Source organism: Aspergillus tanneri (genome assembly GCF_003426965.1).
Source record: "Aspergillus tanneri strain NIH1004 chromosome Unknown AapTan_4_pilon_pilon_pilon, whole genome shotgun sequence".
Classification (NCBI taxonomy): domain Eukaryota; kingdom Fungi; phylum Ascomycota; class Eurotiomycetes; order Eurotiales; family Aspergillaceae; genus Aspergillus; species Aspergillus tanneri.
The window spans coordinates 146,166-197,117 of NW_022984631.1; the positions used below are offsets into that span (position 1 = coordinate 146,166).

Sequence of the window (50,952 nt, forward strand, 5' to 3'; positions counted from 1 at the left end):
CTTATATTCTCCCAAGGGGTGAATTTTATTTGCACAGGTCCCCAGTAATATCCAAATTAGGAAATATGTACTTATTTAAAGTGTTAAAACCAGGGATAAAAGTAAATATAATACTACTATTACAAACAAAATGGATTATTTCCCATATGATAATACTCCTTCTCAAATACCTTCTCCTGAATCCGGCACACAATTTAATACTGCTTTAGAGGCAGAAAAGGCCGCAAAAGCACATGCTCTACAATATGGCTATGCAGTTATAATGGTTCGACGCAACAAGAACCGCAATGGTATTATTGAAGCAGTTTATCTTGGCTGCGATCGAGGCCTAAAGCATAGTTTAAGATCTGCTGGCCAACGTGAGGCTAAATCTCGACGAATTAGCTGCCCTTTTAGCATTCGAATTAGCTATTCAAAACATACAACAAAATGGACCTTGATTGTACGGAATAAAAAGCATAACCATGGGCCATCACCAGCTATTACACATCCTTCAATTCGGAGAGAAGAGGTTAAGCAAAAAAGAAGAACAAATTAAGGCCTTAATGTAAAACACGAAAGCTCAAAGGGAAGAACAAATTGATTTCATTAAGTAGTCAGTAGTTGATCCTCCTAGATGAAGTTGAAAGGTTGACGCTTGGAAGGATGAACTGGTGCGGCGAGCGCCAGGAACCAGGTACGCAGTTCCGACTTCTCATAGTTGAAGCGTGCAACACTTAATCAAAGTTGGCATAGCAACTCGAGAAATTATTCGAATACTCCGTCAAGAGAACCAGGATTCTTTAATCCAGCGACAAGATATCTACAATCTACGGGTAGCAAGTTAAACGATTTCTTGCCGGAAGAAGCCCAATCCAGGCCTTACTTACTATCCTTCCAGATGAAGGTACTAGTTGGATAGTACAGCATGCTACTCAAACTGGGCATATTTCTGCTGTATTTCTTACTCATAAGGTGTGCCTTCAGCGGCTAAAGCAGAATCCATATATTCTTTGTATGGACTGTACATATAAAACCAACCGTTTTAAGATGCCTCTTCTTAATATTGTTGGTGTATCAGCTACTGGAGGCACATTCTATGTTGCGTTTGACTTTTTAAGCAATGAAAAGAGGATATTTATTCCTTTATTCTAGCTTTAATAAGGAGAGTTTATTGGGTTCTTCGGCTTCCGCTTCCTCTTGCAATTCTTACAGATAAAGAAAAGGCTTTAATAAATGCAGTTACACATTTATTCCCTGAAAGCAATCATTTTCTTTGTATCTGGCATATTCTTAAGAATATCACAGCAAAAAAGCAAAGCCTATGATTGCTCGTACAGTTCAAATTCAAGGCACAAAAAAGAGAATTGAAGAAATTGATACGCAGATACAAAATCTTGAAAAGAACTGGACCAAAATTGTCTTTGCAGCCACAATTGAGGAGAAGAATCAGGGATGGGAAGAATTTAAACAGATATATAACTCTTTTCCAGAGGTAATACACTATCTGGAGCGGGAATGGCTTCAATACTTTACTGCAAGAAAATTTCTTCATTGCTATACCAATTCCTATACACATTTTGGAAATACAGCAACATCTCGCAACGAAGGTGCTCATCAGAACATTAAACGGGATCTAGATTATACTACAGGAGATCTTTTAATAGTCACAAGGTCCCTGGAACGTACAATAATAGATAGAGACGCAGAAATAGAGAGACAGATTACTAAAGATATGGTACGATGGCCTATATCTTTAGAGCTGCCTCTTTACCGGGATATAAAGTTTAAAATATCCCAGTTTGCATTGCTGAAAGTCCATCAGATCTACAAGAACTATCTTCCTAAAGGCCCTGGGAAGTGGCAAATTAAGCCTTGTACAGGAAGCATCTAGAAAACACTAGGAATTCCTTGCATCCATATTATTTAAGAATATGCAGACGACCAGAGATCACTAAATATGACCATTTTCATCGCCAGTGGTGGATACCAGGCTATTCAAAGGAACCACTAGATCCTCGGCTTCTAGCACTAGATCCACTTGTCGTGCCTTCTTCCTATAGTAGTCGATCAAACAAGCGAGAATTATCATTATATGAGTGGGTGGATCGGGAGGTACGAATAGCTCAGAGAGGTCAGGAACTTGCAGCCGCTGCAATATCTGCAGAGGCAAGTTCTGCAAGGTCTAGGGAGGCTATAGCTACAGATATAATAGCTACAGCGGCAGCAAACAACATACCACCTGAAACATCGAACAAGGCAGGGCTAGAGATATTGTCTGAGGCATCAAGGCAAGAAATGCCTCCAGAAATGTCTTATTCAATGCCTCGAGGACGGGGTGGAGGACAGGGTGGAGGAAGAGGGCAATCTGGGGATCTAACATGGGTGTCAGTGGAATTTTGATATCCATATTCTAATTAGCTGGTCAAACCGTGCTTTGAATTACTGTATTAATGTTTAATAATTGCATAATGCTATGTTGCGCTTTTATATGGGAATCAAAATAAAAGCATTTGCATTATTGAAGAGACCAAGTTTGTGGATCACATGATATATCCTAATCTAGTATAGTCTCAACCTGTACAAATAAGTATTTCCCAATTGGGCTAGTGCCCTGTATAAGTAAGATTATGCCCTGTACAAATAATGGAGACCACAGGTTAATGACACCCCATTCAGAGCGTTGGCGGACCCATGTTCATCCGACCTGTGGTCTCCTTTTGGTTTGCTTTATTTAGCGCCTGGCGAAGTGGATTTTAGGTCCACTGTGGATTGCCCACAGGCGGGGAGTTCGAGGACCAATACATAGTTACGGCGGCGTTCTATCTTCTTAGAGAAACTAATTTATTATCTACAGGAGCCGTCTACCCATGCCATACAAGCTCTACGATCCGAACTCCTTGACTACCCACGCGCAAAACTCCTCCCACTGCTGCCTCCACTGCCGCAGTCGCTGAGCCTTGATGCCATCGCCGTTCTCCCCCAGATCAATCTCCTCGATCCACGCGTCGTCCGACTGGTCCTCGAACTGCGACCACCGCAGGCTGTTCTCCGCCAGCGCCCCCAGCCCGGCCAACCCCATGTTGTCAAATCCCTGGATAACCTGGTAGAAGTCGTAGCTGACGCCCGCCGAGTCCTGACCCAGCATGGCCGGGTCGTCGTTGCTGATTGCCGTGGGCACCCCGTGGGCCACCATGGCCGGCAGCGGATGATGCAGGATATCCGTAGTGAGACGCAGCACCTCACTGGAGATGGGGCACACCTCGACCATCACGCCGCGCTGGATCACCTCCTCTATCAGCCGCGGGTGCTTGTACAGCGAGAAGCCGTGGCCAATGCGGCGCGTGCCCAGCACCAGGGCGTCCACCAGGTTCAGATCCGTCGAGTTGCCGTCGCCCAGCGTCTCACCCGCGTGGAAGAAGAAGGGCACCGAGAGGTTCAGCCGCTGCGCCTGCTCCTGGAACCACAGCAGCTCCGGCGCCATGTCTGCCAGCGTGCGCCCCAAGTCCTCCTGGGCCACCAGGTCGTAACCGCTGAACAAAGTCGGGAACCGCTGCTTCCGCTGCAGCGCGATCTTCATGCTGCGGAGGAGCTGGTCGCGCTGCCCGCCTCGCCAGTCCGACCAGATCACGCGCGCCCCCCAGAATCGCCGTCCTTTGTCACTGGCCCGGAAGCGCTGCAGCTCCTCCTCCAGCACCGTCCACCACGCGTCCAGGTTCGGATCTGGGTCCTCGTCGCCCGTGTGCACCAACTTGCCGCTAGACCCCCCGGCGCGGATCTCCACCCAGCTCAGGCCGTCGTCCACCAGGCGCGTAAACAGCCGCTGGTAGAAGGTGCGCACGACCGGCTCGTACGTGATCATCGTCTCCGCCGGATCAAACATGGCCTGGAACTTGCGCCAGATCTCATCCACCCCGAGCCCGTGCCGGACGGAGTCCCCGGGCTGCACCTCCATCTTCGACCGGGCGAATTCGACGAAACCGTCGCGACCCCCCGGGAAGTCGGCCACTGCGTCGGTCACCAACACGTCGGAGTTGGGCCGGTAGTCCGACGAGGTGATGGGCGGGCCCGGCGACAGTGTGGTGTTGACATGGGAAAAGGCAATGGTGGCGTTCTCGCGGCCTTCCTCGGTGTCTAGCCGGTGCGAGGCGCGCACCACCATGCCCTCAGTGTGCAGGATAGTCTCCAGCAGCTCGTCGTACGGCAGCATGGCGGTCAAATGCGCATGCAGCAAGGCCCCCTTGGGCATGCGCTTGACGATCTGCCACAGCCGGGTCCCGGCGACCCACGGCTTCGCCAGCGGGAACATCATGCCGGCAAACCGCTCGTCTTCCTCATGGCCGGGCTCCGCATAGTGACGCCAGTAGTCATCGACCTCCTCCTGTCGAATGGCACGCACAATGGCATCGGCTTGGCGCGCCACCGTGGACATGTTCTGCCGGAACGCATGGTCTAATCATATCAGCCAAAAAAAAAAAAAAAAAAAAAAACCAAAAAAAAAAAAAAAAAAAAAAAAAGCCTGAATAAAGAGATACACATCAAATTGCGACCACCTACCCTGTCGCAGTCTTTTCTCCATCGTGATCATATTCGATCGGGCGAGCATGTGCTTCTGCACGACAGTGCTGTTAACCGTGGGCACGGGATCCCATTGCTGGGCCGTGGACAGGCCCGCAACAGCGACGGTGACCAGACCGAAGATATGCATGGCCGGGGAGATGGACGTGAAGGTAGGGAAATGGGCGAGGTGAGTCAAGACCTTATGAATTAATCCTGCTCTTGTGGGCGTACAAAATAGTCAGGGGGTCTGTTGGGTTGCGATATAGTTAGTAAGAGGCGCTAAACCGAAAACTTTTCCGGTGATACAGAGACGGCCCTGGAATTGTTAGAGCCAATGTATCAGGGACAGGCGTCCATTCCAAGAAAGAACGGCGGATATTACTCGTCTACCCTAGATATGTTCGGGTTGGTAGCATTTTAATAGAGAGCAAGATTTAAGATCCTGCCATATTTCGTTTCCCCGGTTGGTGTGTCGTGGAATTGATTAGATCCACCAGTTGCGCCAGATCGGCATGAATTATAAAAACCATTTATAAACTCGATATAATAAGCCCCCACATCTCGTCTCTGTAACACAAGCCCGTCCCTAGAGGCCTGCGGCCGAAGCTAGAATTGCGATTAGTTCGTGGGCCGGGTTGGCCTGCTGGACCTGGAAAACAAATGCGACTGCCATGCTCTTTTCTTTTTATTTCTTTCCCCTTTCTTTTTTATTTTTTTTCCCGCAAAATCCCCCCATTTGTTTGCTAGACTCACTAGAAGAGCCAGCTGTCGCTTGGTAGACAGGCCGCGTAATAAGATTACAACCCTTAAACTGACAGGACTTTTTCACAGGAAATTAAGAATTGACGGCATTAAGCGGATCTAGCGTTTAATGTTTAGTATTATTCTTTTCTCTCTCCCTTGAGCTACCTGTTACGCAAAGCAAACATGTTGAAATTCCAAGGGCGCTAACCGAATTGGGAGGGGGCCCAATTATCAGGGGGGAGGGCCAAATAGTAACAAAGATGGGCAGTACCCGTCACCTCTGACCCACCGCCTTCCCGGTATGGACGGGTATATGGAGTAATATTTAGCCATCCCTTCCCGGGCCGGGGCCTAGACCTCGCCAAATCGCGGGTTGGGTTTCGGCAACCTGACTCCAAAATAATAGTAATATATACAACTATTGCATAACCCTTTATATTAAACTTTCAGAATTTTATATGCATTACCGTAATATATTAGGCTTTGGGTTCTTGGCAAGTTTCCGGTTAACCCAAAAAGCAATAAGGCGAGGTCTTGTTACTAGGATCCACCCTCCCTCTTCTTAACAGCTTCGGGAATCGTTTCTAGCAGCCCCACACAAAAGAAGCGTTATTGGTGTAAGGGGCTAGAGCCCCTCAGCCTACTCGGGCCCTCAGCCCTCGTGTTTCCTTTCTCCTCGGGCGTTGGTAATTACACAGGTAGAACTATAGTTTCACAGGTAACTAAACCTAATTTGGAATTCTTATTAACACAGGTCTGATTATACCAAATATAGTAATGTCATATGACCCACACACCTCTTTGTTAGTTATCTTTTTAATTTCCCATATAAAATTGGCTATGAGCAATTCAACTAAAAAGCGACTATTAAACATTAAACATGTTGAAAACCAGGATGCCTAAGGCACCTTCGGGTATCCTAGTCCTGAGGCCATCTGACATATCACACGCAAGGGGCTAAGGGGCTAAAGGACACGTAGACATAAGGAAGCGTTTATCTACGCTTTCTCTCCTAGATAGTTGAACATACTCACCATGCGATACTAGATCGCACCGATAGTTTTAGTATACTATCCAGTCACCGCTATCCTAGCACCTCACGACATAGCTTCTTCCCCGAGATTCTCAACAAAACACAACGTTTTTGAACTAGGTTTAACCAGCCAAGTAAAATGCAGATATCAAAATTTCACTGACACCCATGTTAGATCCCCCGATCGCCTGTGTGCCTGACCCCTTCCTCGACCATGCCCTCGAGGCATTGCTTGAGGCATTGCTTGAGGCATTGAATGAGGCATCAAACAAGGCATCGCCTGAGGCACTGCCTTGATATCTTTTGATACCCCATTTAATGCTTGAAGCAATGATTCATTCGATGGTTCATTCAATGGTTCATTCGATGGTTCATTTAATAGCTCATTCAATGGTTCATTCGATGGCTTTTCTACTACTTGACCACCTGCCTGCTCGACTGCCGCTGCTGTTGCTCCCTTTACTGCCTCGCCCTCCCTAATAGTTTGACCGTACTGAGCTATACGGACCGCGCGGTCAACTCGCTCCCAATAAGAAAGTGTTCGCCCTGTAGAGTCCCTTTTTTGACCACCACGTGGCCGTATAATTTCTGGATCTAGTACTAGAAGGCGAGGATCCAATGGTTCGATCTGGCGATTAACAATCCACCACTGACGATGAAAGTGAGACATAGAAAGTGACCTGGAGGTCTCCTCATACAGCTGTATTGTATGAATGCATGGAAGACCTAATGTTTTGTTTATAACTCCTGTACAAGGACCAATTGGCAACTTTCCACGGCCTTTTGGCAAATATATTTTGTAAATCTTTTGCACTTTTAGAAGGGCGTAGTGGGATATTTTATATTTTATGTCCCGGTACAGTGTCCCTTCTACAGATATAGGTAGTTTTACCTTATTATATGCAACATGCTGCATGATTTCTGCATTTGTATGTGTAACTGTGCGTCCAATGGATTGTACAACTGTTAAAAGATCTCCAGTGGCGCTACCTAGATCCTTTTTTATACCAGAATGGGCGCCTTCATTCCGGGATGTGACTGTAATATTGCAATGAAAGTGGTCATTGGTATAGCAGTGAAGGTAGCGCTTTGCAGTTGGAAATTGAAGCCATTCAACTTCTAAATAGTCCAAAAACTCTGGAAAATGGGCATATTTCAGCTTAAATATAGCCCAATTTTTATCTTTTTCTTCCACAGTCTTTGAATTGACTATCTCCATCCAATTGGCCTCGATTTCATCTGATATTATATTAATTTCCTTGTTTTTTTCATCAGCAGGTGCATTCTTTTTTGCAATTATACGAGGATCTTGAGGAATTAAAGGCTTTATTTTAGCTATGACATTCCTTTTCATATGCCAAATGCACAGAAGAGCTGCTGATTCAGGAAATAATTCCTGGATTGAGCGAAAAAGGGCCCTTTCTTTATCTGTCACGATCACAGATGGTAGTGGAAGACGGAGAACTCGATAGCAAGATCGCAGACATGATAAAATAAACGAATATGTTTCTTCCTTTTCATCACACATAAAACCAAAAGCCACCTAAAAAGTCTTTCCCGTTGAGGATATGCCTATAATATTGAGGAGAGGCATATTGTAGCGGTTGGTTTTATATGTACAATCCATACAAAGAACATATGGATTTAATTGTAACTGTTCAAGGCAGACTTTGTGCGTGAAAAATAACGCAGATATCCGGCCATTTTCTGTATCATATTGCATTATCCAAGGCCCTTGATCTGGTAAAATAGTAATAAGTGCCTGAATTGGACTTCTTCCCTGAAGAAATTGATGATATGTTGTTTTCCGAAGGTTATAAATATCCTGCCGTTGGATAAGAGTATTCCCGTCCTCATTGCGGAGGATTCGGAGGATGTCTTTTGTTGATATTCCTTGGCTAAGCAATGACTTAATTTCACTCTTTTTTTGATCCATTTCCTGCTTCCGGTATGTTGGATGGGTGCTAGGAGGTGAAGGATCATGATTATGGCATCCATTTCGTTGTTAGGAGCGCTCGGAAGCGCGATAGCTAGATCCTTAGCTAAGATGCTTAGTCAGGTGCGAAGTGTTTATATTCGCACCCGCGGGCCTGAACTCTTGAAGGCCAGCGATTAGTTCTGCAATATACGTGGCTCTATCTTCTCTCCTATATAGACACTCCCTTTCGCACCGTAGCGCCCCATTCAGCTCGTTACCGACCCCCACGCATAACAGTTCTAATCGCTCACCCCAACGGTAACCCGCTGAAAGGAGCACTATGGCACCTCGACGCGTGCAGCGTGCTGGCTCCCAAGTCACCCGAAACACCGAGAATTCTGTCAACCCCGTCTCAGAGAATACCGCATCTATCCAAGCACAACCTGATGCTTCGATGAATCCGGGCCCAGCTGAAGAAACAGTTGAGGAAACAGCTGTGTTGCAAGGCGATAGCCCTCGAAAAGGGGCTACTGGGTCCACAACAACAAACGATTCTTCATCGGATAATGAATTTGCCGAACTCCGGGACCAGATACGCCAACAAAAGCAGGAACTCAAGAGATTACGCATGGAAAATAAAAGGAGGGCATTGCAAGAGCTTATCGATTATGAGAAACGCATCCAAGAAAACCGAAGTGCAACAATTTCGCGGCCAGAATCCAATATAAGCACACCCGACCATGGAATACCACAAGAAACCGCACCCCAGCCTATGCCAGAGCCCACGCACGCATTGAAACCGCCAGCACCCCAGCACATGTCTCGGAATACATGGGAAAGAACATGCAGGAATATCAGACATTTATCGCACGCATGGAAACCCATTTCGAACGAAATCGCTACTACTTTACTAATGATACGACGAAAGTGGTGGAAGGTACGGCACATCTATGCGCAACATTTATCCGCCTATGGAGGCAACACGAGGAGGAAGTCGCCGATAAACCTACCTGGGAGGACTTTCGCAAATTTCTACTACGCCAATTAAACGACCCTGTTAACCTGCGAAGAGATGCGAGCCAACGCTACCATGACGCCAGACAACAGGATCACCAAAACGTGCGGGAATTCGCAGCTTACCTTAACCAATGGGAAGTTCAGCTCCCAGAAGCATACACAGAAAATCAACGAAAGGATCACCTCCGGACAAGAGTCAAGCAAGACCTGCGACATGAAGCGCTTAAATACCCCAACGAACCAGAGACATATGAAGGCTATATCGCCCACCTCCAAACAATTGAAGATTCCATACCGGGTCGACGCAAGGAAATATCGCAAGCGAAGAATAGGAGAAGCCAACACAGCTTAGCTATGCGACACCGGACGACGACCCCAGGCAACACGGAAAGACAACAACCTTCCAGTCAACGGGGCCCAGACAAGCCATGGAGAGGCAACAATCGCGCCTTTAGAGGAAACTCTAATAGGTCCCAAGGTCATAAGCGACAGCAGTCGCATAACCCTGATATTGAATGCTATGTCTGCGGAGAAAAGGGACATATTGCGCCTCAATGTCCCAAACGTGCGAGAAGGGACGACAACCAGGCAAAAACTAGGTGGCCCAGTGATGCGAGCAGCTGCGGCTCTGGGCCTAGAGGAAGAAAATCCAAAAGATAATGCCATTGAGACTATGGTTGAGCTGCAAGCACAAGAGCGCACTATTCCAACTTGTGCGTTAATCGACTCGGGGTGTCAAGCCCTTCTTATCAGCCGAAGGTTCGCAGATGCGCACCTCCCGGAGCCTGCAATAGGCCCGCGGAGGATAGTGGCCCTAGATGGTCACCGCATCCGTTGCTACGGACGCTACAGGCTGAGGGCAACCACCCAAGATTGCCACGGTGTTCGTAGAACGATTGAAAGAACATTCGATGTGGTTGATATGGACCATTATGATGCGATTCTAGGATACCCTTGGTTGAGAGAGGCGAACCCAAACGTCGACTGGGAACTAGGAACATGGGAATACCGGAAAATACCTCCGGAGAAAGAAGTGAGATAATCAACGAAGCAGAGGTAATCGCACTTTAAGAGAGGGAAAACAAGTCTACGCAGCGTACGTATCCACAACCGAAATAACCAGGTCGAAATCCGTGTGGGTTCTGCGACATCGGCGAAGGAGTGCGAATACCCGCAATCTACAAGGAGTTCAAGATGTCTTTTCGGAGGAAAATGCAGGGATTCTACCTGCGCATGCAGACCACGACCATGCAATTGATATACAACCGGGAAAGGAACCCCCATACCGACCAATTTACCCCTTCGTCCGAAAGTGAGCTCGCAGTTCTGCGCAGATATATTGAAGCAGCGCTAGAAAAGGGATGGATTCGTCCCTCGAAAGCCCAGCTGGCGCACCTATTATCTTTGTACCGAAGTCCGACGGAACACGTGCGACTCTGTGTGGATTACCGCGGTTTGAACGAGATTACTGTCAAAAATCGTTACCCCTTACCACTTGTTAGCGAGACTATGGATCGCTTGGCTGGCGCTAAGATATATACCAAACTTGACCTGAGAGACGCGTATCACCGCATCCGAATTAAAAAGGGGGATGAATGGAAAACTGCATTTCGCACAAGATATGGTCACTTCGAATACACTGTCATGCCATTCGGGCTAGCCAACGCCCCAGCTACGTTCCAGTCCTATATTAATCGCGCATTAAGCAACCTACTAGACCATTGCTGTGTTGTTTATCTGGATAACATTCTTATATACTCGCAGAGTGAGGAGGAACATGTTGAGCATGTTACCGCAGTTTTGGAGAGACTGCGACAATTCGGGCTATACGCCAAGCTGAGCAAATGCTCATTTCATGTGAAAAGTGTGGAATACCTGGGATTTATCATCACGCCTTCGGGCATTCAGATGGAGGAAAGCCGTGTGGCTACCATCCAGGCTTGGCCGGAGCCAACAACCGTGCGAGAGATCATGATATTCCTGGGATTTGCAAATTTTTACAGGCGTTTTATTGAGGGTTATTCCCGCATTGCATTGCCGCTGACCCCAGCTCACCCGAGGGGAGCAAGGGGGAGGAGCAAAAGGCAATGGTTCTTGAACCAGCGCCTTGAGCTGCCTGAGGACGCAAGAGTTGCGTTTAATAAACTAAAAAAGTGCGTTTTCGAGCGCACCATTGCTATCTCATTATGACCCTAGGAATAGGACCAGGGTAGAGACAGATGCGTCTGGTTTCGCTATAAGTGCGATAATCTCCCAATTACAGGATGATAACGAGTGGCATCCTGTGGCATTTTTCTCACGAAAGATGACCGATTCTGAACGCAGGTATGATACGCATGACCAAGAGTTGTTAGCATATTAAGCATTCAAAGTTTGGCGACATTACCTCGAAGGGAGCGGGGAGCCAATAGTGGTGAAGTCTGACCATGCCAACCTAAGCGGTTTCATGCGGCCCACATTGAAGCGGCTTAATGGACGTCAGGCGAGATGGGTCGAGTTGCTGAGCGCGTTCGATTTTCATATTGAGCACCGACCTGGGGTAAAGAACCCTGCAGATGCGCCAAGTAGAAGGCCAGATTATCTGCCGAGCGCAGATGAAGTAAGTGATGCGTCACTGCTTCCCACATTGCGATCAAAGTAAATTGGCCATGGGCAAGAGTCATTGGGATGACGCACCCAATGAGTTAAAAACCGCATGGGCGGGAATAATGGCGCTGGACACCGAAGGCGGGTCCAAACAATTAAATAAAATGAGCTCTATGCGCATATCTCCATGGGGAGTATGCATGCCCACGTGGATAAGAACGCACCCGTGGATGAGGACTGTGCTGCCGGCGTTACCAGAATTCTAGACACCTGGGTGCCACGGATCTATGTCCGCAAGGTTATTGGATCCGAATCAGCTTACTCCAGCATTGAGGAGTCCATGGTGGACTATTTGTGCAAATTGCACCAAGAGAATCGCGAGTACGCGATATTAAGCGAAAAGTTGATCGCAAGCTGGGGGACTATGGCAGTCCGGCCTGGGGAATTGGCGAAAATGGCCTACTCAGGTACCAAGGTCGCGTTTATGTCCCAGAATTCCTGCGGTAACACATGAAATTATGAAAGCAAATCATGATGATCCTCAGGGAGGACATTTTTAGAGGAAAACGCACCTTGGAAGCCGTCGAACGCAAATACTATTGGCATGGTATGCGTGGCGATGTGCTGGATTATGTGAAAACCTGCGATATTTGTCAAAGAATTCAAGTGCATAGACACGCACCTTATGGCAAGCTGGAGCCTTTGCCGGTGCCAGAGCAGCCTGGGGAAGTGCTGACTCTTGATTTTATTACTGGACTACCGCCCAGTTCACCGAGTATATCTGCCAGCCCAGGGGGGCACAGAGAGTTATGATGCGATATTAGTGGTTGTGGATGCCCTAACAAAGTTCGCACTTTATATTCCTTGCAATAAGGATATCTCGGCGCCAGAACTCGCACATTTGGTTTATCAAAGGTGGTACCCATGTTTGGTAATCCAAAGCGATGGGTGTCGGACAGGGGCTCGCTGTTTACCAGTAGCTACTGGTCGACACTGTGCTATTGCCTAGGATCGAAGCGGAAACTGTCTACTGCGTTTCATCCGCAGACAGATGGTCAGACAGAACGCCAAAACCAAACATTAGAGTATTACCTGCGAGCCTATGCGAGTTTCTTGCAAGATGATTGGGTTGACTGGCTGCCAATGGCACAAGTTACATATAATGCTGCGATTCATTCATCCACAAAGACAAGCCCACATGAAGCATTGATGGGCTTCGTCCCTAGCCTGAGAATCAATGTCGATCCTGATCCCACTGGCCATGCGCCAGCAGCGTTGGAGCGCGCAACACAGCTCAAGGAAAAGCGATCCTTGGTCAAGGATGCGCTTGAAAAGGCGCAAAAGCCATGGCAAGGCAATATAATAAGCGTCGGATCGACAGACAATTCAAGATTGGTGATCAAGTCATGCTACGGGCGAAGAATGTCTCTACAGTGCGACCTAATGCGAAATTAGACCACCGCCAGCTAGGCCCATTTTCCATTATTGATGCATGGGGAAACCAATCGTACAAGCTTCAGCTACCACCAAAATATCGCCGTCTGCATCCCGTTTTCCACGTGTCTTTGTTGGAGCCATACCATGAACGACCGGGTCAATGGAGCCGACCCCGCCAATACCAATTAATGGCGAAGAGGAGGGTGGGAAGTTGATCAAATTCTGGAGGAAAAACGCGACAAGAGTGGTAACATAAGCTATTTGGTGCGATGGAAGGGCTATCCACCTGATGACGATACCTGGGAACCAAGATCGCACGTCGAAGACACTGAAGCCCTGGACATCTGGCTTACTAATACAGCACCTGTTACCCGACGACGTACGCGCTACATGGCTAAAGGAAAATAGCATTCTATTTAACTAAGACAAGATGGCGCAACGGCCCAATAACACCGACCTCCCACCCAAAGAGACAACTCAACCCTTGAAGGGGAAAGGACCGCATCAACAAAACGACCCAGGCGACTGGGAGTCGCAGGAACGGGAGCCATGGGCGAATGCGATGGAGTGCGTTCAGGGACAGGCACAGATGTACTGCTATCCACGCGTGGTATTCGAGGTTTTCGAACCGCACGTCTATACTCCCTTACCAGCCCAGCCGCCCTCTCCTGCGCAGCAGGGCGACGAGACTGGGGAAGTCCAACAAACGTGCGATGTTCAGTAACCATAGAAACAGCCAAAGGACCAGCGGCAACCTCCGGAGCGACACAAAGGGTGTCGCTGGCCAGTACAATAAACACAGTTTAAACGACCTGGCAAGAAAACACACGCTGACGCAGCATCTCGCTCCAAACGAACAAGGCAACGGTGGCACCAGGGACTACCCCCTGGGCCAAAGGCAAACCATTCGTATCAACATGGACCGGCGCAGGGGTAGTCTGCACCTGGACGACCGAAGCCGCCGATGGAGACAAAGGGGCGATGAAACTTTCGCACAAATTAGCAATATTACCTTACATAAACGCACCGGACTTACCAGACACGTCCGGAGAGGGCGATTCGACTCCGTCCGGCTCCGCCGAAGCAGGAGAGGATGGAAATCCCTCCCATTCCGGCGAAACCGAGCGGGGCGCAGGTGTGAAAACGACATCGTCTTCAGAGGATGATGAACGAGGACGAACTCCACGGAGAAGGCGACGGCGTCGTGGGGCGGATTCTCCCGATGGAGGCGACGAAGCTTTGCGGCGAGCCATCTGCGAAAAAACACCCATATTAGTAAGCTCAAAACATGCGAGAAAGCGCTGGAGGAGCCGTTACCCTTATTAGCTGAGGCAGAAGAGTGCGCACGTACCGCAAGAAGTTTGGTGGTTTGAGAAGAGAAGAGGAGAAAAAAAAAAGAAGAGAGAGAGAGGAAGCAAAAAGCTCAGCGTCAACAACAGAACTAAGCTCAAACGGGCGAAAACTGCAGTGAATGAAGCAGAACTGTTGCCATGGAGCGACTACCTGCGAAAACACACCTACACTCACCCAAGCTCCAAGACATCGTACCAAACATCGATCAACCGCACAAACCATTATGGGAAGGACTCAAGGGATTGGAATCTATAACACATTACCCATCATAACGCATATATTCATACTACAGTCTTTAAGGCTTCGAGGGCGAAGCCTCTTGGAGGGGAAGATAGTGTTAGGAGCGCTCGGAAGCGCGATAGCTAGATCCTTAGCTAAGATGCTTAGTCAGGTGCGAAGTGTTTATATTCGCACCCGCGGGCCTGAACTCTTGAAGGCCAGCGATTAGTTCTGCAATATACGTGGCTCTATCTTCTCTCCTATATAGACACTCCCTTTCGCACCGTAGCGCCCCATTCAGCTCGTTACCGACCCCCACGCATAACATTCGTACTGTAAGGATCCATTTTGCTGCTCTTTTTTAAGTAGCTAATTCGAATGCTAAAAGGGCAATTTATTCGCCGGGATTTGGCCTCTCGAATACCATGGGATTGAGATGAACGTTTTTCACCTCTATCGCAGCAAAGATATGCAGTTTTATCTTTATTTCGGCGCTGAATAACCACTGCATACCCATACTGCAATCCATGTGATTTAGCAGCCATTTCTGCCTCCTCAGCAGTGTTAAATTCTCTCCCAGATTCGGGTGCAGGAATACACCCAGAAGAGTTAAATTCAATGTGGTCTTCGTCAGGTAAATAGTCCATTTTAATGCAGTTGTTGTGGTTAAGATTATTATCCCTAGATTCAACCTCCGCGATAATCTATATATTTCCTATTAGGGATATGACTAAGGCACCTGTGTAAATACTATTTTGCCAAGACAAATTTTTAGAGCTATTCCAAATTAGGTTTAGTTGCCTGTGAAACTACTAGTTCTACCTGTGTAATTACCAACGCCCTTCTCCTCGCCTGCCACATGATTAGTATATTGACTTGCGGGGAAACCAGCAGATCACATGACCCAAGGTGACAAGGTCGTCACAGAGCGCCACGTACATGTAAGGGGCTAGAGCCCCTCAGCCTACTCGGGCCCTCAGCCCTCGTGTTTCCTTTCTCCTCGCCTGCCACATGATTAGTATATTGATTAGTACACTCTATCATGTGACTTCCCCCCCTTACTTCGCAATCGTCTCATCGCTGTTTCCTCTTCTCTTTCCTCTTCGACGATTCCTTTTGTATCCACCCTAGTTATTAGGTTATAGAGGTTTAGCCCTTGACATTAGGAATCGTCCTTGTCTGCCTGTCTGCCCGCTCGCCTGCCCGCTTGTCCGCCCGCTCGCCTGCCTGCCTGCTCGCCCGCCCGCTTGCCTGCCTGTCCGCCAGTCTATGGGAATATCTTTACGATGTCCGACCCGAATCCACTCCTCCTGCTTGTGCAGCAGCTCCAGCAAGAGCTCCAAAACCAGCGCCTTGATATTCAAAACCAGCGTAATGAAATACAGCAACTACGTGCGGACCTTGATGCTTCCCGAACAGATGTCCACCAGCTTCGTACGCAGCTTCTTTCCGTCCAGACACCCAGATCCCGCCTGCCAGATCCGCCTCGCTTTAACGGTAAACCATACACGCTTCGCACATGGCTCCCGTCAATTAAAGCAAAACTTCGATCAGACCAGCTCGTAGGAGCTGATGCTTTTGACTATGTATGGGATCGACTAGAACAGTCTCAGCAAGCTTCTGTCCTGCACCTCCGCCAATCTGCCGAAGAAAACCAGCTATGGGATCCTGAAGTTATTTTCTCTTTTTTCAGCGTCTATGCCATAACCCACGGGAACAGCAGGAGGCTATTCAGCGCTTTACTTCTATACAACAGAGGGATGACGAATCGCTTATCGCCTACCTTGCTCGTTTTGAACGACTTTCATATGAAGCCAATGTAAACTCATGGCCAGATATATCACGTGTTACCACGCTACACCGGGGCTACGGCCTAATCTCCGTCGAATACTAGAAGACTCGAATAATTCTCTCTTTGATCTTCCCTATAATGAATATATTGAACTTGTCCAGAGTACCGATCGGCGTACCCGTCCTAGTCCAAAATCAGCCCCGAAACCAGCTTTGACCCCGAATACAGACCCAATGGATACTGATCCGGTCCGAGTCAACTCAGTTAAAATAAACCCCAATCCTGTTCATGTTGGCTCTGTGAGAGTAGCCCGAGCTGCTTCGCCTGTTTTATCTGATTCTTCTCATGAATCCACCACCTCTGACCGCCGCCGTTTCCGACTTGCGAATAATTTATGCCTTTACTGCGGTTCTAATGATCATTGGATCGCAGACTGCGATGCCCGCTCTACTTTGTCTGATACTTCCGAGAAACCTCCGAAAAAGCTTACAGCCCGCGCCAGCAACCCGCCTCGCTATTAGGCCTCCTTCGGAGGCCTTATATAGGAAGGGGGGTAGTGTAAGGGGCTAGAGCCCCTCAGCCTACTCGGGCCCTCAGCCCTCGTGTTTCCTTTCTCCTCGCCTGCCACATGATTAGTATATTGATTAGTACACTCTATCATGTGACTTCCCCCCCTTACTTCGCAATCGTCTCATCGCTGTTTCCTCTTCTCTTTCCTCTTCGACGATTCCTTTTGTATCCACCCTAGTTATTAGGTTATAGAGGTTTAGCCCTTGACAGTACACGCTGTAAAAGACCAAGCTTTGTACGGACTCTTCGAAGAGTACGGGAGCTAATTGAAAAGCCTTCTTTATGCAATACATGAAGAAGCTCTTTTTCTTCTAGTCCAACCTGGAAAAAGAGCACCTGAATGCGAGCATGTAGATGGGGACCCAAGCTTTTTGTCCTGTCCTGCCTTTTAGCACCTGTCACGGTCCTAAACCTAAATTGAATGAAACAAGATCTATTCAGAACATAGGGCGACTCATATTCGAAACAACTAACTTGAAGAGCTATCTGAAGAGGTGTTGCTGGGAGAGAGGTGTAGGATGTGTGATCACGTGATTGGATAGGGCTAGGGCTGGAAATCAGGTGATCTGGAGGTCGTGGGCCCCGGGCCCACGACTTGACCTTGACCTTGCCGTGACAGCACCCCATATTTGAAGACGATTCTCCAATGTACTCTTGGCAACTTGAATACTGTGCCTTTCTTTAAGATAAGAAAGAATAGCATCAACTGTTTGTTCTGAATTATAGAGAGAAATAATATCAGCCTTGTACGGCACAAGATCAATGGATTTGCGGCCCATGTTTATACCTGGAGAAGAAAGAAATGTCGTACGTAGTATAGTCCCATATAATATACCATATCATTATGCAACTAGTATTAAGTAGGAAGGCGGTTAGAGGTGCGGTAGGAGGACTTAGCGAGAAAATTGATTTCTGGGGAATGGCCTTAATGGCTTGCCGTAAACCGTGCCCTCGCGGGTGGTGGGGCAAGGGCACGGTTATCCCCTTCGTCGCGCTATGTAGTTACAGTACTTCGGGTGGGGCACCGGTTAACGGTTTTCCGAGGTCACCACATCGTTGATGAAACCTTCAAGGCTCTAGACCTGGATTGGTAATGTCAGCGAGGTTTCAGGCACCCAATTTTCAAGAGGACCTTGCTGAGTTTCGGATGCCATCATTTATTAAGAGTGGAAGCATTCAATTAGAGATGTGACATTAGTAGTGTAGGTTGCCTTCGCTGTGTCCTTCCACACTCACGATCGCATCCACCGTCCATTCGTCACCTCAGGAGGCCATAGGAGGCCAATTTCTTATCATTGGGTTTACTTTGAGTCACGATGTTGGTGATGCTATTAGTTTTATTGTTGGTGCGGCATCTACCTTGCGCACATACCTCACCTCCCGAGGTTGCATCTCAGCGAGGGGCGGCGCCGGATAACTCTGGCAAACACGTCGAGGAGGGAAAGCTAGGTGCTGTTGCCAGTCAGAGTGCCATTTGCAGTCGACATGGCACGGAAATCTTGAAAAAGGGTGGGAATGCCGCTGATGCAGTGAGTGCAGCACACTACATTCAAGACATAAAGGTACTTAACGGGTTATTTAGTTGGTTGCAACGGTCTTCTGTGTCGGAGTAGTCGGTAAGTCTCGGTTGTCTCACTCCTAAAATCATGAAGGGACACCTTCCAGGTAATACTTGACTAGCTATGTACCATAGTGGCATAGGAGGGGGTGGATTCATGCTAGTCCGAGCGCCGAACGGTCCATATGAATTTATTGATTTCCGTGAGACCGCGCCAGCGGCTGCCTATGAAGATATGTACAACAACAACACCAATGCATCGATCTACGGAGGTCTAGCCAGGCAAGAGAAGCTGCCTCTTGTCTTGCATAACTGAAGCTGACTCCTGTTTAGTGGCGTACCGGGCGAGGTCCGTGGGTTAGAATATCTTCACAAGAAATACGGTGCTCTCTCTTGGTCGACTGTGTTACAGCCAGCGATTAAAACCGCACGTGAAGGGTTTCCCGTTACTGAAGATCTCGTCAGGTATATGCAGTTAGCGGTTGGGAGCGCTGAAGATTTCCTCTCTAAGAATCCCACGTGGGCAATGGATTTCGCTCCAAATGGCACCCGACTTGGGTTGGGAGATACCATGACCAGGAAGCGCTATGCGGATATACTCGAAGTGATTGCTGAGCGAGGCCCGAATGCCTTCTACACTGGTCCGATTGCTGAAACCATGATCAATGCTGTGCAGGAAGCAAATGGTATCATGACACTCGATGATTTAAAGAATTACTCGGTTATCATCAGGAATATTTCCCAGATTGATTACCGTGGGTTCAGAATCACGAGTACGACGTCACCTTCCAGCGGTATTGTTGCTATGAATGTTCTAAAGGTCTTGGGAACTTATGACGATTTCTTCACGCCTGGTAATGTTAATCTCAGCACTTATCGAATGGGTGAAGCGATCCGGTTCGGATACGGGGAGGTGTGCCATTTGGTTTTTATATGCCCTTCAAATGCTGATTTTGTTGTAGAGAACGAAACTAGGAGACCCTCTTTTCGTTGAAGGAATGGATAAATATCAAGACGACATGCTGAAGCAGTCCACTATTAACGAAATCAGGGGGAAGATCTCGGATTTTTGTACTCAGAACGTCTCTGCGTATGATCCTGACGGAATCGAGAGTTTGGAAACGTAAGTCCTCTATGTAGCATTGAATGTCTCCAATGGTACCTCACAGGCCTAGTCCAGGTACATCGCATATCGCAACGGCAGACCACTCCGGAATGGCTATTTCAATCATTACGACTATCAATCTTCTATTTGGGAGCCAATTGATGGTTCCAGAAACTGGTATTATTATGAATAATGAAATGAACGGTATTGCGTCTCGAAAACCCTATTAAAGTATTGTGCGACTACTAACGCTGAAAGACTTTTCCATCCCCGGTTCCTCTAATGCTTTTGGTTACATTCCTTCGCCCGCGAACTATGTCCGTCCAGGAAAAAGGCCCCTATCGTCTAGCACCCCAGCTATCGTGACTCATCCAAATGGAACACTGTTCTTCATTACTGGCTCTGCAGGAGGCAGCCGGATCATCACCGCTACAATTCAAAATATCATCCACGCAGTCGATGAGGGTCTATCTGCCGCCGAGGCTCTAGCGCGGCCCCGTTTGCACGACCAGCTCGTTCCGAACCAGGTGTACTTTGAATATTCTTACGATAACAAAACAGTTGATTTTATGAAAACGCACGGCCACAATGTGACCTGGATTGCTCCCGGTCGGAGCAGCACTGCACAGGCTATCCGGATGTTGCCAAACGGAACATTCGATTCTGCTGGAGAGCCAAGACAGCTAAATTCGGGCGGTTTTGCGGTATAGGGGAGTCCGCCGTTGGTGATGCAGTCTGTTGCAGAAGTGGCAAGGAACGAAGAACCCCTTCCTTGAAGCCCCCGTGGCCTTCTCTTCACGGTCGTTCTTTCCACATCTCAATGTAAGCAAAGTTGAATAAATTTAAGTATACCTACTTGAGTCTATCTTTATAGACGTAATGATAAAATTCAACCTCTTCCATTTGCTGCAGATCTTACGGGGCCAATTCCAGCTATAAAACCTATAGCCTACCAACAAATTGAGCTGTGAGTGTTATGATCATTCGCTCAGGGGAAGGAATGGTGGCAGAAGAACACTATACCAGCTGCACGCCAGTAGCCTACTTCAGGATCTGCATCTGGTAGTAACAACAATCAACTGTTTTAACTACCGTGGCCGACGTGCTCTAATTATCTATTCAACTACCTAAAGGAATGGGAGCGCTTCAGGGGGATCACGCTATTGTTACAACTACATGGGCTTGTGCTAGCTTTTTATTCACTCGCCATATATTTATCCATAAGAGGGTAAAAAGCCCACTGATAGTGCTGAGCCCCAGAAATCGCCGCAATAACTTTCGAAGCGAAAGTTAACAAGGAACGAGGAAGTTCTTGCACACTAGTGTATTGGTCTGTCGGATACCTGATTGTGAGACATATTAACTACGCGGAATGAGCAATTCGTGTAAAGGGCCCAACCGGTATGGAATTGCAATTCGCTATGACTCCTTTTTACCTAGATCAACTATAACCCCCCCGGGCCCCAGAGTCTCCATAATTCACTCATCAGCTCCCCTGAAAGTGTATCGATGATGCTACCCACACGGTGAGTTATCCGTGGGCGAGTTTGTTCCATGGAGCTTTTCTCGTGTGGTTGTTCCTGGTACCTATTCTCAGTTCTCACAGAGCTCTATAGCTCTTTTCAGCCAAAAGTCGATCAATGGCGGCCTAGATTGTGAAAGAATACTAAAGCAATTGCTGTGGACGTAACTGCCAACCCAACGTTCACCCACTGAGCTGCCCGGAGACCACGCAACAAGTCAGCATCGCCGGGGTATCCACCATTATTATTACCCTGAATGCTCGTCCGCACCGCCGTCCCGATAGTCAAACCTAACGCGCGACCAACATTGTTCGCAGTCTGTAAGAGGCCGCCACCAAGCGCTTGGTTTTCCTGGGGCAATTCTTCGGCAATAAATAGACTGCTTACAGGCCAAATTATCTCCGCGCTGAAGCATAGACACATGGCGGGGAAGCCGTAAGCCCAGTATGATGTTTCTGGTGGAATGGCGGGAAGAGCTAGGAGGAAAGGAGACCCAATACCGCAGACCAGGCCAACAAGGAGGATATAGAACCCTCTTATGCGTGAAAGCGCCGGTGAGACAACAAAGGAGATGAGTACTACGCTGGTCAGAAAGGCAGATACTAAAGTTCAAGCTAGCGAATCATAGTTCAAACACCATCAACGTACCTCCAGATATGCCAGCAGGGAGGAAGCGTAATGTTGTTTCCAGCTCGCTCAGATAGAGGTAGTCTTGATAGCTATAGCAAGAGGTCTCAGCTTCTTTCTCAAACTTGTTAGAAGTGGGTTAGACTCGATATTAACTAAAAGGATAACATACAAGTAAGTCGCGAAAACCACGAAGCTGTTAAAAGAAGCAAAGAAGCAGCCAACAAGAACAAAGATCGCAGAGAACCGGATGTTCTTAAACATTGACACCTTCAAGAGAGGTTGCCGGCGTGAGCCGTTCTCTAAGTGGCGCTGCCAGAAAGTAAAGGCAACCAGCATAATTATCGAGACTACTATAAGTGGCGGAATCCAAGCGGTTGCCCAACCGGTAACATTTGCCTCACTCAAAGACACAAGCAGCAGAAGCAAGCTACTTGAAACTATGACCGCACCGAGCCAGTCCATAGCTAGCAATTTGTTTCTCTCACCGTTAGCTTCAGGTCTCATATTGCTTGTCCGAAGCTGAGGGGCGGATAAAATCACAACTGCGCAAGTGGTAGTAAAGGCGGCTAGAATGGCAAGAATCCAGAATATCCATTTATAGGACAAGAACCCGCCTATTAGACCACCAGCAAGGTTTCCAAGGACGGACCCAAGCGATGCAACTGCCGCAATTGTAACATATGCTTTATTTCGGGACTTTCCTGGGGGAATCGTGGTGGCCACGGTCCCAAACCCCGCGGGTATCATCGCGGCGCTACCTATACCTTGCAGGGCACGGAGAATATAAAACGGTATCTCTTGCGCAGAGAAGGGAAGACAGAGGGTTGAAAGAGTGAACAGTGTCGAGCCAAGAAGGAAGACAGGGCAGTGCCCGTAGATGTCGGCAAGACGGCCCCAAAAGAGCAATAAACAACCCAGTGAGATATTGTAAATCGAGATAATCAACTGCTGCCGACTGGGAGATATGCCCATTGCTTCGCGAATAGCGGGCAATATAATCACCACCGACTGCGCGTTGAGTACCTACTCGGCCGAGCTCTCCGGTCATCGTCTATCCAAACGCCAGCTGCACTATGAGATGGAGATACATACAGTAAGGAGACCTGCACTGGATACAGTGCATACAAGTAGAACACTTCTAACTTTGGATAACTGAGGAAATGAAGCTGCAGTGCGCTGGCTCCCTGATTTAATGCCATCGCGGCAACGAGGCGAGATTTGCAGACTTTCGTCTGTGTTCAATGACCCCATGCCATCTGCATCGGGAACAAATAAACTGCCCCTCTTGCCCATTTGGTTAGACATCGTCACAGACATACACCTGGAAGAGGCCAAAATGGTGCGGTGCAAAATGGTCTCAAGTTCCCCCGAGAATGAATAGTGGCTGACTCAAAAGTAGCTACTTGGGACTAATATAGGTATATTTGCCCTGTGACTGGTACCCCTTCGTAAATTGCTGCAGTTATTTTAAAAGACTTGGAAAACATCCGTAATCGTACTATAGTAGTTAGTCAATCTTAAGAATAGTCAACTACGGCTAATAGCGAACATAAGTGGAATTAGTTATATAATAAACAGCTCAGCCCAGGTAAAGAGCTATGTACCCGGCGTTTCATAGCCATCGATTTTCATGAACAAGCCGTCCAGGGAGGGAGCATCTTCTATTGTTAACTGGTAGCGTGGTACGTGTGCGTCGGATCCATTTTCCAGCACCGACATCACATCAATGATGAAACTCCAAACCTTACGTGCGGCACACTGGCAGTCTCCAGCAAGTTCTTAGTAAACTCCACTTGCAAGCGGACTTCGCCTACCTTTGGAGATTATCACACAGCATTTTCCCAGCCAGTACTAAAATTGGAGGTACTAAATTTGTGGTACTTCGATAATCCGAGATAATTATGCAAATAGCAAGGCATGGGCCTTTGGCTTTAGAAATATAAGTTTATCTACCCATATAGTGACTACAGTACTTGGATGTATGGAGTATTAGAGAATAAAACTTGGTTGAAAATAGTAAGTTAGGTAAACTACTATTAACCTACTGTTAGCTAGTTGCTGGTATAATTAGAAACCCAGTCTCCAATTGGATACTCTACAGGCAATTTAGATATTAAACAATCCTACAGAAAAATCCATTTTTATCACAGTGACACTAATTCAGTTGCAGTTATATTATGATCGTTTCGGTTGTTGGTCCACCGGACCAAGAATTATTCCTGTAGGACTGTTAGCGACATTAAAGTTCTTGTTTGTGCTGTGAAACGTAAACGAATTTAATGTCAAGTCTAGGCCTCGCCAAAGCCGACGATGGGCGGGGGTACCACGCCCACGACGCAATCCCAGGCAGCCATGGGCCCAAACTCTAATTTCATACATTCAATTAGTTCTATAACTAGTTATCCTATTTCTGTATATGCAAATTTTGGGCGGCCCATTATGGATAGTAAAGAGGTGGGTGGCCCATGGGCTTGGCGAGGTCTAGTCCAGTCAACATCCAATACTCTACTTATTATTTGTACTGTACTGTAACGAAACATATATTATTAACTTGATTATTTCCTATTTACTGTGCCTACGATACATGTAATGCCATACAGCGTGGGGTTAAGGGAATAATCAATTACTTTACTGTAGTTGTGCAAACGCCACCGCGCATAGTGGCAATCTGCAGTGTAGCTTCGGTTAAACTTCTTGGTTATAAATAAGGCTCCTCCTTGGACAGAGCATATGACTATTTTTTTCCCCAATGTGAAAGGGCTTTGGATTCAATTTATGCTTAAAAGATCAATTTAGAAATCTTTGTCTTCTACTGCAGCGGCGATGACCCAGCTATGCAGCCAGCAGAAAGCTCCAGTTACTTGTCTGAAGACGATTGATATAGAAAAAATTATATCAAATGACCCAGGGGCCGCGAAAGATCTTCTAGAGGGAGCGGAATGCCCTGGGTTCTTCTTTGTTAATTTGCGCACGGCATCCTTAAAGGACTTACAGGCGGATATTGAGACAGTCTTCCAGCTGTCGAATGAGTACTTTTCCCAACCCCAGGGGGAAAAGGACTCCCACTTCCGAGATAATATTGACCGTGGGTACGTCTTTAAATCTTCTGTATTCTTACGATAGTCTTGCGAGTCTAATTAAGTTATAGGTATAAACGCGGGAAAGGCTACGAGTCTTTCGAGGTACTGTATCTCTGGCGAATATGCGTGCGTAAATATAAACTAGCACTAACATCTATAGCTAGATTGCGTGTGATGAACTGAAGGACGAAGAGCTCGCTTTCCCTGGCATTCTCGCCGAACATAAAGTGGTGTTGGCCCACTTTACAAAGCAGTGTGACTTAATAACAAAAATCATACTGCACAGCCTCTCCAACAGTCTAGGCCTGCAGGATGACGACCAGCGACAAATAGCAAATCTGGATGTAAAACCGAGTCCCTCGGGCGTGAAATTCATATCCGCCCCCACAAGTGCTCGCCTAGAGAACACTCCCGATACCACCCATACAGATGGAGGCCTACTCACACTTTTGTGGTGCCCACAGTGGTCCAGTCAGATCCTAGACCCACGGACCAACACGTGGAGCTGGGTTGAACACAAAGAAGGGCACGTCCTGGTAAATGTTGCCGATGCATTGCAACAGCACACAGGAGGAAGGCTTCATTCTTGCGTGCATCGTGTAACCCAGCTAGGCGACGGTATTAAGAGTCGACTCTTTGTTAGTTACTATTTAAGGCCAGTTCCAGTTAATGCTGGTAACACCACTGGTCTTGTACTGACTATTGAGTGATCATACAATGGCTACAGTAATGTGCGGTAGTTACATCCCCTGCCTTTGATTACTACTGTGATAGATGCACCACGTGGTCTGTTTGTATTGTTTGTATCTAGCTTGCTTTTATGCTTTAATGCTTCAATGCTTACTAGGGGTGGTGTAATTTCGATATTGAAATTTCACTTTTCTTTCGTTTTAAATTTCATTTCAAGGTGATTGGTCACCATAATTTTCAGCCAATCAGAACTTGGAACTCAGATTCTAGGACCATCAAGAAAAATTCTTGGCACGCCCCCTTGTCGATGATCACGTGACTTTATTTACTATTTGGGTTAGCATGATTTCAATTTCAAGGGGCATTTCAAATTTTATCGAATTTCAAAAATTTGTGTCACGGACCTGACCCCGTGACCGAGGTCATGGGGCCCCCACGCATATTCGTAGACGGAGTTGACCCCTGAAGGATTCCCTCTTTCCTCTCTTCGTGCTTAGTTTTCTTCCTAATATCAATCAATATCATCTACGGTTGATCCCTTACAATTTGTAATTGCAATTACCAACCCTATTGCTTACATCCCTGCACCGCCCACTCTCCACTTTCTTCCTCCTCTCTACGCATGAAATTCTTGTTAGATAGCACCAATTTGATCAAGTTGCTTGGCTGTCACAACTACTATGTAATAAAGCACAGCATCGCCAGCATAGAGTAGCTGGCATAATACTTACGTTTTGTCAGAGACCTATATCCTAGGACTTTAAATTTGTTTGAATCCTTTTGGTGTTGCATGTTGTTGGTGCTCGTATTCTGAATCAGAATTTCTGATATTAAAGTGTTTTGACTGCTGCATTAACGCAGGACCTGTAACTACGACAAACCAGATACATCTCAGGTGACCCATACTAGTTAACTAATTTAATTACTGTTTAACAACTGATAACCTGCAGTTTAGGCAAATAAGTTAGTGTAATATTAAGAGCCCGAGCATGTTATCTTGCCTTATCTGTTTTTCTTACTTTCCATGTCCTCGGAAATTAAACCATTTTAACTCCTAACAATTAGAGTTGCAACTAACGGGCCATATAGTACTCCTTTCCAAGAATATTACGCCCGAGCCATACTTTGCTGTTAGCGCTTGAGTTTCGAGTTAATGTACTGCCCCTTGGAATAACGTATAATGGTTGCACTGATTAATTCAGATAACTGGAGTTTAAAACAATATGTATGCCCTGCAACCACGACTTTTTTAAAAACTATCCGCTTCCCTTCATCATTATATTGAACATCCGCAACATGGCTATCGAGGACCGCTCAGCGAATATGTACAACACGATCACCCAGCGTTTGGAGGTCGTGACCGCCGACCGTATTAAGAACAAACTTCTTGCTGGAAACAATGTGAAGGGTTACTGGGGTAAGGTTCTCTCGTTTTTTTCCCTGGTATTTTCGTAACCAGAGTTGATATGTCTTCAGGGACTGCCCCAACTGGTAAACGTCTGTAGGATGTCTATATCTATTACGAATAGTTATATATCTGACAGTAGGACCATTAGCGCACATTGGGTATCTGGTACCTTTGGTAAAAGTTGCGGAGTTTGTGGCTGAGGGCATTGATGTAAGTATGGCAAGTGATATGTCTTTATACCTACCGTATAGTGCAGGCAACAAGTCTAAATATTCATATGGTTAACAGTTCACAATCCTCATCGCCGATTTATATGGCTTTCTTGTTAATTACGATGTGTGCCTGGAAACTGTCGAGTACCGAACGCAGTACTACACCTCCCTTATTACCGCTATCCTGAAATCCCTTGGTGTTCCCACCTCTAAGGTGCGTATCGTGCGGGAATCAGAGTACAGCATGACACAACCATTCTGCAAGGACAGCATGAGGATGTGCTCTGTCGCTTCGCTGGAAGACATTAAGTTAGTCGGACTTGAGGTAACCAAGACACCAATGATGAGCCCTTTGCTGTGCCCCATCCACCACGCTCTGGATGAGGTATACCTTGGATGCGATTTCCAACTGGGGGGTCTAGATCAGGTATGGATTTTTCTCAAAGAGAAGCACAGTGCTCCGATTTCTTTTAGCTAAGTCCGATTGACTTAGCTTGGTTTTTTCGCATTCGCCGACCGGTGCCTTCCTCGGATCGGCTACGAGCCTGTGTCGCATCTGGCTGCCGCTATAATTCCTGGCTTGACAACTGAAAAGATGTCTTCATCAGCCCCGGCTGAGACAAAGATCTCATTCTTGGACCCCAAGGATATTGTTGACAAGAAAATTGCCGGTGCTCACATCAGGCAGGGCGATATTTCCGCAAACGCAATCATGGCAATTTTCCAACATATCATCTTCCCTCTGCGTTTGCTGGGTATTCCTACTTCTACTATGATAGAAGTCCGCCTGCTTAATGGCTCGATTAAGCAATATCGTTCCTATGAGCTTCTGGAACTCGACTTTTTGAAAGGCGTGACTGATCAGGCTAGTCTCCGGTCCATAGTTGCAGAGACGATTAATCAGATTCTGGAGCCTGTCCGAGAGCAGTATAAAGCCGATGCAGAGTGGCGCTTAGTGGAGAAGCTCGCATACGCCGTATGTTAGGGAAGCTCTAATGCAACAAAGATAGGGCCAGTTAAGATTTTATTCGCTAGAAGAGACGCATCCCATGCTTGAGAAGAGACTAGGAAGACTAAACCCGTTAATATTTGTGGTTCTCTATGGATTTCTGCTATTTTTTATTTCAACATGACGGAGTTCATTATTCACGGACAAGAGTCGGTTGTCGTCTAATTTTCTGCTAATTGTTTATTTGGAATATTATTGCTTAAAGGAATTATAACTGACACGGTCCTAACCTAGAAAGAATGAAACAAGATCTATTCAGAACGTAGGGCGACTCATATTCGAAACAACTAACTTAAGGGAAGAACTACGTGTAGAGGTGGTGGTCGGGTTGAAGAAGGTGTGTGATCACGTGTCAACATAGGGTTGGGGCTGAAAAGTCTGGTGACTGAGCCATGACAATAACTTTTGCTTTTTACACAGGTAGATACTACTTCCAGTTCTCTAGCTAAATTTATCCTAGCTCCGGTAGGGCAGGCTGCAAAATAAGATGTGGAGCATTTTGGCTAATCACGGGCCCGCAGCGAATGCGAGTAGATATAGGTGCAGAAAAATTGCCATTATATGGAGTATTCGCAACTCGCTGCCCATAAAGTTAACTAGTTACATTAGTTACTAATTAGTCATATAAACTATGTCTGTTGGGAAGAATATCGTACCAGAAATTAAATGCATGTCAAAGAATATGCCTTCGTCCACTTAAGTATTAGTTATTTCCGAGCACTTGGCACAAAGTTAGTGTTTATCAGCGACATCTATGGCCATCTTCCCCAACTACCAGGATTATTTTGAGTCTTTTCCGCATGCTTGGAAGGAGGATAGATAATGCATAGCAATGGGAACTGAAAAACCATTTTGTTTTATGTTCCGAACATATTAAGTAGATGGCTGAGAGTCTATCTACCCCTAGTACCCTGTAGTTCGTTATCATATCCAGTCTCCATCTTCATGGGGCACCGTCTGCCCCACCCAATAATACACAGCCACACACTAGCTACTTATGGCTAGTAACATATGGGAAACTTCACCGGTTTCAGGAAGATAAGGAACCCTAGTGCGGCACTAGAGACTTAGTAGTCTACATCCTAGTGGACTACCCGTAGTTAAGAGAACTATAGCAGGAACTATCAGGCTTGGCAACGATACTCTGATACGATACCGATCGATATATCGGTATCAGTGATCGATACTCAATAGTATCAGTGATACTTCTTGGCATTGTTTAATATGGTGGCAGTAGTCGTTCTGAAGTATACTATTGCCATGGTAATTACCATCTTGATAAATTGCCATAGCAACATAGGCGGTGAGGCTCTGTCGAGTATCAGTGATTCCATCGATCGATACTGATTGATACCGATACCAAGTATCGATCGATGGCATCGATACCCGGAGGTATCGTTGCCATGCCTGGGAACTATAGAAGAAGATTAGGGATGCATTTAATAATATGTTATGCATATTAGGAGAATAAGGGCAAGTAGGTATGAAAGGTAGGCTAAGTAGCTCTGCCCAAGAAAATACCATAGAAATTACTCTAGATTTTACAAAACATCTTAAAGGCTTCAAAGCCGCGCGCCAAGAGGGCCGCAAGACTAGCACCGGGCACATAGGCTACCACAGGCCTTGAAAAGGCTCTAAATTCGTCAGACTTGTTAATAAAAACCTGTTACCATCGCTCAGTCGACTATAGATGAGCACCCCCTTCCACGGTGCTTAAGCATTACATGCTATTGGATGTTGTAACGTTCCTAAAATCCGCTTGGAAATTATCTATAACACCATAGCCTGGAAAAATAAATACTTGCCCTCTTGATGGGGATGCTACATGTATTACTCGCTGGTTCTCATATTGTTGTGTCCTAGAGCCTTGAATGCCGCGGTGATGCTGTGATAATGTTCCTGGGTCAACACCAAACTCTTTCGCAGTTTTTGCGTAGTTAACTGATGCATCTGGGCCCGCTGATTCGATTTCTGCTAACGCTGATTCAAGAGGAGTCATATTGAATGAGACATGAAATGGTGAAGTTGGTGGGTGCAAATTGCGGAGAGGGGCCAAATCCGGCGGCAGGCGGTATCTGGCGGCAGCTGGTAATCTACGTTATGGTCTACGTGGCTGTCGAGCGGTCAGGTTAGTGTTGGAGCTATCCTAAAAGGGACTAGTGGGTGTGAAAATAGTTATACTGGGTGTGAAAATAGTCGGGTTCTATAATATATAGAATAATAGTATATAATACTATCCGATACGTCTTAGAAACACGTAATTTTGGTATTCTATTTAGAAGCGGTGTTTGTCCTGTTTGTCGATCTGGCGGATCAAAGAATTAGATCCGGATAGAACGGATCCTTTCGAGGTCTAGCCAGGAGGTGGAACACCTGAAGACCCACGTTATATACTGGGGTGACGCGCGCTCCGCAAGCTCTGCATGCAGTCGCCCTGAAACGTAAGCCGAAAAGTCAAGGAAAGATGAAAGTTTGGGGGCATTTCTTTTACTTCGTTTGTTTCAGGGCAAGGAAGGGCTCACGGGTGTGATTCTGATCCCTTTCTCTCACTTCGTTCGTTTCAAGGCATGTCTCAGGCAGAACTCAAGCTGAGTAAATCATTTCTAGTTATTGAGGCATTTTCTGTTATTTGACAATCAACCTATTGGGATATTTGTGACAGTAATACATGCAAACTATGGTTTGGAGGTCTATAAGTGCATATAGACCCAATTTCTTGCTTTGTTCTTTTATACGCATATATTTGAGTTGCACAACAAGCACAGCTACAATACCACTCCCGCCACACAATCTTGACCTTTACCTGCTCTGACAGTGGATCTCCTTGAGATATTTCAACCAGTTGTCAAGGTTACCATGGAGTTTTCGCTTCAGCTTCATGAGATTTGCTGGTTGGACGCAACCTCCCGTTTTGTCCTACAAGTGCTCGCATGCTGCTTGGCAATATATTGTGCTCTTTTAATTAAAAACTCCGCTCTTCGTCAATTTCCAGGACCATCTGCTTGGCCCATTGTCGGCAATCTACCCTCACTCTATCATCAGCATGCGGAGAGGCAGTTCTTCAGTGGGCAAAAACGCATGGCGATGTTATTCGAGTACAGTTGGGATCTATGACAATCCTTGTTGTTAACTCAGCGTCTGCGGCAAAGCTTATATTTGCAGGTAGCGCAAATGCTTTGTCATCAAGGCCTGTGTTTCATACATTTCACAAGGTAGGATGTCCATCTTTTCCTTGCTCAGGGCAACATCAAACCTAACAACAGAGGTTAGCTTATTGCTGGTACTCTGGGGCCAACAATTGGCACCGCAGTCTACGGGGACGCTCTAAAAAGGGGCCGTAAAGCTACAGCAGCAGAGCTAAGCAAGCCCGCTGTAAAAGCAAACTTGGGCAAAATTGATCTGGAGACTCGGCACTTTCTTCATGAACTTATGTCTACGGCAGGAGGGTCAAAGCCCATTAGAGGTTTCTAAACTATTAAAAGGCTAACGCTAAGTTTATCACTTTCTATTTGCTACGGTCGTCGGATGTATCTCGGCGATCCTATCACACAAGAGATTATTTATGTTGAGGACGAGATTCTTAGACTTCGAAGCATGACGGATAATCTTCAAGATTACTTGTCTTTTTTCCGCCTGTGGCCATTTAATGGGTATTGTTCGAAGGCAGTTAAGCTACGCGAACGCCGAGACGCGTATGTTGCTAGACTAAATCAAGAGATTCAAGCGAAGATAGAAACAACGCCATGAAGAATGCCTCTAAAAATCAAGCCTCCCCACATCCACTTCCACTGGAGGAGTTGTCCACGGTTCTGCTTACCTTTCTTTCGGGGGGTTAGCAACAGAGAGTAACACAATACACTGGAGTTTAACTCTTCTCGCCACCCGACCAGAAATCCAGGAAATTGCCTATAGGTCTATACGGGAAGTTTACCCGAACAATGAACAGCTTTTTAAAGCTGGGCTCGAAGATGTGGAGGAAATTCCTTACATATCTGCCCTGGTCCGTGAGTCTCTAAGGTACGACTTTCTTTCCGAGAACTTCTGTATATTTTATTTCTAATCAACCATAGATACTACACTCCGTCGCGATTGGCTCTTCCTCGACTAGCTGTACAAACCTTCCAATATGCGGGGAAGATCATCCCTAAGGGGACCACAGTTATATTGAACACATTTGCATGTAATATGGGTTAGTCTTGCAACCCCGACCGCCGAAGGCAATAAACTTACAATTATTTCCTAAAAAGATCCTACCTTGTATGGGGATCCCGAAAATTTCCGTCCTGAACGTTGGCTTAACAACCCCGATCTTCCAATTTTTAGCTATGGCTTGGGTTACCGCATGTGTGCTGGCTATGCACTTGCAAATCGGGTGATTTATATTCTACTAGCCAGAATTATCTCATGTTTCGAAATTAGCGCGAGCCTGGAGGTTGATGCTGATCATATAACCGGCTGTGCTGATCCTGCCCATCAGGCCATGGCTCCAAAGCCCACTGGCTTCTACTTTCGACTCAGGGATGTTAAAGTATTGGATATTTGCTCTGCGGCATTATAATTGTGGAGGTGTTTAACGTCGTATACTCTATTTTCTAGCTCGCAATTTGTGGACTCATGATGTATTATACTCTATTCTTAATTAAACCCAAACACATAGTCATACTCTCTAACCTACAATCGCCTGACGAGCATGTTCTTTTATAAATGGGGAACTAAGGGTCAGAATATTTTCCTTATTTATTTCTCAAATACAATACCGCCCCTATTAACTAACACGCAGTATAGAACCTGCGTCCGATAACTAGTGCGAGGAGCAGTTCCGATAGCTGGTTTTGGGCTGCTTTAAGTTCTAAAGCAACGATGCTACATTACACAGTCATTATTTTAATTGCAACTTTTTATAGCCTAGGGATTTATTGTTACCCGATTAGATGACTTGGCCGAGACTGCAGACATGATCCTTGGTGACTTTACCGGTTAAAAAACAAAACGCACTAAATTAGTAACCAAATTACTTTCCGCTTTAAAAGATACAGCGGATATTGCATCCCGTGATATTAGGCAACTTGGACAGAAATCTAAGCTTCCGTATCTATGTTGCAAGATAGGTAGCCAAAGCTAGGACTGCCTCTCCCGTAACAGACTTATTATGCCCCTTATCTAATAACCTTACGTGGCCGGTCAATCGAGTACCTCGCATGAGGCCATAGCAAGAGTCACGATGCGCAGTTAGCAAGGCCGACTTTAATATAACTAACCACATGGGTATCGGCAAGACCAACTCGTTCATGCTCCTTAGTCTGGCCCTCCTGCTGAGGGAAACCAACGCTATTCATTCCAACCAACCAGTTAGACACGAGCGTTCGACAGATAGAATTAATTGAATCAAGTACCGCCGGCGCCGGCTCCGGTCTTTAAGCCCTTAAGCCTCTTAAAAATGCAGCTAACAAGATGACAGCTAGAGCATTAGCATTAGCTCGATGCAACATTTTGCGGACTGGCTGGAGACGCTACAGTACACTCTTGATATATCCTGTTAAATTTAATTCGAGCAATTGGCAGGCCTGGCAGGGGGCAAGTATAATAAATAGCCCAATAACTAAGTCAAGCGGAGTGGAAGTGTCTTAGTGTCTCCGTGTCTCCAAGGGTTCCGAAAATACTGGCACCGGGGTACTTGGGCCAACAAGAAACATGGGATATAACGGAGATGGGGTATACAGGCTTGGTTTTATTATCATGGTGCTGCAATCCTATAATCGCGAATTCTCAGCCAATTACGCCATCATCAATCTCAACGTTTTGTTTGGCTTCAAAATAGGTGGATGTTTTAATTTATTTATATTACTCTTATATTGTATAAATATATATGTGCATATTTTATTTCTCGCCCTACTGCTTGTTTACAAGCACATAACGGTATCTAGCCTTGCCCGCCTCCATGTCTACAATAGCTTGGTTGGCTTCCTTCATTGGACGTTCCTCGACCCAAGCCTGGACTTTCTTCTCAGCAGCTAGCTGCAGCATTTCACAGATCTCACTAGGACTTCCAATCAACGAACCACTGAACTTAACCCTTTTTTTTAATTAGAGAGCTAGCTGGAACGGAGAGAGCACCGTCCTCTGGGATGCCGAGTTGAACAAAAGAGCCATTGGTTTTAAAAGGGAGATGTAATCAACAATAGGCATCTTAAAATTTTATTAGTTAATAGAAAACCATATAATTTATAGTACATACCTTGGAGGAAGAGACAGTTGAGATAATTAGGTCCAAGGAGCGCGAGTTATTCTTAGCCCAGTTTATATTATCATCGGTAGCGATGTAAGTATTCGCTCCAAGCTTGAGAGCATCTTCCCTCTTGTTGGCCTTACGAGAGATGGCAACTACCCGATCAGCACCCAGAGCCTTGGCAAACATGATGCCAAAGTGGCCAAGTCCGCCCACACCAATGATACCAACAGTCTTTCCGGGCCCGCAGCCGTTATGACGCAAAGGTGAGTAGGATGTGATACCACCACACAGCATGGGCGCAGCGATAGCCGACGGGATAGCGTCGGGGATCTTGATAACAAAATGCGAGGGCGCACGATGGTACAAAGCATACCCCCCATAAGATTTGCCACCATTCAGATGGATACTATTGTACGTACTCACCATGTTTTTGGGGCAGTACTGTTCGAGACCAGAGGAGCATGCCTCGCAATCACCTTTCCGACCCTGACAAGAGTCATTCTGGGCGCCAACACCGATGCGGTCCCCAACCTTGATATTTCCTTCAGCCTTCGAGCCTACGCGCACCGCGATACCGACAATTTCGTGACCAACGCAGCAAGGGTACATGGTAGGACCCTGGTTCAACGTCAGCGGGCGCATTTTACAGACAGAATTATAATAGATAACAACATACCCATCCACTTCTAAGGGTGTGCAGATCTGATCCGCAAATGCCAGAGTGTGTGATCTTGATATCGACGTCGGTTTCTTCCCAAGGCTTGGGCTCGAATTCCTTCCACACCATTTTTCCGTCACCAGCCTTAGGGTCAAGGCCCATCCAACCCTCGAACTTATAATCGGTATCAGCCATTTCGATTAGTTTTAATTAAATATCAATTAAATGCAAGGTGCTAATTCCATAGAGAGACCTGGCAATTAGAAATTTATTAACCGAGCTATCCATATCTCCAGAATTCTAGTCTATTATTTCCGTGATGGAGCTATAGCTAGTGTGCCCATGTTACACTGTTACCCTCTTGGCGGCCTTGGACTGCGCCTCGTATACCCGTAGCCTAGACCCTATGTGGCCTGTGTGGGACATTATGGTGCAATTCCTTGGCATGTTTCTACTTCCCTGGCTTGGCTTCAGGCAAAGTCAATCTTTCTTCCGTGAATAAAGTGTTTGAAATGACATCCTGAATGGCTGTTCTGATGGCTGCTGACCCACTTAACCAGAATGTCTCTAACGCAGCTAGGGTCCCTATGTTTTGGTCAAACTCCTTTGTCAACCCGACCGTAATCGGACCCCAAAACAGTCTGGATCCGTGTCAGAAGGGCCGTTCTGGATGTTGTTTTAAAAGTCACGTGAATGGCTGTCCACCGTTTCAGGCAGGCAAATGGACCTGCCAAGACCACTTAAACCAACTAACCCTACTAGAAATCCCCAACACGCTTGCGGCGGATTTCCGCGCCTTTACTCAGCACATCGCAGTCCTAAAGCGGATATGCACCCTAGGGAGGCGGTTCATCGTGGTCAGAAAAAGTTGATTATGGGTAGAGAGTTTTCTTGGCACTTTTTCTACCCACGGCGAGGTACGGGTTCTGTTGTGGGTAGGTGCGCTCTGGAATAAGATGATTATGGGTAAACTAGACTAAGTCATTTCTAATCATGATAAGCTTTTTGTGGGGTAGATTTTATATTTACGCGTAGGATATGCCTAGCTTAGTGTCAACTAGGAAAAATACAGTATCATGCCAGAATTGACGTCATGGCGTCTTTTGAGTGCAAATGGTGTTGAAGATATGGCGTACAGCAGGTGCATAGCTAGCGCCTGGGCGGGCATGCGGGGTTCTAAACCCTGAGACTTCCCCTTTTCCTGTAACGTAACTATTCAGGCAAGATACTACTCAATCTACGCCTTGTCTCATTTCAAATGCTATCTTTCCCTGGATCCACAACAGTAGATAGGAGTGGTAGATGGGCTTTGTATCCAACCAAGCCTGTGTTTCGAACCAGCCATAACGATATTAGTTCGGAGAGATAACTCTTTATATTAAACTTTCAGAATTTCATATGCATTAACTCCGTACCGTAATATATTAGGCTTTGGGTTCTTGGCGGGTTTCCGGTTAACCCAAAAAGCAATATGGTGAGGTCTTGTTACTAGGACCCACTTCCTCCTCCCCCTCTCCTTAACGGCTTCGGGAATTGTTTCTAGCAGCCCCACACAAAAGAAGCGTTATTAGCGCCCCGCACTCAAACTGACCTAACAACCTATGAATGCAATTGGTTGAATAGAATACGACTATTTTAGTTGTCACGGGTCCCAGAGCCTGGCCTATGATCTAACCACACAAGTCGTGAGTAACCATGCCAAGAATTCATCTCTGCCAAATGTTCCAGATACTTACAGTAGTCTCGGGATTGGATTCTTTCTCTGCTAGGATGTCTTTCTGTCCCTCATACACAACGCGAACTCCACAATTTTTTAGTATAAGGACGATTAGGTGGTTATCGTAGTCTGGGCGTCTCTCAGGCGACTGCGGGGAAAGCTGGAATAGAGCCAGATAATTGTTTGAATTATTGGGGGTCTCAAGTGATTGTATTCAGAAAGATCTTCTGCCCAACCCCTATGATGTGACGAACGCACCAGGTAGCCTGTTTGCATTGTTTGTATCTAGCCTTGTTTATCTCCCCGCATAGTCCCCTCACCACCTTTCTTCCTCCCCACGTTTGAAATTTTCGTTAGATAGCACCAATTTCATCAAGTTGCTTGGCCGTCACATATGAAAGATGTTGGGTATCTCTTGGCTGGCAAGGCGCTAGTCTCATTAGCGCCATTTTTCTGCCGCTTGCTTGCCCTAGCACCACGCACTGAGCCAAAATGCCACTTTTTATTATACTTCTAGTTAATACGAAATGATTTCAAGAATATCTGCATTCTATATGCAATTTACATCTCGTTCTCCAAGTGGAACTCTTGGATGATGAAAGTCAGCCCAACATGACCTTAGATCCTGTCTGCATAAAGGAATATTGCAAGCCTTGCAACTGTAGTTGGTTGTTGGTTTGAAATATCCTTGGAATAGGCTGGTTTTGAGTCTTTGCCTTTTCACTTTGAGCTTTACACCAGTGACAGAATTTGCGAGATTGAATTCGAATACATAGCTGAATGACCACCTTCATGTGTTGATTGACCTAAGTCTTGAAGATCCCGGCCTCTTTTCTTTGATTTTGTACCATATCGGGACTCCTCTTGCCCTTGTTTAAAGAGCTCTTTATAAAGAGCCTTTCGAAATACAAGATGAGTGATCTTCTTCATCCCCTGCTGCTGGCGGGCAATTTTGGCAATGCAATAGGCATTAGTAATTGTTACATCAAGAAGCCAGAAGAATATAGGCCACCATGAGCGTAAAGAGCTTTGATGAGTCTCATAACTTGCTCGTAATTTATTTGCACGATCTACCCCTCCCATATGATAGTTACAGTATAATCATCAATAATCCGGGGTATTGGAAGTTCCTTGGTAGGCTGATCACCGAATGGCTCACGGACACCTTTTGCACAAGTAGAGGTCTTAGCAGGGCGTTTGCGCAAGCGAGGAATCCAATCAGTTGGCTTATGTACAGTGTGTACAGTTGATAATGCTGTAGCCAGATTATTATCTTGCCATGCAATACAAAGTACAGAATCAATATTAGAATCAGCACTTGCAGGAGCTGCATATAAAGTATTCCACTCTTTTGAGGCTTTTTTTAAGTCTTTTAGCATATGAAGAGCCTTTGGAAATAATTTCTTGGATGCATTTGGTCTGGTAATTCCACAGGCACCAATCCCTTGCTGTCGAAGATAATCAAATAATGGAATAGTAGAGAAGTAGTTGTCCATATAGATTGTATAGGTATTGCGTTGAGATGGTAGGCCTTCTTGTGCTAGCTGAACAACCATAGATCCAGTAAGAGTTAAATCCTCATGCTTTTTAACCTCTACAAGAGACCTGTGGCGGCTTGCCCATATCCAGTAGAGAATATAGCCTTGATCAGCAATAGCAAAGAGCTTTTATCCTTGCTTAATTGGCTTGTTTGGCATCTTAAATGTATGATGAGAGCGCCCAAAACCACGAATCATTGTCTCATCTATAGAGACTGCATTTGAAGGTTTCCAATGCTGTAAACAGGCTGTACGCAGTCTAGATGCAGAAGGCTCCAGCTTATACCACCACATCTGATTTGGCTTAAGATTAGGCCTTATAGCCTCCTGTACAGCAACCTCAGAATTAGGATCTGTAATGTGAAAGAATCGCTTGATTTGCTGGAATCGCTTGATTTGCTGGAATCGCTTTAATCCCATAAATCTTCGGGGCATATGAATTGGCTCCTCACTTGTCTGCCAGTAATCCTCATCACTAGGAGATATATGGATCCCCATGTAGATTAGATGTTGTGAAATTCAGCGGAAGTGATGCGCAGGGAGCTATTCTATCAGCTACAGGCCAACTAGCCTAATTAGGAAGTAGATGTCATTCAGTGGAAACACCAGGAATCGCAGTATCTCAACCAACTGAGTCTCTTGCATTCCTGTCTAGGTGCTCAACTATCTAAAGGGTTCAGGGGTTGAATCGATCGTCAGATACTCCGCACCGCCAAGTCGGGCGGATTATAGTGCTTCCGTAACAGTACTCTTCTTGATTATTCCTCTTGATCATTATTTTTGTTGTGTGCTCTGTGGGAGGTTTTCACCCGGATCTAGTCACATGATTATGGTCCACCCACGCCCATATTATTTGACAGCTACGGAGTACTTGTCGACAATTATTATTAGTAAACAGCGTAGGTGTGAACATTCCATGTTGTCTGAGTACACAGGTCAGGTGGACTTTGAAAAACCTGAGACCTGTAACCTGATGTTGACTTCATTCATACTTTATCTTCCCAAAGGTCCCTAGTGGGCTCCATGGTCCTATTTTCCACGTTCCTTCCATTGATTTTTGCCCCTGTTGTTCTGTAGTCCTACTGTAGTGGAGGAATTCGGGGGATTGGCAGGTTACATTTGTATGGATAGCTATTATCTTAGGTCCTCGTTCGAAGAGGTTATACTAGCATGCCAAAAGTCTCCCGACACTTTAGCGTGTTCCGAGGAACGCGTAACTCCACCACAACTTCAACAACCAATTGCTCAACCACCATGAGGTCTTTCGGCACCGAAATAAGTGGGAATCGAAGGCCCAATCAAGAGCTTTCGCGCGATGCACGTGCTGCTATTTTATATGGCCTGTCAGTTGGGCAATCGCCGACGCGATTAGCGGAGCAGTTTAACTGTACTCGATCAACAATTTATGATACCAAGAAGCGCTTCCTACAGCACAACACCACAAAATCAAGGCCTAGGAAGGGTCGCCCACAGAAGCTTACTAAGTCAACTAAGCGCTATGTGTACCGCTTGGTCCGCAGGCGCCCGGATATCTCGTGGAAGGCCTTAACTGTTGAGACCCCCGGGGCTTCTATCTCGACCATTCGACGTGCTTTAAAGAAATATCATATTCGTAAGTGGCGGAGCAAGAAGAGAATTCCCCTCTCTAAAGAAGCAGCCCGTGCACGCCTTGAATTTGCGCGGGAGTGGTTTAAAAATGACACATGGCATACCTGGATCTTCTCTGACGAATGTTCTGTCCAGCGCGAAGCGAATAAACGCCTAAAATTTGTCTTCCGCTACCAAAATGAGGGCTGGAGAGATGATTTGGTAAACCTCTGCTATCATGGAAAACCTATATCGCAAATGGTTTGGGGTTCTATCTGGCGTGGTGGGCGCTCAAAATTGGTGGTCATGGAGCGGGATGAGAACAGCCCTAGGAATGGCTATACAGCTAGATCCTATATAAAAACGCTAGAGGATGGGCTAATTGAACACTACAAGCCTGGCACGCCTTTTCAGCAAGATAACGCGAAGATTCATACTGCAGAATTAACCCAGGAGTGGTTTGAATTACACGGAATTTGGGTTATTAAATGGCCCCCGCATTCACCTGATTTAAATCCAATTGAGCATGTATGGAACCTCCTAAAGCGGAAGCTTCTTGAACTGCATCCTTATCTCTATCTACAAGGCAAATCCCAGAGCGATTGGAGGAATTTTGAAGAAGCTATCCAAAAAGCTTTGGGGGCCATCCCCCAGGCCTTAATTGACAATTTGATTGATTCCATGCCTCGCAGAGTAATGGCAGTTTACCGAGCACGTGGTTGGTATACGAAGTATTGAATATCTTCAATTTAAATATATTTAGAAGTCTTAATATGTTGTGGTTGTTGAAATATAAGCATTGAAATATATATATTTTTTCGGTGTGGGGCGGTGTCGGGAGACTTTTGACCTGGTAGTTTTAGACAATCAACAACCTTCTCACAGACAACGGGACGCAGTTGCGTAGAAGGAATGTTGTCTTCTCTTTGGTTGCCAGAAACTTGTGAGCTCGGGGCCCACAACTTCTGAACTGTTTAAGAGTGTTTCCTTGACTTACTCTTTCGGAGTTCTACCATTTCCCTCTCGTTCACTACTTACCCCCTAATATATCCACATGCCTCTCCCGCGGCTATGCAATAACGCGATTATAACTGTCCGTGGGAGTACTGTGGCAAGGTACTTTGCTCTACAGTCATTTGAAAGTAGTCTGTCTAATAATATCCGAACAGACTTTTAACCGCAAATCAGATCTCTGCAGGCACTATCGAATACACATTAATGAAAGACCACATCACTGCCCTACGCCCCAACATACGCCCAGCTCGGCTGTTAGAGCATATTGCCAAGCACTGGCGCCCTGCCCCCGTTTCGACCTCGCTTAGTCATCATTTATGTAAGCTAGCTTCTAGTAGTAGCGGCCACCCGGCCACCCATTCAATAGAAGAAGCAATCGCTTCCAAGTTCCAAGTTCCAAGTTCCAACATCGGCTGTGTGTCACGTGGGCAGACCAAGTCCTCCACAGGTGTTGATCCACGGCTCCGCCGTGGATCCAATATCCTCTCCAAGCTTCGCATTCTAGTCAATGGGAACACCTATTATTGGCTAGCGGCCCAACACCGGGAGGGCACGGTTACTCCCCTGGTCATTTTCATCATCTTAACAATGGAAAGTAGACCTTATATAGATAAAATATACTTGTTGTTCAAATAGTAAATTGTTATTTATATACTTGTAGTCAATGTTAGATTAATATCATAACTTTTAAAGTATTAGTCTTGCAACAGCGATAATTTTTAAAATTGTAATGTGCGTTATTTAAATAGTAATACTATGTATCGGATTTTTCGGAATTGCGGATTCGCTTTGAAACCGCACTGCAGAATCCGTTCGGATTCCCGCCGATTCTGCGGATCCTGCCTTTAGAAACCGCAACCGCATGAGGATTCTCTCTTTATGGGCCGAATCCACACCGCCCGCCCGCAGCGGTGCGGATTCGGCGGCGGTTTTTGCGATTCCTCCCTGCAACTCTAATTCTACCCCTGAATCCTTTAGTTAGTTGAGCACCTTGAGGTTGAGCACCGGGTACGTGTCTGGGTTCCCCTTGACTCAGTGTGACTTGAACGATACAAACAATGCCTTTCTGAGATCGCACCTCCTTCAGCATAACCTCTGCAGTGCCTGGATTGCGTAATGCCTCTCATCAAAACTACGGAAATCAACGAGGACACTCGTGGTCAGTTTATTCCCCGTCATCCCCTCCCATTCTTGACTAACCGATATACCTCCGTAGTCTTAGGATATGACCCGTTGCTGTCGCCTCAGTTCCTTCAAACCGAGATTCCAGCTGTGAGTCACACCTACCATACCTATCTTGACGGAGACCGTCCCGCTTCAACATGCTTCTGTGCACACATAGGTTCTGGTTCTCTCTCTCATTGCAGTCTAGCGTCTGAGCTCGACGGGAGTAAAATGTTCTGAGTGCTAACGAAATCTCGACCGTAGCTTGATCATGCCATTGCCACCGTCCGATCTGGCCGCAACCAAACGATTGAGATCATCGAGCAGCGCGATGACCGTCTCCTGGTTGTCGTAGGTCCATGCTCCATCCACGACCCTGAGACGGCCCTGGAATATGCCACTCGCTTAAAAGAACTCGCAGATAGTCTCTCCTCCGACCTTTGTGTGATCATGCGCGCCTATCTTGAAAAGCCCCGAACTACCGTGGGTTGGAAGGGGCTGATCAACGACCCGGACATTGACGAGTCATACAATATCAACAAAGGACTTCGTGTTTCTCGTCGGCTCTACGCCGATCTCACAAGCATGGGAATGCCCATCGCAAGTGAAATGTTGGATACCATCTCTCCCCAGTTCCTCGCAGACTTCATCTCAGTTGGTGCCATTGGTGCCCGCACGACCGAGTCACAATTACACCGGGAGCTGGCTTCGGGCTTGAGCTTCCCCATCGGCTACAAGAACGGTACGGATGGTAACTTGACCGTTTCCATCGACGCCATCGGCGCCGCGGCCCATCCCCACCGATTCCTTGGTGTCACCAAGCAGGGTCTTGCTGCCATCACCAAGACTTCTGGCAATGAGCACGGCTTTGTGATTTTGCGTGGCGGGAGCAAGGGCACCAACTATGACTGTGAGAGCATCCGGAGCGTCCGGGAAGCCTTGCGCTCCAAGAAACAGCGTGAGGTAATCATGGTGGACTGCTCGCACGGCAATTCGAACAAGAATCACCTTAACCAGCCTCTAGTGGCGAAGGACATCAGTGATCAGCTCCGGGAGGGCCAGGATGCTATTGTCGGGGTTATGATCGAGTCCAACATCAACGAAGGAAACCAGAATGTATCTCCTGAGGGTCCCTCGGACCTGCGCAAAGGTGTCAGCATCACTGATGCATGCATTGACTGGGAGACGACCGTCACCGTATTAGAAGATCTGGCGGAGGCCGTACGTATCAGACGGGTCGCTAAGGTTGATAAAGCGAATGGCAACAATGGAGCCTCCCATTAAGAGAGGGGAATTTCATTTGTTCAAGATGATGCTTTAGATACCATTGCTGGGACCATTTCCTTGCTTACTCTTTCACAAAACAAAACAAAAAAAAAAAAAAAAAAAAAAAAATATTGGCATTTAGATGAGACCCCGGGAGCAAAAATACTTCTTATTGTTTCCAGTTGCCCAGAGTCTTTGAATATATTTATACACACCTCTAAAAAACCTCTTGGCGGCTGATAACCTGCAGATATTGGCCCAGCTCTGTTCCAGCTTTTCCCGCTGTCGCCTGAGAGACGTGTGATGCTCCTGTACACCTTGGTATCTTTTGCGGTTATGTTGGCCAGCTGGAGAATTGATTCCTTTCCAAGTCCAGCATTTCCTATCATATACAGTTCCGCCACTTAGTTTGCATAATTTGATTGCCCATCCTCAGAGGAAATATAGTAACCATGGCCAGTTCTGTTTCTATATTATGCCCAAGTAAGGGATAAAAAAAATATGAGTTATTTCCCTCTCTTTACTAGAGATAAATGCTATATTAGCTTGGTTTTCCAGTCTTTTTTTTTCTCTGCCCTTCTGTAGCATCTGGGACAGCGCATGAAGACCCATCTTCCCTCGCTGCCGTATAAGCTCCACCTCCTCTACAGCCTTCAACAGAGACATTCCGCACTCATGTCTTTTACGAATCTCATCAATAATTACGTTCCTGCGGCAGAACTTGACCCGATCTACGGCAAGCCATTACGTCCACTCCGCAACAATCAAATTTCTCGCTAAGTTCTCTTACCGCACCTTTAACCGCCTTCCTACTAAATCTAGCTGCATAAAGATAAAGTATATTATAAAGATGTATATCTAGTATGTACAGGTAGGTTTTTTTCTTTTGTTTATCTTTACACTACCAGGCATTATGAGTCGCAAATCCATTAATCTTGAGCTGTATAAGGCTGATATTCTTAATCTTTATAAAGCAGAAGAAACAGTTAATTTTATTCTTTCTTATCTTAAAGATATACTATATACATAGTATTCAAATCAGCAAGCGTATATTAGAGGCTCGCCTTTAAACATGGGGTGCTTAAAAGCAAGACTGTATAAAACCTTGGATCCTCGCCTACATGCTTGTATTCAGGTGCTTTTCTTTTAGGTTGGACTAGAGGAAAAAGAGCTTCTTTATGCATTGCAAAAAGAAGGCTTTATAATAAGTCCCCGTACTCTTCGGAGAGTCCGCACAAAGCTTGGTCTTCTACGACGTGTACATAGTACTTAATAGTAGCAACTTTTGGCAAGCTGTACATGCTGTATCACTATCCAGATAAAGATATTTCTAATTATAGACTACTAGTGAATGAGAGGGAAATGGTAGAACTCCGAAGGAGTAGGTCAAGGAGACAATCTTAGACAGTTCAGAAGTTGTGGGCCCCAAGCCCACAAGTTCCTGGCAGGAGAAAAGACAATATGCCCTTTACACAACTGCGTTCCGTGGTCTGTGAGAAGGTTGTTGATTGTCTATTACCTCTTCGCATGAGGACTTAAGATAATAGCTATCTATACAAACGTCACGTGCTAATCCCCCGAATTCCTCCACTACACTAGTGCAGAATAATACCGTACAGAGACTTTAAAGAGATGTCCAGGAATATGGTACATTTTGCCTAGCTATATAAAACTTTTACTAATAGTATTTAGAGCTTGATTAATATCTTTTGCAGAAACCTTGCAATTTTGTCGTACACAGCTTCGGGGATGGGCTTTGACCCTGAAAATATATTGCCAAATGGACTGGATGCCGATCCAATACTGTTTTGTACTAAATATCTGCAGCTACGTGAGGCTATCACCTTGCATATTAATATGCAGTCTGAGCCCGTACTAGGATTACTAAGTTAGTCCAATCTCTTGGCCAAATATGTACATACTAATATAGGTCGGCAGCTGCTAGCCCTTCCAGGGCACGACATTATATTTATCCGCGGCAGGATAACTTCTTGTTATTTTATACAGCATCGTCCGTTGTATATTAATGCCTTGCTTATTTAATCCCGTGGGCGGACACTGCCAGTGCCTTGTGAGCAGGCTTGGCAATAATACTCTGATATGATACTGATTAATATATCGGTATTAGTGATCGATACTTAATAGTATTAGTGATACTTCTTGCTATTGTTTAATATAGTGGCAGTAGTTGTTCTGAAGTATACTATTACCATGGTAATTACCATCTTAATAAATTGCCATAGTAACATAGGCGGTGAGGCTCTGTCGAGTATCAGTAATTCTATTAATTAATACTAATTAATACTTATACCAAGTATCGATCGATGGCATCGATACCCGGAGGTATTGTTGCCATGCCTGCTTGTGAGAGATACCGCACTCCACAAGGTATATATCTGTTTACCGAATATTGCTATGTACCAGGTATATTCGGTGGTATATGCGCCAACTGCAAATAGCCGGATCTAGCTGCCCGCTGTACTGTACGGGATAAGCTCTGGCAGTCCGTAGTATATCCACTGGATAGACTACAAGAGCGGGCTGTTAGCCTGGGTACTGGAGGAGAGCACCAGCAGGCAATCGGTTCCTCTTAGCAGCATCCAATTAATTTGGACGCTGAAAAAGGTGAACAGGAGAATCTGATTACTCTATTAGACAACGAGAAGGAGAAGGGAGGGGAGGGGGATAAGAATCATCCTATTCTTTTTTAGGTAGGTATAATAATTTATATATATGCACAAGAATTAATACCAGCACCTGCACGCCTAGTTGTACGGGCCCTGTGTACAACACCTAAGCATAACTTGCACCTTTACGTGGTGCTTAGGACTAATTAGTAGCCATTTATATGGTGAAACCAAGCAAGTCACATGGGATGGTTCTGCCGGCAGAAAATGAGAAATTATTTTTGTTGCGGAGTGGACGTAATGGCTTGCCGTACCCGATCGCGCTGTAAGGGTCGCCACGCTGCGTACGTATCCTCGAGGCTCTGGGTAGAAGGCTTGCCTCCTAACCCGCATGTCCATTCCCTCCACACTCCGGCACAGTGTGAACCGTACGAAAAGGTACATAGTGAGGGATACCTGCTGAATGGCTTGGGGCGGATATAGGCTTAGATGATTCCTGCATAGTTATCGCATCAGCAGCATCAGTGGCAGTGGCAGCAGGGGAGGCAGGTATAAACTGGGGGATAAGTCGTGGGCTCTGGACTGCAGACACAGACGCTTCAGTTGCATCCGGATCCACTGCTTGCAGGTGTCTGATTATTTGGGGGTCTGAAGTGGTTGTATTCAGAAGGATTGTCCGCCCAACCCCTCTATTGGGTATATATATTCAGATGATGTCCCAATATGGACTAGCTTTATTCTGACAGCAGGGTAAAAGCCACGTGACCGCCCATAATATCGTGAAGGTAGTTGTTAATCTCTTGAAGCTGACACTGTGTTTTACTACCCCATTCCTTGATTGCGTGACCCAATCCCTGTTGGAGATCCTATCGGACATGGTTAGGGCGCTCAGCTAGAGCTGGCTGGGCCTGCCGTAGTCGGACCTCCTCGGGCTCTTCCACCTCCCGCAAAGACTGCTTGACCTCTGTAGCAAAGGCCTGATAATCTTCTCGTACAAAGATTGGGTCACTCCAGATAGGATGCAGCGGAAACCGCTCACAAAAAAAAAAAAAACAGAATCTTGCAAAAAGATCACACGGAGCTGAACAAGCAGCCGCAAAAATCCCTGGGCTGCCATATCATGCTGATCGGCCTCGTTTAGCTTCTCTATTTCGCCTTCGCCTTCGCATTCCTTCCCCTCCTGCTGGCTGGAGTCTCTGTACGACTCAAACCAGTCCAGCCATTCATCAACCCATGGCCAGACTGTGTGTATGAGACTCCCCCCGGGGGGGGGAGGGGATCTTTGCCCGAGGCAGATAAGGGCAGAAGCCTCGAAGCCCGCCATTGCCCGTATAAACTTTCGAGGAAGGTGGGTAAGATAGCAATTAGTTAAAGCGTCATTATTCCAATGTCCAGCGGGTGGATTTGGTTTTCTGATACCCCGTTGAGTTCTGCCCATCTTGCCCCCTCGGATCGGCCAATATGTGTCTTTTTACTGAGTTAAGGCCAATCTGGGCAAACACGCGGTTAATGCAGTGAAGCTGAGTATCATATGAAAGCGGTCTCTCTGCCGATTCCCCCTTAAGTAAATGCAAGTTGTACCACAGTGGCCGCCGGTGGAACTCAGGCACGGGCTCCCGTGCTATATTCCACCGGAAAAAAAGACAAAACGCGGTGTGGGCCATTGTACAGACCATCGGGTTGCGGTGCCGCATCACAGAGTTATATTCTAAGCGGCCCATTGCATTTGTTTTGCCGTTATCCATAATCATGACCATTGGAAAAACATGGTGTAGGGCCCTCATTTTTTAAGGGAATAGTAAAAAGATCTGCGAACTGCAAACTCCGGCGCTGTGTATGAGGGACAGAAAGACATCCTAGCAGAGAAAGAATCCAATCCCGAGACTGCTGGAAATATCTGGAACATTTGGCAGAGATGACTTCTTGGCATAGTTTCTCACGATTTATGTGGTTAGATCATTGGCCAGGCTCTGGGACTCGTGACAATATAAAAACAGTCGTATTCTATTCAACCAATTGTATTCATAGATTGTTAGGGCAGTTTGTGTGCGGGGGGACAATAACCCTTCTTTTGTGTGAGGCTGCTAGAAACGATTCCCGAAACCGTTGAGAGAGGAGTGGATCCTACTATAGTAACAAGGCCTCGCCATATTGCTTTTTGGGTTACCCGGAAACCCGCCAAGAACCCAAAGCCTAATATATTACGGTACGGAGTTAATGCATATGAAATTCTGAAAGTTTAATATGAAGAGTTATCTCTCCGAACTAATATCGTCATGGCTGGTTCGAAACATAATACGAGTGCTTCTTTGGCATGGATAGGCTGATAATGAATTGCCCACTCGAGACATATGGTGTCTCCACTGCGAGATGTTGGGCTGACTGCTACAGGATATCGTCTTGGCACCCCATTCGATTGTTTTTTGGGCATGGAGAGGACCCTCTTAGATATAAACCGGCGAGTTCCGGAGGTCTATTCATAGCTGAGACGCCAAAAGTACAACTGGATTGTACGTTTCGTCAAGTTCTGGCTGACGTCTGGAACAACTATGCAGAACCCCCCATTCTTTTCAGCAGAAGACATGCCTCCGACCGCCCCTCCTAGTAATCTAGTGATCTATTGGGACACACCTCCCAACCCATCACTACCCCGGCTAGATGACGAATCCAAAGAGTCCAAAGACCCAACCCGTCTCTTGTCCGTAGGAGGTAGTACAACCGTCTCTCTCTCTGGGACTTTCACCGAGGAGATGCCACTGCACTCGACCCTAACAAGACACTTTATGGCAGATATAGACACCACGCACACCGATATCATACTCATTCTCTGCAGCTTTGTCAGTGGACTGGTTGACGGATTGTCGTTTAATGCATGGGGAAGCTTTTCCAGCATGCAGACAGGTACTATTCCTCCGACTAAACCATAGGTACGCGGCATACTGACCCAGAAAATAGGGAATACCGTATTCATTGCCCTAGGTGTCTCCGGCCAACCCGAATATCCCGCCTATTTATGGGCCAAATCCCTCATTTCCCTCACCACTTTCATTATTAGCAATATTCTATTCATTCACGTCTCACGCATACTGCGCCCGCGCCGCCGTTCAACCTTCATTCTCTCCTTTGGCATACAAACGGCCGCCATCTTTGTCGCTGCCATCCTCGTCCAGCTGAAGGTCGTTAGTCCCAGGCCCGAAGACCCTCGCTCCCCAATTGAGTGGATGCAAATCCTGCCCATCTCGCTGCTTGCCTTCCAAGCCGGCGGGCAGATCTGCGCCTCGCGCATCCTAGCCATCGATGAGATCCCTACCGTCGTGCTAACAACCCTCTTGTGCGACCTGTTGGTGGATCCCAAGTTATTTTCCCGCGGATGGAGATCGAATCCCAGACGCAACCGTCGGGTCGGAGCCTTTTTGGCTCTCTTCTCGGGGGCAATGACTGCCGGTGGGTTGACCAAGGTGACCGAGATGGCGGCTAGTCTGTGGTTGGCGATGGGGTTGAAATTTATCATCACCGTTGGATGGATGGTGTGGAGGTCTGATCAGACCAAGAAGCAGGATGTGGAGGGGTAAAAGGGCGGATCGTTAAGTTTGCACATTCTGGTACTAGTGCTGTCGCTGATGGTTACCTCATTGAGCGTGGAGTATTCGATTGTCCCGTATGGATGGTGGGGATTTGTCTGGATTCGATGATTCGTCCACTAGTCTTGGTTGGTGTCAGATTATATGGGATATTGGTATGGAGGTGAGAATTGAATGTATTCAGAAGGATGTTCTGCCCAACCCCTCTATGAGGAGTATTGGGTATATATATTCACATACACACACACAATTTATTAACGCCCGGCGGCGCCGAAAGGGCAACTATCACTAATCTACTAGTACATTTCCTAATGTGTGCCTTGTCTCCTTATAGCCCATACAGATTCACTTTTAGCACATGTCGTCTCATCTGTCTGTATCGTAGGGGAGGGGGATGGGGGGAGGATTCTCGTGGGTTAGTAATTTTGTTAGTAGACTGGCTTGAGGCGCTTCTTCAAGTGTTCAACATCCTATCTTCGGCAGCTGAAGCGCGTCTACCGTCCCTGGCACGAGGTGGTTGGTGTGAGTTCGGTCGGGAGGAGTGGGTATTTGGTGAACATCTACATGGTTATGCAGCGTCGAGTCGGCCTGTAGCGATTGCAAACCGTATGGAGGCCCGTACCGCTTCGAAGTTTGGGATCCAGTTTTGATCATCTGATGGTGACTTTCCTCCCAGGAAGAAGGACATGTTGCCTCTGTGGGTGTTGGTGCATTGTAGCATTTCTGCTCGACATGCTGTCCACTTTCGGCACCGAAAGAGGAAGTGCTCTACAGTCTCTCTTGCCTGTCCACATACACACTGATCCGTCTGCGCTGCGTTGATTCGGTAGAGATACCCATTTAATCTTGCCATGCCAGTCCGGAGTTGAGCCAGCACGCTCGCTTCTTTCCACGACAAACGATCATATAGCTGTCGGGTGTGTTTACCTGGGAGTGCTGCATCCACTCTTTTAATGTGTTTGCCCACTTTCTCTGGCAGGCCTTTGCTGGTGCCTACTTGGGATCGTGCGATATTGAGGGTGGTTGATTTCATTCTGGGGAGCTCTGTGTGTGGGGTAGCGTCCTCTTGGGTCGCTGCCCTAGCCTGCTCTTTAGCCAGGCCTAGCAGTTTGTTATCCTCGCTTGTTGGGACCCAAAGGATCGTGATC

General features: G+C 46.4%; 10 protein-coding genes across 10 annotated transcripts; 6 read left to right on the forward strand and 4 right to left on the reverse strand.

Moving 5' to 3' along the window:
* Nucleotides 1-2,863: 2,863 nt before the first annotated feature.
* ATNIH1004_005341 (uncharacterized protein) lies at nucleotides 2,864-4,687 on the reverse strand (the record flags this gene model as incomplete). The annotated part of the gene is made up of 2 exons (XM_033569995.1): nucleotides 2,864-4,431; nucleotides 4,537-4,687. The coding sequence occupies 2 exons, from the start codon at nucleotides 4,685-4,687 to the stop codon at nucleotides 2,864-2,866; spliced, it is 1,719 nt and encodes a 572-aa protein (XP_033426027.1).
* Nucleotides 4,688-14,287: 9,600 nt separating this feature from the next.
* On the reverse strand, nucleotides 14,288-14,849 carry ATNIH1004_005342 (uncharacterized protein; the record flags this gene model as incomplete). Its single annotated transcript, XM_033569996.1, has 2 exons — nucleotides 14,288-14,527; nucleotides 14,847-14,849. 2 exons carry the CDS (start codon nucleotides 14,847-14,849, stop codon nucleotides 14,288-14,290), a joined length of 243 nt encoding a protein of 80 aa, XP_033426028.1.
* A 1,283-nt stretch (nucleotides 14,850-16,132) lies between these two features.
* ATNIH1004_005343 (uncharacterized protein) lies at nucleotides 16,133-17,159 on the forward strand (the record flags this gene model as incomplete). Its single annotated transcript, XM_033569997.1, has 3 exons — nucleotides 16,133-16,519; nucleotides 16,567-16,665; nucleotides 16,800-17,159. The coding sequence occupies 3 exons, from the start codon at nucleotides 16,133-16,135 to the stop codon at nucleotides 17,157-17,159; spliced, it is 846 nt and encodes a 281-aa protein (XP_033426029.1).
* Nucleotides 17,160-18,524: 1,365 nt separating this feature from the next.
* ATNIH1004_005344 (gamma-glutamyltransferase family protein) lies at nucleotides 18,525-20,581 on the forward strand (the record flags this gene model as incomplete). The annotated part of the gene is made up of 7 exons (XM_033569998.1): nucleotides 18,525-18,737; nucleotides 18,791-18,824; nucleotides 18,910-19,003; nucleotides 19,100-19,679; nucleotides 19,729-19,889; nucleotides 19,942-20,075; nucleotides 20,130-20,581. The coding sequence occupies 7 exons, from the start codon at nucleotides 18,525-18,527 to the stop codon at nucleotides 20,579-20,581; spliced, it is 1,668 nt and encodes a 555-aa protein (XP_033426030.1).
* Nucleotides 20,582-21,508: 927 nt separating this feature from the next.
* Nucleotides 21,509-22,771, reverse strand: ATNIH1004_005345 (uncharacterized protein; the record flags this gene model as incomplete). Its single annotated transcript, XM_033569999.1, has 3 exons — nucleotides 21,509-21,972; nucleotides 22,043-22,113; nucleotides 22,194-22,771. 3 exons carry the CDS (start codon nucleotides 22,769-22,771, stop codon nucleotides 21,509-21,511), a joined length of 1,113 nt encoding a protein of 370 aa, XP_033426031.1.
* A 2,076-nt stretch (nucleotides 22,772-24,847) lies between these two features.
* On the forward strand, nucleotides 24,848-25,814 carry ATNIH1004_005346 (putative oxidoreductase, 2OG-Fe(II) oxygenase family; the record flags this gene model as incomplete). The annotated part of the gene is made up of 3 exons (XM_033570000.1): nucleotides 24,848-25,113; nucleotides 25,173-25,206; nucleotides 25,269-25,814. 3 exons carry the CDS (start codon nucleotides 24,848-24,850, stop codon nucleotides 25,812-25,814), a joined length of 846 nt encoding a protein of 281 aa, XP_033426032.1.
* A 1,276-nt stretch (nucleotides 25,815-27,090) lies between these two features.
* Nucleotides 27,091-28,399, forward strand: ATNIH1004_005347 (uncharacterized protein; the record flags this gene model as incomplete). The annotated part of the gene is made up of 5 exons (XM_033570001.1): nucleotides 27,091-27,211; nucleotides 27,271-27,291; nucleotides 27,351-27,412; nucleotides 27,491-27,841; nucleotides 27,908-28,399. The coding sequence occupies 5 exons, from the start codon at nucleotides 27,091-27,093 to the stop codon at nucleotides 28,397-28,399; spliced, it is 1,047 nt and encodes a 348-aa protein (XP_033426033.1).
* Nucleotides 28,400-34,312: 5,913 nt separating this feature from the next.
* Nucleotides 34,313-35,505, reverse strand: ATNIH1004_005348 (NAD(P)-dependent alcohol dehydrogenase; the record flags this gene model as incomplete). Its single annotated transcript, XM_033570002.1, has 4 exons — nucleotides 34,313-34,460; nucleotides 34,527-34,609; nucleotides 34,659-35,270; nucleotides 35,329-35,505. 4 exons carry the CDS (start codon nucleotides 35,503-35,505, stop codon nucleotides 34,313-34,315), a joined length of 1,020 nt encoding a protein of 339 aa, XP_033426034.1.
* A 6,777-nt stretch (nucleotides 35,506-42,282) lies between these two features.
* On the forward strand, nucleotides 42,283-43,614 carry ARO4_1 (3-deoxy-7-phosphoheptulonate synthase; the record flags this gene model as incomplete). The annotated part of the gene is made up of 3 exons (XM_033570003.1): nucleotides 42,283-42,325; nucleotides 42,383-42,438; nucleotides 42,595-43,614. The coding sequence occupies 3 exons, from the start codon at nucleotides 42,283-42,285 to the stop codon at nucleotides 43,612-43,614; spliced, it is 1,119 nt and encodes a 372-aa protein (XP_033426035.1).
* Nucleotides 43,615-48,805: 5,191 nt separating this feature from the next.
* Nucleotides 48,806-49,795, forward strand: ATNIH1004_005350 (YoaK family protein; the record flags this gene model as incomplete). Its single annotated transcript, XM_033570004.1, has 2 exons — nucleotides 48,806-49,124; nucleotides 49,179-49,795. 2 exons carry the CDS (start codon nucleotides 48,806-48,808, stop codon nucleotides 49,793-49,795), a joined length of 936 nt encoding a protein of 311 aa, XP_033426036.1.
* Between the last annotated feature and the right edge of the window lie 1,157 nt (nucleotides 49,796-50,952).